Source organism: Lissotriton vulgaris, chromosome 6, assembly GCF_964263255.1.
Source record: "Lissotriton vulgaris chromosome 6, aLisVul1.2, whole genome shotgun sequence".
Taxonomy (NCBI): domain Eukaryota; kingdom Metazoa; phylum Chordata; class Amphibia; order Caudata; family Salamandridae; genus Lissotriton; species Lissotriton vulgaris.
The window spans coordinates 58,301,630-58,373,718 of NC_141694.1; positions in this window are offsets into that span (position 1 = coordinate 58,301,630).

The window sequence follows — 72,089 nt, forward strand, 5'->3', positions numbered from 1 at the left end:
TAATGTCTTAAAAGTAATATAAAATTAATTAAATAATAAATATAATTAAGTAAAACATACTTACAAATAAAAAAAGTTACAATTATGAAATAATAAATGTAATGCAAAAAATAAAAGAAACATGCCTGTTTAATTTTTTTATATAGATTAACTTAGTAATATTATAGAATATTTAATATTTGTAATTATAAAATGTACAAAAACATAATTTAAAATATATTTACATATATATAAATAAACCTATCATATAAATATAAAAAAAATTATTTATAATAAGTTAAAACATTTAAATAAATATTAAAAATATATATTTTACGCTACATTAAATATAACAATACTGCAAACGTTGCATAGCATAGGGGATAAAATTACTATTCCCACTCCAGCGAGTGGAACAGTAGGGAAAATGTTGGATAGCCAGTGGGTAAAAATTACTATTTCCACTCCAGCGAGTGCAACAGTAGGGAAAGTGTTGGATAGCACGAGGTTAAAAATTACTTTTCCCTCTCCAGTGAGTGCAACAGTAGGGAAAGTGTTGGATAGCAGGTGGGTAGAAATTACTATTCCCACTCCAGTGAGTGCAAAAGTAGGGAACGTGTTGGATAGAAGGTGAGAATAATGTACTATTCCCACTCCATCAAGTGTAACAGTAGAGAAAGTGTTGGATAGCGGGAGGGTAAAAATTACTATTCCCACTCCAGTGAGTGCAAAAGTAGGGAAAGTGTTGGATAGAAGGTGAGAATAATCTACTATTCTCACTCCACCGAGTGTAACAGTAGGGAAAGTTTTGGATAGCGGGAGGGTAAAAAATACTATTCCCACTCCAATGAGTGCAACAGTAGGGAAAGTGTTGGATAGCGGGTGGGAATAATGTACTATTCCCACTCCACCAAGTGCAAAAGTAGACAAAGTGTTGGATAGCGGGAGGGTAAAAATTATTATTCCCACTACAGCGAGTGGAACAGTAGGGAAAGTTTTGGATAGCGGGAGGGTAAAATATAATATTCCCACTCCAGCGAGTAGAACAGTAGGGAAGTTTTGGATAGCGGGACGGTAAAAATTACTATTCCAACTCCAGCGAGTGGAACAGTAGGGAAAGTTTTGGATAGCGGGTGGGTAACATTTACTATTCCCACTCCAGTGAGTCCATCAGTAGGGAAAGTGTTCGATAGGGGGTGGGTAAAAATTACTATTCCCACTCCAGTGAGTGCAACAGTAGGGAAAGTGTTGGATAGCGCGAGGGTAAAAATTACTATTTCCACTCCAGCGAATGCAACAGTAGGGAAAGTGTTGGATAGTGGGTGGGAATAACTTAATATTCCCACTCCACTAAGTGGCCGATTACGATCTCGGTCGGAAGGGCACCGAATCGGGTTCGGCATTAGCGGATTCGGAGGCTGAATTTCCGTCCGAGTCGTACACGGGACCGGACGTTGAAGTACGATCCGAACAAGCGCAAAATCTCCGTCCGAATCGTTTCCGGGTCCAAACCGCTCCGTACGACTCGGTCACAAGCAAACCGTGGCACGCAATGGAGATGTTTCACGACCAAGCTAGTACGATGCTCGATTCGGACAGCCAGATCGAGTCGGAGCGTCTGGCTCACAATAGCTCCCGGAATTGGACTTGGGGGTCCGCGTCGGACCACCTGTTACCTGCAGCCTTACGACTCGGACACAGGGGGAGACTCAGGGGTCTCCCCAATACAGGCATGTACGGTGCGGATGGCACCGACACGTACCAACTGTAGGGGGCTCACTTGTCCGCGATGTACCCATTCAGTCAATGGGAGCCCATGTACGCATCGTGCGACCGGCTCCCATTGACTTCTATGGGAGTCCGACCGAACCGAGTCCGACAGCATATGGCTTCATTGTACTCGCTTGGTCGGCATGCAGGAGTCCGAATCGTTTGGAAAACACACCGGATCCGGCTCGGTCGGAGTGCTTTCCGACCCAGATCGGAATCCGCCTCTAAGTGTAATAGTAGGGAATGTGTTGGATAGCGTAGGGGAATAATTTAGTATACCCACTCCTGCAATATAATTATCATTAATTAACAATTAATTATGTTTTCAAAATTTACCTCCCACCATTTTCCCCTAAAAACGTCACCTACAATATTGTAAAATATAAAAAATTAACATAATTAATTAACAATGAATTAATGAACTGATAACAATTAATAATAACATTAATAGCCATCACATCTGAAATAATTCACACAATTAAAAGTATAAAATAACGTTTAATAAATATTATATAAAAATTAAATTAAAATTAAATTACTTCTCACCCTACTCCTCTATGAACCCTAAACCCGCTCCTGAAAAAAGTACAAAATTAACATATTTGCAAATTAATTATTAATTATTAATATCTAATTAATTACTAATTTATGGAAAAAATCAACACAATTAACATAATTACCAATGAATTATTAATAGTTTTTAATCAATTTATAATTAGATAATAATAAACTAATTGACTTAATTAACATTATAAATGATTAAATACTAAATTATTCAGTAATAAAATAATTAATTGATTAATTTCAATTAAATTACTTCCCACCCTATTCCCCTATAAACCCACAACCAGCTACAGAATTAAATGACGCAAAAAATAATTATCATATAATACATTAATTCTACATAATTCTTAAAAAATATATTATAATTAAATTACTTCCCCGGCTATTCCCCTATAAACCCACAACCTGCTACGGAATTAAAGTACACAAACATTTAGTAACATAAAATTCATTACTTTAAAAAAGTTCAAACATACATTACAAAAATAATGCATACTTTTAACACATATACTAACATACAAAACACTAAAATAAAATCGATATTATTAACAACAATATTTTTACAAACGATACTAACTTCGATATTATAAAAAACGATATTCTTAATCACTATATTTTTGCATGCCGATATCTTGTCTACTCGATATTCAAAACTCGATTTTTTTGTCCACTTGATATTTTAAATTCGATATTATGGCTAATTACCCTCTGATTGGACGATAGAAACTGTGCTTTGATACATAACAATGGTAGTGGGTCCTATGAAAATACCAATGACGTATCATAACATAATAAATACATTCAGTTGTCTCACATGTGATGATTCTCACATGCATGCCGCAAAGCAGAAGACTTAGCAAACTGTTTGAGTAAATAAAGATCCTCATGGACTTTTGTCATGATTTTTTAAGAAAAAAACTTTACACACCCGAGTTGCCGGTAGACTCATCCTTAGATAAGAGTGCTCCAAGGAATCGAGGGGCATATTACCAACAACTAGCGATAATTTTTGTCTCTAACTTGTTTAGAGACAAAAATTATCGCCGCACATCGGCGATTTGTATCGCAGATAAACCTTGGTATTACCAAGGTTTAACGCAAATGCGGTAAAAATCGCCGCAAATCATGAATATCGCTGAAAAGTCAGCGATATTCATGCATTAGCGAGCTAATGCTCTTAGCCATGTTATCCACCTCCCATTGGATAACATGGCTAAGAACTGCTCAGGGCTGGTGTTAGCTTTTGGAGATATTCCTGCTTAGCGCGAATATCTCCAAAAGTTGGTAATAGGAGATAGCGATGTTAGCGACTGTTTTCAGTCTCTAACATCTTGGCACGCCCACTTTGCATCTCATTAGTGATAAATATCACTGACATGCAAAGTGGGGCCCAAGATGGTCGCTATCTCCTACTAGCTGTCGCTAACTGGTGTTAGCGGCAGCTAGGTAATAGGGAGATAATTTTATCTCCGCTTTCTTGGCTTTTAAAGCCAAAAAAGCGGAGATAAACCCCCTTGATAATATGCCCCCTTATCTCTTACTCCATCAATGTGGTGCAAGAAGATGCTGTGAATATTCCACCAATGTCAGTCTAACAGCACATACTAAAAGCTTCTCTTCTACCATATTTTCTGCCAGTGGAATTACAGAAAGGATGCGCAAAAGACATCTAGGGGGATGGATAGTAATCATTTACCATAAAAGAGTGTGTCCCAGAAGACTGCCACAAAGTTGTGAACTCAAGACAGCACTATCACCCCTTACACAGTGGCAAACATGGTGTGTCCCAGAACAGCATGAAGCTATGATTTATGGAAGGGACTGTATCGCTCAAGGGATTCTTCTCTGGGACATGCAGTACTACAGCTGTGGGGCTAATTCTATTTAGGCTCCAAACTGATGATTGCATCTGAAATAGGTTCCTGGTTTGCACCTGGAATGAAATGACCCTTTCGTTGTAATCCACTGACATATTTACTGGAGGCATTGACATAATGCGGTATGGCAACCAAATGATCTGAGGCGGCTCTCCATAAATGTGATACTCAATGCGTAGTTATTGAATAGTCAATACTATGGAAAGGACCAATAGTTATTACCTTTCTCTACCTGGCAGTGAGATTCCATGGACAGAAGAGGTCTAATTATGGATTCGCCACATTTGTCACATAATCGATAATCTGCAGCATAAACAACAGATTTGAGCAAAATAATTTGTTTCTAGCTCAAATGGATTAAAGTTACTAAAAATACTGCATGTGTAGCCACACAGTGGAAGGCCTTTTGAAAAACATTGATTGATCACCTTTCTTTTGCTTATTACTATATTTGGGTGTCAACATGGTACTAATGAGGTGAAACCTTTGCCCAGAGTGTTATTGTGTAAAAATGCCAAAATAATGAGGTAATACTAACACAAAATATCCTCCATTATGCTGCATAAATTGCCTTTTCTTGTCGCATGATTTAGTTATCAATCCCACATAATTTCGTTCTCACCTGCAGCATAATCACAAAGCGCCAGTGGCCATGATCATACTAAGGGCCCTTATAAAAAGAATAAACTTTTTTCTTTAAATGACTGCGAACGATCTACACAAGGCATCGAACAATGTTCCCGCTGAGTATAGTCTGACATCATTCATAAATGATGGTCAATTTAATAGAAGAAAACAACATCCTCGACTCCTCCCAATCAGGTTTCAGGAAGAACCACAGCACCAAACCGCACTTCTTGCTGCGACAGATGACATCCGCTCCCTCCTAGAGAGAAGAGAGACTGCGGCCCTCATACTCCTGAACCTCTCCGTAACCGTCGACACAGTCTCCCATTGTACCTTAGCATGCAGACTCCACAACTCAGGAATCCGGAACAAGGCCCTCGACTGGATCCGCTCATTCCTCCCCGGCAGAACGCAACGTGTCAGACTCCCTCCATTCTGCTCGGAACCCACATCAACCACCTGCAGGTTCACCCAAGCATTCTCCATCAACCCCACCCTTTTCAACATCTACGTGGCCCGTTTGCATCCATCGTCAGAAACCACGGACTCTAAATCTTATCGTATGCAGACAACACCCAACTCATCCTCTCCCTATCCAACTAACCCAACATCTTCAAACACAACTTTCAAGAAGGAATGGAAGCAGTTACCAGGTGGATGCAGAACAGCTGCCTACAACTCAACACGGAAAAAACCAAAGTCCTCATCATGGGCCCACACCCCAATGCCTGGAATGACACCTGGTGGCCCCCGCCCTCGGGAACCCTCCTGCCCCCACACACCATGCACGCAACCTCTGAATCATTCTGGACTCCGAACTCAAAATGGACTGCAAGATCAACGCTGTCACCTCTTCCTGCTACCACACCCTATGCCTACTCTGAAAGACCTTCAACTGGATTCCTCTCGAACACAGGAAAACTATCACCCACACCCTCATCAGCATCAGACTGGACTACGGCAACGCACTCTACACCGGGACCAACAAAAACATTACCTGCCAACTCCAGAACGTCCAGAACACTGCCGCCAGACTAGTCCTCAATCTACAGCGCCACTAGTCCTCAATCTACAGCGCCACAGCCACATCAGCCAACACCTAAAGTCACAACACTGGCTTCATGTCGAGAAGAGAGTCACCTTCAAGCTCCTCACTCACACCAACAAGGCCCTTCCCAACACCGGACCTGTCTACATCAACCACTGCCACTTTTTCTATGCCCCACAAACATCCCTTCACTCAGCCCAGTTCTCCCTTGTGACGGTACCACGCACCAAGAAGACCCGAACAGGAGGATGCTCCTTCTCCCTCCTCGTGGCCATGGCATGGAACTCTCTCCCTCTCCACCTCCGACAGACACCAACACTCCCCACTTTATTGAAGGACCTCAAGACCTGGCTCTTCGACAAAGCACCTTGAACATCAAGGAGCTGGGCGTCCCTCTCACCCCCGGCGCCATGAGACCCTTTGGGGTGAGTAGCTGCGCTCTACAAACCCCTGATTGATTGATTTCATGACGATAAAAAATACATATATGTGTATTTAACAGTATCAATGTATGAATCGCCGTCATCCATTGACAGGTAGGCCCTTAAGTCACATAAGGTGTATGAATTATGATGTCATCCAGGTTTATACGAAACAAAGGAGGGATCTGAATCATTTCAGCTCTGGAAGTCCACATTTCTTTAGATGATGCTACCAAAGAAGCGAGTTTCACAGGGATCAGCTCTCAATGTTACCCACGTGAGGATCAATGGAGCTGTGAAACTGCAATAACCATAGATAGGTCTAGTTGATCTGGAAAATGATGTCCATGTGCCACTTTAGGGACAATGACTATTTTTGCAATTTACAGAGGGGGTGGTTACTTATAGGTTGGTTGCACAGAGATCCAGGAAGGATGAGCAAATCCTGGGATGGTGTGCTGGAAAGCCGGACAGGAAAAGCGGCAGTGAGACTCATGAATCAATTGGTCAGAAGCACCTGGTGTGAGGGCGGATGATGCTGCCTGGGCATTTGAGGCTCATGCCAAGGGTGCTTTAGCAATAGGGTGAGCTGGAAGCTTGATGGCATCAAAGGTCGGTTGAACAGGGTCAGCCACATGATAAGGTTTCATAGGGGTAATGTAAACAGGACAATTCTTCATGCCCTAAGCTGGGGTGGCAACATCACAGTTCTTGCACCTCAGTCACAATGACTTGAACTGGAGGCTGACACATTGGACCAAGTGGTATTCTGTCATGTATTCTTCAGCACCCAGGTGGTATGGTCCACAGCCGCAGGAGCATTGAGACACACCAGCAATATTTCTCTGATCTCACTCAGGTCATGCAACATACTGCTACAGGTCCACGTCTTCTGAGACTCAGTAACACCTGGGAGATCAGGTACAGACATAGGCATTCCAAACATGAGTTGGCATGAGGGTCTTACTTAGCAGCACAGTTCTAGGAAAATTGTTTAAAGATTGATGCGTCATGTCTATATGGTGGTTGCCATCAATCCATCTACTTGTGGCAACATTTCTTATTGGAGTGGTCCTATTTGGATGTTACACTGGCGACGAGTCAGCACGACAAATCGATTACTGTGCTTGAGAAGGTTAGAAGCCATTGGAAAGTTGCAGGTGCCTGTCTAGTAGCACGAGTCATGATCCAGGACTGTGTCTCCCTACTAGCACCGCTCTGTTGGGTACCCTACCGGGCTTCCTGGTTTGCTCCACTTCAACAGTTCTTTTATTCAAAGATGGTAATTGGAATATAATAGATTGTATGGACTCGCTTATCATTTGATTTCTAAACTTATTTCTTCAATCCATTCCTATATTCATTGAACAGTACCCTTTAAACCAAGAGAAGAAATACAACTTAAACTTTGGGAATACCAGCCAGTGACAGCTATGTCAGAAAGGGCCTTCACGCTAAAGACCGCATTCTCGGGTGGCACCTGGACATTGCATCACAAGAGAATACGTTGCTTTGAACATGCTGAGATTGTGTATGTGCTCTTTAAACAGTATGTAACATATGAATTGTGATGTGCTTACAGAGCGGAACTGCCCATGCTTACTTTTCATTATGCCAGGATGTCGTATTAAGGCACGTTATTGTGGTTTGATGCGCTTGGAATGGTGTGCGCTAGATAATTAATAGCATTACTATCAATCCGTAATGCAGTGGCGGCTCCTCCTCAATGGCGGAGGAGCGTCGCCCCACTGCCTGGCTCAAAGCCAGCAAATGTAAATTAAAACACGTTCTTGCAGCGTTTTCATTTACATTTGTAGGCTCTTAGCCAGTGCTGTTGGAAGGGGTGGGCCGAGGTATGTGAGGGGGGAGGAGGAGTGCCAGTGCACTGCACTCCCTAAGTGCGCATATGTGTTTTGGCCGGCCGTCTCAGGCTGACCGAAACACACATGCGCACTTAGTTTTCTCCAGCCCAGCTGCATTGAGCAGCCGGGTTGGAGAAACCCCTCAGACTCCCTGGTCTGCAGCGCGAGGACTGGACAGGGAGTCTGTCCCAGGGGCTGCTGGGACCAGCAGGCAGGAAGAAGAGAGGCTGAGCGAGAAGACGCGACGCTGGAGCGGCCGCAGCAAAAGCTACGCTTTCTTTTTTTATATTCAGTCCCCCCTGCGTGACCTCACCCTCCTCCCATCCTTCGTTTATGGCGGCTGCCGCTGCTGTAATCTATACAGTAATCAATTGTCATCAATGTTTAAAGGTGCCTCCAGTGACAGACATGTCCAGAGAAAAGATGACAAACCGGTGCATACTAACATGATTTGTTTTTGCATCAGTGTGGCGATAATGAATGCATTTAGACAGACCATATTTTTTACCTGGAAAACATTAGTGAAGAAATAATGTAACCTATTAGTAAAGAAAGAAATTTATATGAACTAGATCTGGGACAAGGAAGGGGGCAGTGCCACACCTTTTCTTGGTTTCGCTGGTAGAGCTGGAATTAGATTGGTAGCAAAGTAAGGAAGGTGTCGAGGCTTATGTAGGGGCTCTAGGCCATTCCATATTTACAGGCAAGAGAAAGTTATCACTATTAAAGCATTGTCTCGCGTTGGAGGGACAACGCTTATTAAAAAGCGTGCCACGGATCTGTATGGTTGAAGTATAAGAGGTGATTTCTGGAGACTATGAAACAGCTATACACCATTTCATTTGATCAAATACAGCAAAATAGTGAATAAGGTGGTTGTCAGCCATACATGTATGGGTAGAGGTCAGTTATTTGAAGAACCTCTTGATAGTTTTGTATCAGCCCAAAAATACCATGGCTGCCACAAGTAACTATAGAACATTCCATAATGAGAATATAAGAAACCAATAAGAAAATAAAACAAACAGCGTGAAATTGCAAGAATAAATACTACTAACAGACCAGCTGACTTTAGAAAAGGCCATACAACCGTTAATTGAGGTAACGTCTCTGGGACTGGAAAAACTCGCCAAGAAGGAGGTTGCATTACCTTGTATACATGGCTTAAAGCGCGTAGGAAACCAGATATTAATCTCAAATATCACAGAGTTTAACACTGGTCAGAAAATAGGAATGACAATGTAGGATCCCACAAGTGTGCATGCTAGAGATGTGGGTTGAATGATCATGGAGTGACTGAGAAGTCGTGTACTAAGTTTGGGAAGTGTGCTGTAAATATAAGTATAAGGGACATTACGCTCACATTTGTAAACACAAAGCAAGCAGAGAGTGTGGAACAGTGAAAAACAGAAATCAGCTCAAATCTTAAACGTGGGACGTGAAAGGTGAAGAAGTCCAGGAAGGAACTCTGTTATAGATTTGTGAAGTTGGAGACTCAAACAACAATGGTACATATGGTGAGGAGATACAAGTATTAGCCGGTTCAGGAGTTAGATATACATTATCTGGAGATAACAAATAAGGGTTCTTTGAAAGTGCATAATTAAATCCCCAGAATATATATATATGTCAAATAGCATATGGTACAAACCTATTGATGTAGTTGGATATTTCAAACTGGTTTACATTTCAAAGGTAAATACATCCAGGCGACTGTCTATGCCACTAATGAAGGTTCTTGTAGTTTAGAGTGGCCCAAGGAGAGGGAATCAGTAATGAAGTTGGATCCTTATCAAGTTTTAGGTTATGACAATGTTATTATGACAATGTCTGGAGAACATGAAGAAGTCATTAAGTGGAAATAGCTTTTACCTAATTATTCAATAAATCATTAGGTTTACCTAACTGTATTGTACACCCTATCATACTTAACAATTATGCCAAACTTGAAGTACACGTGGTGAGGGAAATCCCCATATCGGTGATAGATGAATGAATAAAGGAGCTTTAACATGTACGCTAAGGTGTAATTGAAGAGATACTTTTATCTGATAGGTTGTCTTCGATAATAGAGGCCATTAAACACAAAGGAGGTGTAAGATTGTGTCTGGATCTGTGAGACCTCACTGAGAGTGTGTGGCATGACTGTCATCCTCTGACAAATATTGGTAAAATGCTGTTGATGATTAAAGCTGCCACCATTTTTTCAACACTAGACCTGTCGCAGGCATTTCACCAGGTATCACCAGGTATCATTAGCCTTGTTATCATCAATTACACCAAAGGGGCATTTAGGTATAGATGTAAGTTTGTATGATTAGTGTTGGCATTAGTTGTTTTCAATGATCCATGTCATTTGTTTTAGAATGTGCCCAATGTGTACTATTTCCAGGATGATAGCCTTGTATTTTGTCAGATGTGAGCATAAAATGATGACACATTGCTCATGGTATTAACAATACAGGAGGAAAGAGGTTTAACAATTTCACAGGACAAAGACAGAACTGTAAAATACAGTCTGGAATATTTGCTCTCTTTATAAATGTATATTTTTAGGGCCTCCTTTTGGACTCTGCTTAGTGGTACTTGTGAAAGTAATGTTGCTTCTACGGCTACTTTTGTGTCAGGATCCACTTTGATTTTGGATCAAGTTAAGATGGTAAGCTTAAGGGTGCTTCCTGCTATCTTGGTGGCTTCCTCTGTGGCTCTGATGTGCCATTGTATGTTGCATCTGTGTCAGAGAAAAGCTAGTTTGGAAGTTAGCCACTTTTTCCAACGCTGCCTTTGGAATAATTGAACCCATTTTCATTCCATATTTCAGTTTTATGTTTAGATGCAAAGGCGTCATTTGAGACCACCAATGTCTTTGTTGGCTAATGCTAAAAGTAATAAAATAATCTGGAGAGAATGCTTGAGGTAGCTGGGCTCAGGGTAGAGCAGCTGATTGCTGCAAACCAGGCTACAATTGTGCAGTTGAAAGTTGGTGTGGGAGCACACTGCTTTACCTCCCAGCAGGGTCGCCCCTAAGCATCATGATAGATGTAGTTCGACAAGCGAGTACACTTGCAAAGTCTTTAGAGTGTTTCACCAGGTGGGTGCAGATTAGTGCTGGCCATCTCTGGACACGTGTTTCTAGATTATTATCTGTCATCAGCAGAGATTAGGCATTATTTGGGGTTGCTGAGCAGGCTGCCGTATCCTTGGAACGTAGTATCTCTCCAGGCGCGCAGGTGCCTCTCCACGAGCTCGTCAGCCCACAGCGGCTCGAGGGAGCCTTCAAGTAGAAAGTTGGTGTGGGAGCACACTGCTTCACCTCCCAGCAGGGTCGCCCCTAAGCATCATGATAGATGTAGTCCGACAAGCGAGTACACTTGCAAAGTCTTTAGAGTGTTTCACCAGGTGGGTGCAGATTAGTGCTGGCCATCTCTGGACACGTGTTTCTAGATTATTATCTGTCATCAGCAGAGATTAGGCATTATTTGGGGTTGCTGAGCAGGCTGCCGTATCCTTGGAACGTAGTATCTCTCCAGGTGCGCAGGTGCCTCTCCACGAGCTCGTCAGCCCACAGCGGCTCGAGGGAGCCTTCAAGTAGAAAGTTGGTGTGGGAGCACACTGCTTCACCTCCAGCAGGGTCGCCCCTAAGCATCATGATAGATGTAGTCCGACAAGCGAGTACACTTGCAAAGTCTTTAGAGTGTTTCACCAGGTGGGTGCAGATTAGTGCTGGCCATCTCTGGACACGTGTTTCTGGATTAGTATCCGTCATCAGCAGAGATTAGGCAAAATTATTTGGGGTTGCTGAGCAGGCTGCAATATTCTTGGATCTCAGTATCTCTCCAGGCGCGCAGGTGCCTCTCCACGAGCTCGTCAGCTCAAAGCGGCTCGAGGGAGCCTTTAAACAAGAAACTGGTGTGGGAGCACACTGCTTCACCTCCCAGCAGAGTCGCCCCTAGGCATCATGGTAGATGCAGTTCAGTTCACCAAGCGAGTACACTTGGAAAGTCTCTTGAGTGTTTCACCAGGTGGGTGCAGATTAGTGCTGGCCATCTCTGGACACGTGTTTCTAGATTATTATCTGTCATCAGCAGAGATTAGGCATTATTTGGGGTTGCTGAGCAGGCTGCCGTATCCTTGGAACGTAGTATCTCTCCAGGCGCGCAGGTGCCTCTCCACGAGCTCGTCAGCCCACAGCGGCTCGAGGGAGCCTTCAAGTAGAAAGTTGGTGTGGGAGCACACTGCTTCACCTCCCAGCAGGGTCACCCCTAAGCATCATGATAGATGTAGTCCGACAAGCGAGTACACTTGCAAAGTCTTTAGAGTGTTTCACCAGGTGGGTGCAGATTAGTGCTGGCCATCTCTGGACATGTGTTTCTAGATTATTATCTGTCATCAGCAGAGATTAGGCATTATTTGGGGTTGCTGAGCAGGCTGCCGTATCCTTGGAACGTAGTATCTCTCCAGGCGCGCAGGTGCCTCTCCACGAGCTCGTCAGCCCACAGCGGCTCGAGGGAGCCTTCAAGTAGAAAGTTGGTGTGGGAGCACACTGCTTCACCTCCCAGCAGGGTCGCCCCTAAGCATCATGATAGATGTAGTCCGACAAGCGAGTACACTTGCAAAGTCTTTAGAGTGTTTCACCAGGTGGGTGCAGATTAGTGCTGGCCATCTCTGGACACGTGTTTCTAGATTATTATCTGTCATCAGCAGAGATTAGGCATTATTTGGGGTTGCTGAGCAGGCTGCCGTATCCTTGGAACGTAGTATCTTTCCAGGCACGCAGGTGCCTCTCCACGAGCTCGTCAGCCCACAGCGGCTCGAGGGAGCCTTCAAGTAGAAAGTCGGTGTGGGAGCACACTGCTTCACCTCCCAGCAGGGTCGCCCCTAAGCATCATGATAGATGTAGTCCGACAAGCGAGTACACTTGCAAAGTCTTTAGAGTGTTTCACCAGGTGGGTGCAGATTAGTGCTGGCCATCTCTGGACACGTGTTTCTAGATTATTATCTGTCATCAGCAGAGATTATGCATTATTTGGGGTTGCTGAGCAGGCTGCCGTATCCTTGGAACGTAGTATCTCTCCAGGCGCGCAGGTGCCTCTCCACAAGCTCGTCAGCCCACAGCGGCTCGAGGGAGCCTTCAAGTAGAAAGTTGGTGTGGGAGCACACTGCTTCACCTCCCAGCAGGGTCGCCCCTAAGCATCATGATAGATGTAGTCCGACAAGCGAGTACACTTGCAAAGTCTTTAGAGTGTTTCACCAGGTGGGTGCAGATTAGTGCTGGCCATCTCTGGACACATGTTTCTAGATTATTATCTGTCATCAGCAGAGATTAGGCATTATTTGGGGTTGCTGAGCAGGCTGCCGTATCCTTGGAACGTAGTATCTCTCCAGGCGCGCAGGTGCCTCTCCACAAGCTCGTCAGCCCACAGCGGCTCGAGGGAGCCTTCAAGTAGAAAGTTGGTGTGGGAGCACACTGCTTCACCTCCCAGCAGGGTCGCCCCTAAGCATCATGATAGATGTAGTCCGACAAGCGAGTACACTTGCAAAGTCTTTAGAGTGTTTCACCAGGTGGGTGCAGATTAGTGCTGGCCATCTCTGGACACATGTTTCTAGATTATTATCTGTCATCAGCAGAGATTAGGCATTATTTGGGGTTGCTGAGCAGGCTGCCGTATCCTTGGAACGTAGTATCTCTCCAGGCGCGCAGGTGCCTCTCCACGAGCTCGTCAGCCCACAGCTCCCTCGAGCCGCTTTGAGCTGACGAGCTTGTGGAGAGGCACCTGCGCGCCTGGAGAGATACTGCGATCCAAGAATATTGCAGCCTGCTCAGCAACCCCAAATAATTTTGCCTAATCTCTGCTGATGACGGATACTAATCCAGAAACACGTGTCCAGAGATGGCCAGCACTAATCTGCACCCACCTGGTGAAACACTCAAGAGACTTTCCAAGTGTACTCGCTTGGTGAACTGAACTGCATCTACCATGATGCCTAGGGGCGACTCTGCTGGGAGGTGAAGCAGTGTGCTCCCACACCAGTTTCTTGTTTAAAGGCTCCCTCGAGCCGCTTTGAGCTGACGAGCTCGTGGAGAGGCACCTGCGCGCCTGGAGAGCTACTGCGATCCTTAGAATATTGCAGCCTGCTCAGCAACCCCAAATAATTTTGCCTAATCTCTGCTGATGACGGATACTAATCCAGAAACACGTGTCCAGAGATGGCCAGCACTAATCTGCACCCACCTGGTGAAACACTCAAGAGACTTTCCAAGTGTACTCGCTTGGTGAACTGAACTGCATCTACCATGATGCTTAGGGGCGACTCTGCTGGGAGGTGAAGCAGTGTGCTCCCACACCAGTTTCTTGTTTAAAGGCTCCCTCGAGCCGCTTTGAGCTGACGAGCTCGTGGAGAGGCACCTGCGCGCCTGGAGAGATACTGCGATCCAAGAATATTGCAGCCTGCTCAGCAACCCCAAATAATTTTGCCTAATCGCTGCTGATGACGGATACTAATCCAGAAACACGTGTCCAGAGATGGCCAGCACTTTCCAAGTGTACTAGCTTGGTGAACTGAACTGCATCTACCATGATGCCTAGGGGCGATTCTGCTGGGAGGTGAAGCAGTGTGCTCCCACACCAGTTTCCTACAATTGTGCAGTTGTTGTGGGTAGTTGGCAGCTTTGAAAGCCCAGACTTGTGTGAGACTGTGATTCCCTCCACCCGTTCACCCCAGACCTGTGGGTGCCCGCTAGCATGGGAAGCAGAATCCAGTGTTTAATTTGAGCCAGTGGGGCCCACCAGCATGCATTTTTGGGGAGCGGCACTTAGTTTTCTTCAACAGACTTTGATCCAAAGCAAGAGTCAGAAAATCATGAAAAAGGGAAAGGAGAAGGAAAAGAACGACAAAAAAACACTAACAAAGGGAGAAAGCCGGAATGAAAAAGAACGTGAAAGAGTGAGCTAAAGGGTTCTGGTGGATCTAATTGTAAAATAAAGAAGCATGAAGTGGAATCAAGACTAAGCAGCCTTGGTATTCGGCACAGTGACATTCAAAAGCGCTAGCTGCGGGCTTCTCAGCAAACTTTGGGCCCCGGCACCTCGCAGCAAAACTCTGGTCCCCGGGCACTCATTAAGCACTGATGGAAGCCGTTTCAAAGACAAGTGCCTTCACTATTTCCAGCACTGAAAACCCTTAACCTGATCAGCTGTTACCATGTTATTGAGCATCTTAATAAATACATGTGTGGGTCCTGGGAACCCAAGTGTGTGGGCAGTGGACTTGCTGCTAGTTCCCGCACTTCCATAACTGCACACTGTTCCCCCTTAACCATCCCCTTTTGTCTGCCCGAGGATCAGAACTCTTTTGTGGGTGGGTGCTTCAACCATTTTGAGGGGGAAAAGTTGCATGTCAGCTGACGAGACTCCTGCCTGGATGGGCAGGAGGCGGAATACCACCCAGACAATGTGAGGTGGCGCCTTACCCCAAAGGAGTGGACCCACTTAGGCAGACTCCCTGTCAATAACCGCAGGAATGCTCTTTGACCAGCTCAATATTCTTAAAACTACATTTTAGAGCATTTAGAGGAAAGAGCTTGATCAGGGACGTAGCTTGGTCAGTAAGATTGGTAGGGGGGTGAGCTTCAGGTTTTCCAATAAACACACTGGTATATCCTGTTAAAATACATTATAAGATGTAGCGAAGAAGGGGAGTTAAAGGGGCTGTGGATAGGGAGCAGAGTTGGGGGTCTAGGGGGTACTAAAAACCACAATAGTTTGTGAAATAACCAACACTTTTTAAGACCGTCAAAACAGAGACAGTGTGTGTGAGAAAGAGAGGTTGTATGAAAAAAATCCAAGGTGAAATCCGACAGATTTCTGACCACACCTGACTGAAAACATATGTACCTAACTATTTACTAGATATTAGGGGGGTCTACCACCCCAGACCTCCCGCCTCCCTCCCCCCGAAGCTAAACGCCTGACTGTGATTATAAAGACGAATATAGAGGTGCATCCAGTGATTAATAATTAAAAAAAGATAGGTGCAAGGGCCCTCCTCGGGAGGCCACTGTAGCTTGCACCACCCACTGCCTCCACCAGCACTACTGGTCACAGTACGAGCACACCTGGTAGCCATTGCACTCCTACACGTGATGTAGTTCAGACTATCCAAGGGCCCAAAGCTATACGAATGGTTTGAGCTTAAGGTATTAGTTATTTTAGATGCATACTGAATTAATAAACAACTGTTGTTGTGCTCATCTCTAAATAAAACAACCAGCGCCACCATGTGGCAGACTATCATAACAGCTGTGTTGGCAATTAAGTGCTGGTGCCGAGCACCCAAAACCGCCAGATCAAATTAAGCCCTGATGCATGGAAAAAACCCTGCCAGAGTATCTTTATACAAGCAGAAGTTGGGAGCGACTGAATATTGTTTCAACAGTCTCAGAAACAGGAAGGCACATCTCTAACCAGGGAGGGGGTGATGGGGCTGGTTGTAAACACTGTATCAAATAAAATATGAAAGTCTGGAAGTGACTGAGTATTGTTTTCACCGGTGTCAGAGACTTTTCAGACACAGATCTCCAAACAGAAAGGGGCTAGCAAGATCTGGTTCTCATTATGCGGATCTGTCTGTTATGCTTTGCATTTAGCTGTTTGTATGCATTAAATCTCGTTTTGGTTTCATATAGATTCACTTAGGCACGTATGGCGAGCGACTCCGCCTGTGGACCCCGAGGCAATGTAGGATTACAGTTCTTATAATTGGGGCCAGATTTACAGTCACGCCGCGCAGAGCGGTACACATAGCAGGGCCAATCACTGCTGATCAACTTTTCAAACAAACATTTTTATGTTCCAAGAGATCACCTCAGCGCAGTCATAAATATAATTGTGTTATGCGGTGCCAGGCACCTGATGAGTTACTCAGAGGAGGTTTACTAGGACAGGGGCAATGCAAAACACCTCTACGATACTATGCAAGCTTCGCATGGAGGCCTAGACAAGACTGCACAGGCACCAACACTGACCAAGAATATTAACATGAGTTTATTCATGTGTAAAACATGTCATTTCATTCTTTATTGAAAGGTTTAAGACTAGTTTATCATTTCCTTTACTCCTTACGCTACTGCATCCGGTTGTACTAGGAGTCTTGTGATATCCAAAGAGATTGATCCATCTCCCGCCCGCAACTGCAGAAAGGTCTCAAAAAAAAGGGACCTTCCTGTACATAAACAATCCAAGGCATTTCGCTTTTTCCATGTGTGCTGCACAGCGTCAAAGTCAATGGGTGTTGCGACAAAACGCCCAACACAACACCCAATGCCCACCCCTTTCACACTAAGCATTGCGTGAAAGGGGGCCTTATTAACAAGGCAGTGTTAACATCCACATTAAGTGGCTTAATGCTGCCTTGTAAATAAGGCTAAGCCCCTATTGCCACCACAACTTCGTTAAAAGTGGCGTTGTGGTGGCGATGGGGGCTTGTACATATGCCCCTCTGTCTTTACACTGCTCGCTCAATTACCCTCTGTTCAGTAATGGGTCGCCAGTACCAATCATGTCCTTGTTGTTTGTGTCTCTGCTGCACTGTTTATGCTTAGCATACATTTCATGTAAAAAATGAAAGATTCTATAACTAACCATCTTCTAGGTCGAAACTTATTAGTACATAGACAAGAGATGACCTCCTTAATCGTGATATTTTTCAAGTTTTATGATCAATTGTGGGCTGTGGATGACTTATATCTAGAGAAAAAAGACAAAATGGTGCCCCCCCCCCCCAAGTGACCTTTAGATTCACATTCACACTAGACACTTTCCTATTCACTCCTCAGTCGTACGCACACTAAGTTACTGAACCCATTCACACGTGACAATGCTTACTTTATTTCTGTTTTGAGATTAATAGAAAACACTATTAAACTTTTAAAAAGAATGTGACTACAATTGAAAATGGGGCCTTGTCTTGTCTGGTGTTGGCCACTAGTTTCTAATGTCTGTATAAATTAGAGTACCTCTCTATACAACACAGAGAGAGACGGAATTTTAAGGCACACAGAAGAACTCTGAGGGTGCAAAGAAAGCCTCTTTAGGAAGAATTGCAACATATCTCGAAAGTGACTTTTGGTATCTATGTGCTTCCTGCGGATAACGATCAAAGGGATGATTGTTGTCACCAAGTTAGAGTCATGAAGAAGGTGGTTTTTAGCGAATTTCATCCACTGAAACGCTGTGTCGACAACTACATGTTTTTATATTTGGGTGGCTATAGGCCAGATTTGAATATGTATTTTGTTGTGATTTGTATATCTTAATGCGTTTTTTATCTTGCATATTGGTGTATGAATCGTATTTATACAGACATTAGAGACTGGTGGCCAACACCAGAAATGAAAGGCCCCACCTTCAATTGTAACCACAGTGTTTTTAAGATTTCTGGGATAGGATCAGGCCTCCAGCAGGTCCCACTCCTCCCCCTTTATTTCCAGCAGGAGCAATATCCTCCCAGGGTTACTAGATGGATGTTGGAGCTTTGCAAGCTGAGATCTGTGGCAGAAAGGATACATTTGCCTGGGACCTGATGCCCGGGTTCTTTCATTTCTCTCCAGGGATTGAGGACGTCGCCTGCCCCAGCAGATGTAACGCATTGTGAGATGCTCTTGTGGTGTGCAGCGACATTACCCCCTCTAATGCGCATTAACCTATCGTCTGCCTATATGTCCAACTTTAGTCGATGCTGTGCACCTATGGCCAGGGACCTTGTGTAAGCCCTGCCATGCAATGGTAGTGTGACAGGTGATTGAGAAGCACCCCTCCCAGCTCATTCAACCATCGCCATGGTCCAACAAAGGAGTGCGCGTACATCAATAGCAGAGCTCCAAAAGCACTGTCATGCACACTCATTTAGTGAATTAAGGCTTTTTCTTAGTCACTTTCAGATTTTGATGGCAGACCATCACACCAGTTATGCACCCGTGACCAGGGTTGTATTGGGATTCAAAATCGCCCCGGGAACGCAAAAAAAGGGGCCCACATTTGCCTTTTGCCAAACGCTGCTTCGGTCAAAGTTTATAAAAAAGAGGGGGGGGGGGTAAAAAAAAACACACAGATTAGGTTACACTGATGAAATACGCCTGAAAACAAGTGAGGCCACTTCTGCTCAGGCCCCCCGCCCCCGCTCAGTATGCACACATTGTTTGGCCGGCCCAGGAGCGAAAGGGAGTGACACCTCTGCCCTTTAAGAAAAGGGAGGTAAGGGAGGTAATGGAGGCCCATTTGCATCCACTGGGCTGCAGGCAGTATCCGAACAGCGCAGAAACCACCCAAATCGGTCCCCCAGACTGCTCAAAAAAGCAGCCCACAGATGGAACTGGACACCAGCCCCGCAGGCATTGCCTGAGTGCCCTCGACCCTGCCCGTGACCAGCTCCACTGCAGGCAGGCAGTTCATGTGCTGAAAGTATGGTTGGGTGGTTGATAAAACTGTATTATCTAAAATGCAGACAGAAAACAGGCATTTAAGCTGGCATTGTAACTTTAATTGTAATTGCCTTTATATAGCGCTTACTACCCCTGATGAGGCATTGAAACACTTTTTAGGACTTAGCAAACTACTTTGGAACCCAAATAGGATTAGCGGTGAATTAGTCTAGGGAGATATGAAATGAATTTGAGCGGTCGACATGCGACTTTGTTATTTGGATTGAAAAAGGATAATGGAGGGATAGAAGAGGAACGGGTTTGCATTTATATAGCGCTTACTACCCCTGGTGAGGTGTTGAAGCACTTTTTAGGACTTAGCAAGCTACTCTGGAACCCAAACAGAATTAGTGGGGAATTAGTATAAGGAAATGTATACACAGTTTTTAGATACTGACACATTTTGAATACTCTCATGTAAGTTAGGAAAGATCCAGAGTTTCAGTCTTTACTTTCGGAGATGTCTGTGTCCCTGTAAGTGTACGGGCATTGCCTTACCTGGACAAGATGGCCGGCGCCTGTGTGGCCCAGCTGCCTCCCTGCCATGAGCCCCAAAAATGCCTGCAAAAGTTGCTATATTCTAGGTAGACATAGAAAGTGTTTCACCAGTCCAGACTATATATATATATATATATATATATATATATATATATATATATATATATATATATATATATATATATATATATATATATATATATATATATAAAGATATATATATATCTTTTTTTTCTGGAATGCGGTCCCTCCGTCACTCAATGCTTTGGTGTCGATAATATTTTACCAATTCATATTCCGTACATTCATCGAAAAACGAGTGTCTCAATGGTGCTTATCCTTGCGTTGTAATGTGAACAGAACATGGAAACATACCAGAGTTTCTTTCTTTCTTCTACTTTCATTTATGCGGATCCATCACTTTGTGAGGGCTTAGTTGGTGCTAATATACTAGTCCTTACTCAAGTGACGTTCCTGTCCTACCAGTCCTTGACATTTTGAAAGACTTCGCCTGGAAGTTACATTTACAGAATGGCAATTTTCTGTCTTTTTTGGACGCTGCCCATTTCCAGAGGCTACCCGTGACCTTTCCAGGATTCGACGTGAGGACAGTACACCTGAACAGTGAGTGAGACAAGATTACACGCCTCCCTTATCTGAAGGAGTGCGTGAGAGCGTCACGTCACACAACAAAGTCTACCCAGGCTCACGATAATGATAGTGTGGTGTCAGCTCTGATTATTTACCTAATCTATCGGTATTTACGCCTTTCTTGTTCCTACAGGTATTTCATTTCCGAGAAAGTATTTAATCACCTTTAAGACTCCGTTAAAACCCTTTGCAATGTTCTCAGAGTGGAGAGCAGTGGTGGGAGCCGCCATTTTAGCTTGGGACTCAGGCCTGACGAGCGTTTCTTCTCTAATGATGTACCTGTAATTATAATAGACATGTGGGCAGGTTCCTCCCTTCATTCACCTAGTAGATTTGCAAAGGGCTTTAGTTGAAAATTGAATAATTCATGAGTGAATTGAAGTCCGTAATTACTCGCCAAATGCATCACTCGCCAAGTACCAGATTTCTGCATCCTTATTCAGGGCAAATTGCTGCAAAGCTATCACTCTGACTTGGCGCCAGCACTATTATTTTTTTTTTTGGGTAACATTTTTTCTACCAATTTGAAAGCATGCCTCATCACAGTTAGGCGTTGTGAGTCACCGCGGTTGTAGGATGTGTTTAAAAAAGTGTTTGAAAATATTACAATAGCGTAACCCATTAAAGTGCATTAAATGCTTAATACTCCCCGGCGGTGGAGTATATATGCTCAAAGCAACCATAACATGGGCTCACTTGTATTTTGGAGTAGGATATGCAAACAAGTGTAGTATTTATGGTCGAAAGAATATAGGGCCATATGTATCATCAACCTGATTTGCGATTCTGAAATACCAATGTTTTTGAAATCGCTATTTCAGAATCGCAAATTAGGATGTATGTACAAATTCGCAATTTTTTTGCGAATTCTTCGTATTCCTTAATTGCGATTAGGAAATTGCGAATCGCGATAAAGAAATACTTTCCCATTCATTTCTATGGGCCAGGAGGCCCATTGGAATGAATGGGAAGTTATTCTCAATTTGCGATTCGCAATTTGAGAATCGCAAATTGAGAATAATTTCAAGGGTGCAGGACACCCTGTTGTACCCCTGAAATAAGCATGGGTGCACATGTGGCGCACATACATGCCCTAACTGCATGTATGTGCGTCACATGGCACTTTGAAAAATGCAAAAATGTGCATTTTTCAAGGAATTCTCAACTTACCACCAACTTGAAGTTGGTGGTAATTTGCTATTTCTTAAGGACAATTTGCAAAAAAATGTTGCTTCATACATTGCATTTAAGGATTCGCAAAATTTGCGATTCCTTAAATGCAATTGCAAAATAAGGAATCGCAAATTTTGCGATTCCTTATTTTGCACCAGATTTTCCTTAACACATACCATTTAGCAAATTCGCATTCGCAAACGCCGAAATTCTGTGAATTTCGGCGTTTGCAAATGCAAATTTGCTTGAAAGATATGGCCCATAGTTTGTTGTCACATTGGAGATTTTTAAAAGTGTGGTGTGCTGGGTGGGGCATGGGGGGCATTTTGTTCAGTGGACAATAGTGTTCTTCTTCAGGCTAATAAGCTGTAATTCTAAAATGGCTCCTGGTGCCAGCGGTGGATGGGATGGGTTAGATTGGCATGTTGCACACCTCAATGGAAATACACTTCCAGCTGGTGGATCCCAGCAATGTGCTTCAAAAGCGGTGGAAATCTGCCTGTGCAGTGCACTTTTCATCTCTGCTGGGCAATACAGGCCAGGCAGAAGGTTATCACCAGGACACAACGGTCACTATGGCTGCCCAGCGGTAGTCTACTATAATTGACTGTATGGGTCTTCATGTCTGTTTCTTTAAAAAGTACCTAGTTGTATGTGGCAACCGTAGTTCCCTGGGCAGTGTACGCCCCGTCAATCTGTTTCAACAAGAGGCCATGTCTCCTTTCTGGACACAAAGTCGTGTGTATAGGAGAAAGTAAGCGAAAGGATTGCAAACCTATGTTGTCGTTCATGAACACTCACTGAAAGACTCTGCTTGGCCATACCAATTCCCAAATCCTGTTTTCATTAAGTTTTTAGCAGTGCGCTCTCTAAACCTCATTAGTTCTTATTCCTGTTAAACAAGTCAATTTATAATGAAACATCTGCTTCACAAATTGAATTGACCAACTGTGAGCTGCTGCCGCTAACCATAAATGCGAAAGTACACACGGGCAGAGTTTGTCCTCTTATCTGCTGAGTGGAGGCTGCCTTCATGTAAATCACTATAGATTATTGCTATTTGTTATCAAAGAAATCAGGTTGCAAATAAGGCCGCACCATGCTCTCCACGGGAAATACGATCAATGCATTTGAAAACACTTCTTTAGACTTGTGATGATACAGAGGGCGTCGCTGCTGATCGCTGACACGTCGCTCTGCCTCAATAACACCAAACTGCAGCCCCTGTCCCGACTTCCATTCTACTGTGCTTAGTGTCTAGTTACTCACATATGCAACAGCACACAGGCATGTTCGAGAAGATTAAGAGGAGCATCTCAAACGTGGTAACGCCTTCAGAACCCAGGGGCTGTGGGAGGCCTACACTGAGGAATGCACAGAGAAGAGCCCATTTTAACAGCTAGATGCCTCAAAGGCGGTTCTGTCGCCATCCTTACTGAATATTTAGTTATAGTCCTAACTTTACCATACCTTCCTCTAACTTCCCACACACCTTCACCCTTTAACACCCTCATCTCCTGCCCAAGAATCTCATTCCGTACATCCTCAGTCTCAGCCCTCGCTCCACTACAGCAGCGTCCACAGACATGGGCGTTGTATACCACAACAACCCGATTTGATCTCTAAATGTTTGTTGTAGAAAGGAACCAGATCAGCCTTTGGTAAATATCCAGATTCATTGATAAAGCTAGCTAAACTCAAAATATGTGGCAGCCAGGCGGTTGGCTCTGAGGAGTGCAACTCGGCTGGACCTTTATCATCCTGTGTTTTTGGTACTTTCATACTCTAATCACTTCACTGAGGTGGACAACTTAGGCTTTTATAGGCCTTTCATGGCTACAAATCTGTTTTTAGATGCTCACTCACCTAAAATGGCATAACACAGGTTCACCATGGCTTCCCGTACCAATCAACAAAGTGGGCAAGAATATAGAAATCCGATTGGATCGGTCTAAACCCAGAAACACAAATTATTACAAACTATATTTTTGGGTGAAAACATTAAAAGGGTTGGATTACAAAATGTAAGTGCCTATATTTGTCATTTTTCATTAGATCCTTAGGATTTAACCTCTGCTGGTGCCTGAGATCTGCTAGCCAGACCTCAGGCCCCAGAGCCTTTGTGCAAAATGACATCATTCTTTTTTAAAGGCAACCCACAAAGACACCCAAACTGGTATTACATATTATCAGGGCACCAGTGTGATAAGGAGTGTTGTGAAGTATTAATACACTGTTCAACATGAGACAAGAGGAGGGATACAAACGTCCATGTTGTGTTGAACATAAGACCAGTGAGTGACCACAGTGATGTGTACGGTAAGCAGTCTGAAAGCATGTGTGTGACTACAGAGATGAGTACTGTAAGGACTCTTCAAGCATGAGTATGACTACAGATGTGTCTGGTAAGCAGTATGCAAGCATGTGTGTGACTACAGAGATATGTACGGTAAACAGTCTGCAAGCATGTGCGTGACTACAGAGATATGTACGATATGCAGTCTACCAGCATGTGTGTGACTACAGAGATGTGTCCGATAAGCAGTCTAGAAGCATGTGTGTGACTACAGAGATATGTACGGTAAGCAGTCTACAAGCATGTGTGTGACTACAGAGATATGTACGGTAAGCAGTCTGCAAGCATGTGTGTGACTACAGAGATGTGTCCGATAAGCAGTCTTCAAGCATGTGTGTGACTACAGAGATATGTACGGTAAGCAGTCTACAAGCATGTGTGTGACTACAGAGATATGTACGGTAAGCAGTCTGCAAGCATGTGTGTGACTACAGAGATGTGTCCGATAAGCAGTCTTCAAGCATGTGTGTGACTACAGAGATGTGTCCGATAAGCAGTCTAGAAGCATGTGTGTGACTACAGAGATATGTACGGTAAGTAGTCTACAAGCATGTGTGTGACTACAGAGATATGTACGGTAAGCAGTCTGCAAGCATGTGTGTGACTACAGAGATGTGTCCGATAAGCAGTCTTCAAGCATGTGTGTGACTACAGAGATATGTACGGTAAGCAGTCTACAAGCATGTGTGTGACTACAGAGATATGTACGGTATGCAGTCTACCAGCATGTGTGTCACTACAGAGATGTGTATGGTAACCATTCTACAAGCATGTTTGTGACTACAGAGATGTGTATGGTAAGCAGTTTACAAGCATGTGTGTGACTACAGAGATGTGTCTGGTAAGCAGTATGCAAGCATGTGTGTGACTACAGAGATGCGTACACTGAGCAGTCTTCAGGCATGTATGTGACTACGGAGGTATGTAGGGTAAGCAGTCTGCAAGCATGTGTGCGACTACAGAGATGTGTCCAGAAACCAGTCTGCAAGCATGTAGGTGACTACAGAGATGTATACGGTAAGAAGTCTATAAGCATTTGTGTGATTACAGAGATGTATACGGTAAGAAGTCTATAAGCATTTGTGTGACTACAGAGATGTATACGGTAAGAAGTCTATAAGCATTTGTGTGACTACAGAGATGTATACGGTAAGAAGTCTATAAGCATTTGTGTGACTACAGAGATGTATACGGTAAGAAGTCTATAAGCATTTGTGTGACTACAGAGGTGTGTATGGTAAGCAGTCTATACGCATCTGTGTGACTACAGAGGTGTGTATGGTAAGCAGTCTATAAGCATTTGTGTGACTACAGAGATGTGTACAGTTAGCAGTCTATAAGCATTTGTGTGACTACAGAGGTGCATACGGTAAGCAGTCTTTAAGCATGTTTGTGACTACAGAGGTATGTACAGTAAGCAGTCTGGAAGCATGTGTCAATAAGCCGTCCAAGACCTAGGTGTTAGCAAATGAAAGAAGAGACAATCAGATCTGTGCTCTGGTTGGTCAGGTTAATTTTATCCTCAATATGATAAATCACAGTAATAAACATTTTGTTAAAGAGCCAATGGAACCTTGAACCTTCCCTGCCTTGCCCGGCTCAGGAATTCCACAGGGATTAGATTCGAAGAACCTGCAGTGCAAGGAACACATTTTTTAGATCAGATAAGGTAACTCACGTTGGTAAAGTAGTGATCGTGGTTCCTTAGGTTTAGAGTGACTGGACGGTGCAGGAGTACTTGTGAAGTGAATGGAGTTATAGGTAAGCAAGGCTGAGAAGAAAGATGTTTCTGCATGGCTTCATGTGATACCATGATATGAATGAATTAATGGAAAATGAAAACTGAGAAACTACCTTGGAGGAAACCAAATAATGGAAAACCAATTTTAAGGAAATACAAAAAAATCGAAAATTAAAAGAAGCATTTTAAAAGAAAAGATAATTTTAAGGAAAATCCCAAATTGCATAAAACTTGGGTGAAGTTTGGGACTACTGTGGAGTTTTTGGGTTTAGGGATGGGTAATGTTTAGTGTGATGAGGGGTCTTTAGGGGTCAAGAATAATTGGAGTTCGAGCATAGAAAGGTGTTTTTAAGATTCAGAGATAGGTGGAGAGCAGTTTTTAGGGTTCACGGGTGAGTAGTGTTTAGGTGTGTGTAGTGTTTATAGGTTACAGGGATGGGTGGGGTGTAAGGGGGTGTGGGTTTGTGGGTTCATGGATGGGCGAAGTTTAGGGCTGGTGAGGCTTTTTAAGGTTCAATTATAGGTAGAGGCTGGGATGGTGGAGAGTTTTTAGGGTTCGGAATGGGGTGGAGTTTAGGGGAGTGAGTGGTTTTAAGGTTTCATGGATAGGTGAAGTTTAGATGTAGAAACAGTTTTTTTTAGGGTTCAGAGATAAGTAGGGTGGGAGGAATTCTTATGGGTCATGGATGGCCGGTGTTTAAGGGTGGTGCAGGTTTTTTAGGGTTCAGGGATGCGTGGAGTTTAAGTGTGCCGAGGTGTAGTAAGGGGCATGGGATGGGTGGGGTTTAGGAGTAGAAAGTTGTATTTTAAGGTTCAGGAGTGGGTGGAGGTAAGGATAGTGGGTGATTTTTATGGTTCTGGGGTGATGGATTTTGGGGGTAGAAAAGGCTTTTGGGTTTCAGGTTTAACTGTATTTTAGGTGTGGTGAGGGGTTTTAGGGAGCAGGGATTGATGGTGTTTAGGGATTATGAGGGGACATGGGTCAGCAAATTTAAAGCACTTGAAGGTATTGTTTGACAATATAAAATATATAAATATTAAATAATGTCCCCTAAAGTAAAGCTCTGAAATGAATATCTCAGACAAAACAGTTTCTAATAGTAAAACCTGAAATCATTGCATTTATAAGTACAAAATAAGCACTTAGAAGCCAATTTCATCCCAAAAAACATTCAATGAATTGTTTTTTGCAAAAAGGTAAATGCCATTCATTCTGAAAATTTCCATTAAATGGTTTATATGAAATGGTTTCTCTGTAATGTAGTTCAATGATATCTCATACAAAATGACATTTATCAAGAGTCTTTGAGAGAACGTTTAAGGTTTGAAAGCAGAGAGAGGGCTACACTTGTCTAAAGAGAATCCCTGGTCCAAAGACTTGTGCCCAACCAATCACACGTGTCGATACTAGGTCTGCAGGATATTTGTAGCCTCCAGTCCTGAGGACAAGTGTTGTATGCTGATTTTGGAAAAGTTGAATGGGCTGGGGCCTAGGAAGTACTCTGTGCACATTTGCACTCGAGGAAAGATTCCAACAATGGGGGACTGACTGTCCCGGACCTACAAGCCTGTGAGCCTTTCTGAGTGTCACTAGTGAATAACCTTGGTGCCCTGCTGCCCTCTGGTGGCTGTTTTTGATAACAGATTCATTCTTGACTGCACTGCTGTGAGCAAACACTATTTGAACATCCCTCTGAGTGCCAGCATTCCCTCTGCAGTCACATTCAATTGCATTAGCTTTGAGTGCCTTTTTGAACGTTTTTCATTCAATGCTATTTTTCATGAGCATTTGTCGTTATACGTAACTTCATCTGGACATTATAGATTGAGATTCTGTGGGTGCCACATGTTCGGTGATCTGATACAATCATACCACACACTTGGGGGTCGATTTCGATTCGGGGAAAAAGTGCTCCGATTAGCTATATGGAGCGTTTTTCCCGTACGAATCGTACACCTTCAACATCCCTGTACGGACAAGCAAGTACGATCCGAACCCAAATCGCAACTCCGTACGACTCGCACCAAACACCGTACAACTAGAAAGTACACACGGATTGTATCCAGCTGACGCGGTACGCTACATCCGAACGTAAATAGGCCGCTCTTTCCGAACCAGGAAGTACGATCCGTGTCGACGACACTCCGTATGGCCCTTTTGCTACCAGAGCTGAAAACTGCCGTAAAAGCAGAGTCCGGCCCGACCCGCACCCCGGTAGGCGACATACACGGCATGAACCCCATCGTCCGTGTCATCCCAGTCCTGTACACCTATGACCTCGTACATCGAAACCGACGACGGCGCAGACGGTGAGTACAACTTACCACAACAACCTAACTTTACATGTACGGTGCGCCACACGCCCACATCACCATTGTAATAGCAAAACGTGCCTCATATACGCCATCAATGTCAGGGTACGTTGTGCCACACACACGCGCATATCACCATTGCAGTAGTGATACGTGCCGCACATACGCCATTAATGTCGGGGTACGTAGCGCCACACGCAATCCCATATCACCATTGCAATAGTGATACGTGCCGCACATACGCCATTAATGTCGGGGTACGGTGCGCCACATGCATGCGCATATCACCATTGCAATAGTGATACGTGCCGCACATACGCCATTGATGTGGGGGTAGAGTGCGCCACACGCTCGCGTACATCAGCATTGCAATAGTGATAAGTGCCTCACACACTTCTGTAATGTATGTGTGGTGCATCACATCTGAGTGGTGAGTGCACAGGACTCCCAGCAGTGCCCAACCATAGGAGGGGGGTGTAGATAGGACTCCCAGCAGTGCCCAGACATAACAGGGGTGGGTGGATAGGACTCCCATCAGTGCCCAGATATAGGAGGGGGGTGTAGATAGGACTCCCAGCAGTGCCCAGACATAGGAGGGGTGGCTGGATAGGACTCCCAGCAGTGCCCAGACAAAGGAGGGGGGTGTAGATAGGACTCCCAGCAGTGCCCAGACATAACAGGGGTGGGTGGATATGACTCCCAGCAGTGCCCAGACCGTATAGGGGGTGAGTAGATAGGACTCCCAGCAGTGCCCAGACATAGGAGGGGGGTGTAGATAGGACTCCCAGCAGTGCCCAGACATAACAGGGATGGGTGGATAGGACTCCCAGTAGTGCCCAGACATAACAGGGGTGGGTGGATAGGACTCCCAGCAGTGCCCAAACATAGCAGGGTGGTGTAGATAGGACTCCCAGCAGTCCCCAGACATAGGAGGGGTGGCAGGATAGGACTCCCAGCAGTGCCCAGATATAGGAGGGGTGGCTGGATAGGACTCCCAGCAGTGCCCAGACATAGGAGGGTGGCTGGATAGGACTCCCAGCAGTGCCCAGACATAACAGGGGTGGGTGGATAGGACTCACAGCAGTGCCCAGACATAGGAGGGGGTGTAGATAGGACTCCCAGCAGTGCCCAGACACAGGAGGGGTGGCTGGATAGGACTCCCAGCAGTGCCCAGACTTAGGAGACTCTCTGAAACAATTTTGGTGGAAATTCAAGAGACAGAATCACAATTCAAGGTGACAATCACTGGCTACAAAAAAAGCTGGATGAGATTAATAAAGAATTGGTTGAATACAAGGATAGTCTCATGCAATATATGGCTACTAAATTTCAGAAGGACTTAAAGAAGTTCGAATTTGAAAAGGTTTACCATTATTCGGCAGCCACATTCTCCCCACCAACAAGGAACCCTAGCAATACTGACCAATCGGATGAGGACTCGTGCAACAGTAGTGGGTCAAGCAACGGGTCCTTTAAACAGGGAAGGAGAAGGGATAACAGAGGTAACCGTAACAATAGAGGGAGACTAGGTTATCATAACCAACAACAGAGATGGCCACTACCCCCTCAAATGGGTGGAATGGCTCACCAATTCCCCTTCCAACAACCCCCCTTCCAGTTGATGAGCTGGAGTCCAGGCTTTATGCCACCACCAAACTTCCCCAACCAATAGCAACAGCCTTATTAGAGAGAGACAGGAGAGGAAGAGGAAAGCGGAGAGGGTTCAACCAAGTATCGTGGGAAGACGACGATGCGGTGGGCAACCACAACCGCAGCAAGACCCAACAACCAGGGACGAGCGGTCTCTAAGCCTGATCACTAACTTATTGGACAAAATATTGACCGCGACTGAAACCAAGGTCCTTGAAAGAGGCTTAGGTTTTGTCCCTACATTCTGCCCAGACAAATTTAAGCTTCATTGTGAGCTTGCAGCTTTCTTCAGGAAACTCAAGCTGAAGGCATTTTTTGAAGACAAAGAAGACCTGAACGAAGCTACACGTAAAGGGGACACTGGACTAAGACTAGATTCCACATTTACCCCCCACCACCATACACAGTCCCGGCAATGATTACTGCTTTTGAACAGGCTGTGTTTTTGGATCTGGAAACATGTCGAGACCCCCCGACATTTGGAAATTTCAGTACTGCAGAGTATCCTGCGTTACAAAGTCTACAAAAAGACCCAAGCATAACCATAAAACCAGCAGATAAAGGCGGGGGCCTTGTAATACAGAATACAGTGGATTATGATAGGGCATGTCAAGTCCTACTTGATGACAGGAAAAACTATCTCCCTTTTTTAAGGGATCCCACGGAGGAACTCCGGACACGAATCACCAATCTCGTCAGGAGGGCGTTAGAAGATGGGCATATATCTAAAAATGAGGCCGACTTCCTCAGCACCAATGATAGTGTGACTTCCTACTTCTACACATTGCCCAAGACACATAAAAACCATATGCCTCCCCCAGGACGTCCGATTGTCTCAGGCATCGGCTCCTTGTTGGAGCCCCTGTCACGCTTCTGTGACCATTACCTTAAGCCCATTGTACAGAACACTCCAACTTACCTGAAAGACACCAAAAGTCTCTTCCAACTTCTAAAAGACCTCAATTTTGCTGAAAACTCAGTGACTCTTGTGACACTTGATATCGAGAGCCTTCATACCAGTATCCCCCAGGATGATACCATCAGAGTCCTGGGGGCAGCTCTGGACACAGTGGTCTGGAATTATCAGACACCTAACAAATTCATCATCGATTGTGCCACTCTAGCTCTAAAAGATAATTTCTTCTCATACAAGGGTCAACTATTCATGCAATGCACGGGTACCTCCATGGGCAGCACTTTTGCCCCGAGCCTGGCCGGCCTGTATGTCGCCAACTTAGAGGCCAAGTATATTTTACCATCTAACGGCCCCTTCACCTCATCCATCCAAATTTGGAAACGTTATATTGACGACGTCCTAGTGATCTGGACCGGCAGCGATGAGCAACTGCTAGCTTTTCTCACGTGGATCAACACTTTGGACCCAAATCTGAAATTTACATATGCTACCAGCAAAAATGAGGCCATCTTTCTTGATGTGACTATCACTGTCTCGGGGACCAGTCTGTCAACTAAAACACACTACAAACCTACTGCCAAAAACAACTTACTGGAGTTTACTAGTTTCCACCCATGCCCACTAAAAGAAAATCTCCCGTATGGTCAGTACCTACGAATCAGACGTAACTGTACCAACCTACAGGACTTCAAGTCACAGTCGGTTGAACTTACAGAGAAATTGAAGTCAAGAGGCTACCCCACAGCAATTCTGAACAAGGGCTACAAAGGAGCGCGCAATCAACCACTGGAAGCGCTCCTTGAGGACAAGACTGACCACCTCAATGAGATTCCACTTACCTGTGTAACAACATACAGCACCCTCTCTAATACTATAAAAAAGTCCATCAACAAAAACTGGAAAATCATAACCAGTACCAAAAAAACCTGGAAAAAAAAACTTTTTTCCTTCAGGAAAGGATGCAGTTTAAAAGATGCCCTGGTCCACACACGACCCAAAGTAGCTGACCCAGCAGTAGTAAGATCTGTGACAGACACATGGGGAATGCCAAGGGTGGCGGGCCATTTCCCCTGCTCAAACTGCAGCGTCTGCCACCTCACAACGCATACCAAGACCCTAGCACTCGAACCAGGGAAAGTGTGGACAGAGAGAGACCATACCAATTGCAACTCTCCGAATGTCATATACATGATTACCTGCTCTTGCAATCTACGCTATGTAGGTATGACAAGTAGGAAAGTTAAGCAGAGGATCTGTGAACACCGATCTAACATCAGATGCAATAAAGCTACAACGAAAATGAGCAGACATTTCCTTGAACACAATCACACCACCAATGACATGCAGTGGACTGTGATTGAACAGTTGAATACAGGCAACAATATCAGCAACCGTCTTTTTGAGAAAGAGCAGAGATGGGTCTATCGACTGGGGACCCATCTCATCGGACTGAATGATGACATTCCATGGAATTCTGTGATTAAGTAGATACCTTTGGTAATCACTAGAGTCCCACTTGGAAACGGTACCCCGTGATCACTGCCCCACGGCTACATATAGGCATTAATATTGCCCTGGTAATATGACCTACCTATCACCCAATATCCATGGCAGGTTGTATCTTATCAAACTAATAGGCTATCTGAATCCTTTACTGCTTACTTCTTTTAGTGAACTAGCAACAGAGTGACCATCATTTATCATTACGTACTTGGATGTAATTTAAACGGTACCCTGTGATCACTGCCCTACGGCTACATATAGGCATTAATATTGCTCTAGTAATATGACATACCTATCATCCAATATCCATTGCTTATTGTACTAACAGGTTATCTGCAGCCATTATCGCTTACTTTTTTAGTAAACAAGTGACCATTACCTGTCATTACGTACTTGCGTGTACTTATCCTCTCTTGTTGACATGTGTCTCTTTGGCTTAGCGCGAGAAACCGCACCCTTACGCTGGGCATGTTTCATGACACCTTTTGATCAATTCAGATCTCTGCTACTTTGATAAATCACTAAATCACTAAATACGGTGACAGACTGTCCGTCTGCTTGAGCACACCGAACTAATAAAGTTATTATCCTCTAAAGGCTCTAAACACGATCACCTTAGCAACCGATCAAGCCTCTGCCTCTGACGCCGGCACATGTGACCGACTACATCACATCAAGTTGCATTTGCTGATTGGCCACTGATAAAGGGCACCGCCCCCTCACTTAGGCGGGCCCGCCCCCTGGAACCAACGCCTCGCTGCCAAACATTCATAACCTGCTTGCCGAGCCCCGCTCTTGATCTTCGGGGTCCAGTCTGAGGGTAATGCAGGTATACTGAGGGCGTAAGTTGACCAGCAAACCTTGACATTCCCGACCTCGGCGGCATATCACGGAGCTAAGTACCGTTTCTCCATTTTCTGACGCATTGTATGTTTCTTCCCTCTCCTAAGGTTGTGCCAATTATGCTACCACCCTCCTCCTGTGACCCATGGTGTACCCCTGTTACATCACAAAAGTGAGACATTTTAACGTACCTTTATAGCGATCATTTCATTACTTTGGCATATTGATCGCTAATGGAAAGACGCCCTTCCCTTTTAATACAATTACCCACAATCACCAATTTTTCTCTTCTAGCACGCTGCACTTCCCAGTGATTAGTGCGTATCAACCCAGGGAGAGAGGTGGTGATAAACATAGTGTTATAGCGCCACACACTGTCTATTCACGACGATTGGAGCACCATAGATCTGCAATTGTGATTAAGAACAACCTATAACTGTTTGTCTTGTCCTTTATGTACGTCTATGTCTTTCTTTCTTTACAGGTGCAGAAACCTTAATGAAGGAAGCCTCCTAAACCAGGAGTTATTAGGAAGACAGCTTTTCTCCCTATTTTTCACACTTTTTTCACCTTTAATTTTCACTTACACGTCCCTAGGCAAGGGTGGGCCTTAGCGTGCCCATACTGCCAGTGTTTAGTGCACCTATAGAGTCCTGATGAAGGCCTGGTAACTTTACACCGTTTCAGAGGCAGAAACATGTTGACTGACAATTAAGGAAATACCCACACAATTAACTGTGGACTGCTTTCCTACACTTAATTTTAATAATATGTCCTAAGTGATCGCCTAAATAAATCATTTTGATACACTAAAGACATTTTTAATCCCCTCACCACTATTTAGTTTATTTTTCACTGCACGCCTTGAACTCACATATCCTGCTCTGCAGTAGATCTGGCGTCGAAGCACACTGAAGAGGCACTCAGCCTCTTCAGTGGGGCCCAATGATGAAGCATGTCATCACCAGGTGGTGAGTGAGGGCTTTCCTAAAACGTCCTGAGTGAGGCCGCCCCCCCTTTTGTTGTTGCTCCTTTGTGTGGTTCCGTAGAAACCATATGACACTCTTTTTTTGCTTACTGAACATAACCGGGGAATAAGAGTGTCTCTTGCCACTCCCTACCTCTCCCTTTGTTGACGTTCTCTAATGTGGCCATTGGTGGGGCGATCTTGATAGATATATAGAAGCAGGTGATGGAGACATTCACACTAGGAAAGAAGACTCGCCATGTAACATTGATAACACCCCGAATGCAGTTGTCTGAGGGCATTTTCACTTTTTCTCTCAGTGACGACAAAGAAGATGAAGTGGATAATTTTAAAGCAGCTGTGTGCAAGTTGAATGTGAAAAAGAAAAAACACATGATAGGAAGGAATTGATTCCTTCCTCATTAGCAGATGCCTGTGGCCCTTACAGAGTGTTAGGTTAGCTGCCAGGTACAATTAGGTGGCTTCATGACACAATACTAAGGGCCTAACTTAGACTTTGGCGGGCGGGTTACTTTGCCGAAGCGGTGACAGATATCTCGTCGCCGTTTTACAAGTGCCATAGAATATAATGGAATTGTAATATAATGGAAAGGATATTTGTCACATTTGTGACAGAGTAACCCTGTTCTCCAAACTCTCAATTAGGCCCTAATTTATTTGGGTGGGTCAAAAACAGAAAGGTTCAGTTGACTTTATTACTGCCAATAGAACTGACATCAGAGATTGCTATAACAATAACTCAAGAAAAAGATAATTCGCAAACCGCAAGGTAGGTAGGAGTGAGAAAACATAGTTACAAAGTCTGCAAAAGGAAACATGACTTGAAAGGCAGTTGAGGGAAGTACAGTGCATAAGGCTGGTCCATTGGAGGGTTGTGTGGTATGGACGGGTTCGTCTTGAATGGATAATTTTGGCATGTGTGTGGGTTTGAAAGGTATGGCAGTTGCAGCAGCAAACAGGCCTTCCCTCTTTGCACCTCAAGTGTAACTTAATAAATAACTTCTTTACCTGGATCCCTGCATCTCTTTGATGAACTGGCATCATAACAGATAGACAGCAAATAGAACGAAGTGTGTTTGTTTCAGTCATGGATTTTATCAAGCTGGAAGGAAGTGTAATCCAAGTAAGGATGAAAGAGTGTGTAAATGTAGAGGTTGTGGAGTCAGGAACTAAGGCATCAGATTGGTACAGAAAGAAGAGGAGGAAGCAGGACGTGTTGTGTAACAAGTGTGTTTTGTGGAATATGCCTATTTAATAGGGTACCGCAGGCAATAGATTTAATGATAAAGATAGACCCCAACTGGCCTAATCAAGTTTTAAGTTAGGGGAAGATTGACAATGTGTCATAGTGCTGGTGCTCGTCGATTTCAAGAAAGCTTTAGACTCCTGGATTGGGCCTATCTCCAAGATTTCCTGGTCAAAATGGGTTTGCGGTGCAAGTGCCTTCCTATCTCCGTCCCATATACCAGACCACAGACTCAGGTGCGGGTAAGTGGAATGGTTTCCTGCAGATCCCCATTCCGCTGAGGCACCAGGCAGTGATGCCCCCTCTCTACTCTCCTTTTTGCAGTAGCTATAGAGCCCTTAGCAACGCGGGTACATTACTAGGGGCAGACAGAATAGCCCTTTACGGTAATGAGATTTTTTGATCCCTGGTACAACCTGCTGAGACCGGGCCCCGCCTCATGCCCAGCCTCAATGTCTTTGGGAAACCCTCAGGGTTGAAGTTGAACTGGTCTAAGTCAATCTGGATTCCCCTCTGGGGAGACAGGGACGATGATACCTGGTACCCTTACCTGCCGATCCAATTCCTGAGCTTGTGCAACTTGGGGTTCCATATTCCATGGGAACCAGACCTCGCAAGGAGCCTTAATTTTCATTCCCTCACCGTACAATTCAGGCTGATTTAGAAAGATGGACTAAACCATAACTCAAAGAGATGGAACGCGTGGCTCTGTATAAAATGATGGTCTTTTCACCTCCTTTACGTGCTCCAGAGTTTCCCCATCTCCATCACCAACCACTGGTTTATTACCATAACTTTCCAGCTGCTGACCTTTTTGTGAGCTGGGAACCCTCCCAGGATCTCCTTTGACAAATGTGTTTGGTCGACCTTTGATGAGGGTCTGGAAATGGTCACATCTGTCTTTACTACAGGATAGTGCATACTGTGGTGGTGAACGACTGGGTAAGCGGGAGCTGGGCGGAGCCTTAATGTAGGATGGAGGTATCCCTACTGGGCTTAACAACCTCATGGGTATGTTATATGACATGCTGGTCCCCCAGTTGCTCCCAGAGATCACTGGTGTGGTTTTTCGGACTCAATGGGTGGGCCTGCGATGGGCCGGATGTGACAAGCGAGTGATGCTGGAGACTCTCTGTGGGTGGGCAAATGGCTGGAACAGACGACGCGACTTGAGTGGTTTGAAGGATAGGACAATGTCGGCAAATCATGCCTGGGCAACATCTGAGAAGGTGATCATATCCTTCCAGGACCTCCAGATAGAGTTTTCTCTCCACAAATCACATTCATTTGCTATCACTATGCACTGCACTTTCCGACCATTGGGAGGCCTTGGTCGGACCTCCCGATTACAATCTCTTGGAAGTTAGGTTACTCATGGGCCCGCTGTTCAGGGCAGGTTTTTCTCAAATTTACAGAGCCCTGGTGAATCATTTCCCCTTATCTTTGGAGGCTCTGATGGGGCGGTGGGAGAGGTTGCTGGGCCATTTGAAGGAAGTGAATAGGAGGGGAGCTTACATGGCACATATACCTTACCAGTCTCAGGCCGACTGCACCTTGTCCAACTGAAATACCTAGTGCCCCACTATTCAGACATATGGACTAGCCATATTTGTGGCTTTGTCCGAGGTTTTGGGCCACAAGTAGAAGGCCACACCCAGAGACGCGCTGCTTTGCCTAGTTGAGTTGGGAGGCACAAGTGGAGACAAGGGGAGACCGAGCTTTGGTGGGGCTAGGAACATTACTGGCTAAAAGGACATGGCCAAGTATTTCTAGGAGAAGTCGCCTGAAGCCCCATCCATGGGGAAATGGAAATGGAGCATGGACCGTTCGGCCACGCTGGAATAAACAATGTATCTAGCTCGGTGGAGCCCTAGGAAGCATCAGAAGATATGGGGGAGGTGGCTGACATATTATGTGGGTGCAGTGGAGGTGTGAATGCAGGGTGTGGGGTGGGTGAGTTGTGATATTAATTAAAAATGTCCTGAGGAGCCCCTGTGATGGCTTGCTATGTGTGCACTTGCTCTTCGGTATTTTTATTAAAACTAATAAAGTGTTATAAAAAAAGTTAGGGGAAGGTATATTCAGATGTTTTGGGTGAGAAATTGTAATTCAATACATATAATTATCTTTAAACAAATGTGTAAACAGAAGTACACAAAGGGAGGAATGTGCTGATGATTCTGAGAGGTGAATTAATGGAAGAGATTGAGAATCTATGTCAACAAGGTATTCTTTTCAATCTTGTCTTTTTAGATGTGGATGCAAAGTGTTAACTCTTATTTCCAACATAAGGTAAGTAAAAGAGGTATTATTCTGCTATAAAGGTAGCAATTATGGGTGTTTTGGATAACATAATAAGCATCTGTTATCTCAGCACCAAAAGTCCCAAGGCTTAAGGTGTTTTATACAGATACACATTATGATATCTTTCCATGCACATTTATCATGCATGTTAACCCTTGCATTACTTTCCTCGAATATCGTATTAAATTATGCTGGAGTTCAAAGGAAATATTAAATGGTACTAGCAGTTATTTGTGCAGCCCCCCTTCCCAGGTATAGTTAACTTCTTCTGCTGTTGAAATAGCATCTGAATAGGTCACTCGTATAGTTTAAGCAAATAAACTAAATGACAAACTGAGATTGTGTATGGATATCTGTAATCTGAACGCCTGCCGTTGGTAGGAAATGCACCCATTGCAGAATAATAATGAAATAATAACACTAAGTGATGCAACCATGTTTTCTGCCATATTCATTTCACCAGCCTACCTTCATAACTCCCACAGGAGCTGTTAGGTTTCAACTGAAGTCATTTGGGCCAATCACTAATAGTGTAGTAACCTTAAAAATGTGACTTACTTCAGTGATGATACTGTGATATTGCGAGGGTTGTCTGAAGAAAAAGAGGGAGAAATACTTGTTGGATTGTATTGGTGCTGACTATCAGTAAGTACGACTGGTGAAAGCCATCATGTGAGCAGAGTCCAGTTGATAAAAAACAGTTCAGCTCTTTCCTTAATTTTGCAGAATAGTGTGCTTAATGTATTCCTGGGTTTGTAGTTAAAAAGAAAAGTTTACAAAATGTGTTAAGATGGGAAATGTATGTGATGTGACATCTGTGATCAAGATTTGACTGGGGAATGAGATAGTTCATTAATTTCCTATAAACCCTTTTGACATGAGGTTGAAAAGTATCATCATGACTGATGTAACAGTGCAAGACAGCGAAGGAAGAGCGGTGACCGTTCCATGTACAGTGAGAGCACCGGTGGAATGGAACCTTCCGACTCAGTGTGAAAAAGAAATCTTTGCATGCTTGTAGGTTGTATCCTGGTTCAAGTGATATGTGTCGGATACCGAGCTCAGTAGAAGCTGTAGGTAGCATAGTGGCAATGTATCCTTCAGTTTCAGCTGCAGTATGTACATAGCGTAGGAAATATCATGGCTCCCTAAGCACTGAGGATTCCTTTGGTGCCTCAGGAGGAAGAAGTATGTGAGGATGATTGAATGGTTGTGCAAGATAATTGTCAGATGTGCATGTTGCTAAGTAGGAATGAGTTGAACATGTGCAGAAAGGCTGATTCTGCCATGATAGGATACAAATATTTGACCTCAGAAGCCACATTTGTCACAGTGAACTTTCAGGTCACTAAGCCATTCTCTTGACCTAAATAAAGGTGGCTACCTAATGGTGTGTAGGAGAAGGTGGTGCCATGCCACAGTATGGCTTTGGAGTTGCTGTGAAGTAAGGGTGTGAAACATGCCAGGGAGAATGCTGTTTGTGCCTGATAAGGTTTCAGAGTTGATACACAAAGTATACCTAGGTATGAATACCTTGAAAATTCATATATGGGTTAATCTTCAGTAGTCTGGGCTTCATAAATAGGTGAAAGTAAAAGTTAACTAATTTATTGCATATTTGTGGAGTTACAATTGTCAGAAAATAGTGGCATGGAGGATTGGCTGGGCAATGAACTCGCTGACGCAGGAGGTTGGCAGGCCACTTCCCATAATATAGTTCAGGTCCTTAGTTTTGTTCCATCCAGCATGTGAACACCAGGATCAGACATTGTGTTAAGTAGTTCACCCTGCAATAGTGAAAACTTACCCTGTGGGAAGTTATATAGCACAGTTCACCAATAAAGCATATTATTTTACACCAAGGCAGCCCCTGAATACCCAGGGTGTAGCCCCCAATCCTATTTAGGTATCAATTGTCTAGTACTGGGAACCGGGGGACCTGCAGGGTCCGCTTGAAGGCCTTTCGCATTCTCCATTCTTCCACAATGATCGATGGGAGACAAAGTTATTAATATCTTCTTCAATCTGGACTTTATTCTCGCTAGGCCATATATCTTTCAATCTTATTTGGAACAGAAAGGTGAGATTCTGGGATACAATGATTTCCCTAAAGGGGGCATTGTAAAACAGGCATTAGGGTTACTTTACTGCACAATATACAGTATTTTTCTTATAGGGAGAGTGTTGTTAAGTGAAAACCCTCTCTACCATTTCTGTTTCGCTTCTATTTCTGCCCTATGTCACATACTGCTGTCCACTAACATAGGCAGATCATTCTGGGAGTTAATAGCACAGTGCCCACCCATTCCCTATACTTACTTAGGATGTTTTGCTGTCGGAGCATGATGTACTGTGGATCTGTCTGAGTAATGACAAACAGTTCACTCCACCTGAGCTGTTTCCCCTCGCTAGATGTTTGTGAAGCTTCCTCTGTCTTAGCTGCCTTTAACTAGTTTATTATCATCACATTTTACAACAGTGCAGTAGACGTCATTGCCTTGGTGCTATGTATGTATTTAAACAGTGTTTAGAGATTTCAACAGTTACTACGTTTGCATTAGACAGGTGTGTCAAACAGGCTTTTATATTGGCTCCTTTCTATTTACACTATATATTAACAGGCTGGATAAGGGTTTATGTGAGGTGGAGCCAGATTTGCCTTCAGCGGGATGGTTGCCCAGTTCCTGTGCACCATTATGCTGATGATGTGATCTTGGTCCTCAGAACCGCACTAGGCTTGCAAAGACTTTTGAATAGTTTTGTCGATATTATGGATAACGCGATCTTACTACTAACTTTACCAAGTCCAACTTTATGGTCATTGTGCCAAAAAATTCTAGGGTAAGAGGCCACTATGATAAAGCAACAAGCTTAATAACGTCAAGACATTCCCTTATTTGGGGATTCTTTTTAACTATTGCCTTAGTTGGTCCCCTTTGTCCAGTGCAAGATGTCATGTCTTTTCTAAAAGCACAACCTCAGTATTTGACTTTGATTCCAAGTTAGGGCATATATGCGTACCTGCAATGCTGAAAATGTACCATGCCAAGCGCGCAACAGCAGCATTATCTAGCACTGAGTCTGGGGGTTCTCTAATTTGTCACAATTACAATTTGTTGAGAACAGATTTCTAAAACGTTTACTCGCATTGCCCAGTAGTGTGTCTACTTTGAATGTACATGAAGAACTTGCGGTTGGCCACATCGCAGGCTTAATCCAAATCCGTCCCCTCACATTGTGATTGGCTATTTAGACTAAGAACAAACTCTAATTGAAGAAAGTTATTATCAATGATTGTCTAAGCGTTGACCATGCAAACAAGATTCCGTGGCTTAATTATGTCAAGGACAATTTTTTAAAACCCAACTTGTTCTTTCGTCCAGAATCCATAGTCAAGGATGATATCCCCTGGGATAAGACGCATTTAACCTATCTCGGTCCACAGAAAGGCCTTCGTGAGACCCTAAGTTTTGTTTCAAAGTACTCTCTCTCTGGAAGCTTATTTAAATTATGGGCTGTCAAATTTCCACTATTTTTCGTAATGCCGTTTTAGGCTAAACTACCATCATTGGCTTCAAATTCCATTATTTGTTGTGCGTCCCAAAGAGTTAGGCTATTGAGAATGTTTATACTTCCTGTCAATGTGTTGGTTACTCTGCTCAAGACACTCAGCACTTTGTCCTAGTATCTCCTTTTATGCAAAAAAAAACAGTCATACCTATTTTGATAGAGAACATTTTAAGCAAGCTAGACCTACGTTGTTTCACTTGTAAATGTTGCCTTCTTTTTAAATAGTGCTGTCAAAATATTGAATTCAATGATTCTAGATTGATGTGGAGGTTTTAATGGTGCTTTCCGCCTCCATATGGATAATTATTGTAACTTTCACTTGTTTTGAATTGTTTTTATTGTCTTTTATGGTTTACTTGTTTTAAAGTGAATACAGAGTTATTGAAATTGAAAATGAACAGCGTACTATAATAATACGTGTTGTTAATATCTTACTAAAATAATAAACCCCATAGTGCTGACACTCCACTGGCATCTCCTTCTCAAGGTCTTTCATTTTTGTCCATTGTTTTCTGCTGAGTTGTGATCCATATTGTAATTCCCCAGTCAATGTATATCACTTCGATGGATAAAGTATTACAATGTTGTTCACTTCATTCACAATAATTTATTAGTATCAGATACAATAATTAATACAGTCATGCAGCGTATACTTCATCGTGACTATCAATTTCATTGAAAATGTAAAACATTTTGTTCTAATGTTAAGGCCTTATTTACACTGGGAAGCTGTGATTTCCTCTATGCCTTATCTGCAAGAGATGCCTCCAGAAACAAAACATGTACTAAGATAGTACACTATCATTCTCTCCCTATCTGTGTTTGGGTTATGGACCCACTCAGATCTGTACCCAAACAAAGTAAGTGCCCACTAGGACTTTCTGCCCAGCTATGTTATCTGCACCTCGGAGTTCTGCACCCAAACTAGTGGTATCTGGAGGAAGCAGGAACTCCCGGTCCGCCAGAGACCTCTTGCTCCTACCTGCCCATTTTTTGAAAAACCTGACTAATCTACTAATATCACCTTTTCCTCTGATCACCTACTCACTCCACCAAGAAACTGTGGGCCTTATACTGATTAACTGTAATTGTAGCCATACACACATGTCCCTCTATTACCCTATGTGCCCAGCACCCCTGCCCCTCTCCAATATTTGTAAGCCTTTTTTGTTCACTTCCGTAAACCTTGTACAGCGCTCTGATACCCTCACGGGTCAAGTTCGCGCTCTATAAAACACTAAAATAAATAAATAAATACAGGCCGGGGCACAAGGGTATAAAACTAATAGAGCATTCCACCATCTCAGGGAAAATGGAAAAACAGGAAGACAAACATTGGAATGTGGGAGCAAAAGGCCTGTGTCAGCCATTAGCAGGACACCCCCCAGCTATCAGCATATTTACACTCACAATTTGTGCAAAATCAGTATCCAGCGAGGTATTGCTTTTAAAAACAATACAACTTTACTGTGCACACAGAATAATGCAGCAATTAAAACGTGTACCAGTAGTGAAGCCTTGAAGTAAACTAGTTTAACCCACATGATATCATTTATATGACACAGTCATGGGGTGGAAGACAGGGTGGCAATGGAGCCGACTTGATTAAAAAGAGAGGAAATATAAAAAGTGCAAAGTAAACAAATAAACTAGAAGCAAGTGGAAAGAGGGTGTGAAAGAAAGAAAGGTAGAAGAATGGAAAGAAAGATGGAAAGGAGAAAAAAGGGAAAAACTGATGACTTGCAGCAACATCCTTAAAAAGTCAGCATCACGTGTCACTCACTTATGAAGCGCAATATGGTTTCAATTGTCACTCATCGCTGGATGTGCATGAGAGCTGCTCTTTGCTGTGCCTCAACATTTTGTCTGACAGATATACTACTAAAGTCATACATGAAAGGCATTTTCTCAGCTGGTGTGTTTAGTTTTGTTTGTAAACTGTTGCACCATATTCAATTTTGCTTTCAAGACCTCCAACTCAAAATCACGTGGTTCTCAATATACGAGAAAAGGAAAATTAAATAAATTAAGAGTCACACCAGCTCACAGCTGACGAGTATTGTAGAGTAGTTGTTCTGAACCTGTTGTCCAGGGACTCCTGTGTGTACACGGCGCCTCCGCAGGGGTTCCGCAACGTTAGAAAATGAAATAATACTAACCGATTATTAACGTTTTTCATGAATAAAGAAGCAAAATGTAAACATGAACCTTTTTAAATGTTCTGTAATGAAAATCTGAGTTAATATTAAGTTCTCGGATTGGTTTGTGGGAGCAGTACAAATGCATCAAACAGAATATAGTATAGACGGTTGGTGGCCACAGTGGAATTTAGAAAAGCTCCAACCTCCCCGTTAAATTTTAAAATATTTGTTGGTGAGATAAATAAATCATTGAATAATTTGTGCATTTGTTCGACAAATGATTGTTTTGCATTTTTGTCTATTGTTTTATGGTTCAAATTGTCGAAATTGCTTAAGCCAGGGCCCCCAGTTTCCAGTAATGGTTCAGAAATAATAATTTAGTGGGGTCTCTATATTTCAGTAATGATTAAGTGGGTGTCCAGAGAAGTCAAATGTTCAGGAGCCACTGTTGTAGAGTGCTGATCGCAAACTTGCAGATACCTCTGTAAGCGGAGGGACACACCACTGCATGCAAACGATAAGCAGATGATGGGTTTGAGGCAATGACTTTTGCCATCAGTGCACATTACGCACATAAACATTAAGGGGTCCATTACGATGTCGGGCGGTTTGCCCCTGCCAGGCTGGCGGTGGCCACCGCCGACCTGGCGGAGGAAAACCGCCCGACATCGCAAGCCCAATTCCCACCGCCATATTAGGATGGCGGAGGGGAAGGTGGCGGTGCAAAATACCGCCCGCCTGTTTTCCGCCCCGGTCGCCTTGCGGCCGGGGCGGAAAATGAGTAACATGCAGGCGGTGTCTGTCAGACACCGCCCGCAACATTACAATGGGCTTTTTTCAATGCCTTTCCGTGGCGGCAATGCCGCCATGGAAAGGCATGCGGTGTATTCACTCTGGGGGCCCTCTGTGGGCCCCCAGAGTGAAGGCCAAAGGGGGGTGGCACACGGGGGGGGTACCTGTGGTACCCCCCTTCCTTTGCATGATCGAAGAGGCAGGCACCGCGCGGTGCCTGCCGCTTCGATTGTGCAAAGGCGTGCTTTTGTTTTTAACATTGTGGCAGGCGGAGCAGTGAGCACCGCCCACCACAATGTTAAATTGAGGCGGGCGCATCCTAATGGCAATGTCAGGACCCCCGCCCTTTAGGCGGGCGGTCCCGAGTTCCGCTAGGGTGGCGGATGGGCAAAGCCCGCCCGCCATCCTAATGTGGCCCTAAGTGTCTCATTACGCCCGGCACTCTTTAAGTACAATCTGTTGTAGAGTATTATATAATCAGACAATCATTTTTTATTATTTTTTATTTATTTTCCGATGTTATATAGTGCTTCTTCTTACTGAGTTATTAGGACAATTTGTAGAAGAACAAGGCAAGAATGCACCAACAGTAGAGCAGAAGCAAATTGGCAAAGAAGACAATTCAAGCCAACAAGTATGTCCATTGTGACAGGGTGAACAGTCTGTAGAAAAGGATGTTGGGGGAAGAACTAAGAATTGGCTTAGAAGACTGAGTGCTCTAAGGGTTAGAAGGAAGTTTATATATTCAGGTGTATGTGAAAATATGTGTCAAACACAGGGCGGTGGGAGCAATTCAAACCCTTGTGTGAAGCATTGCTGCTTTGGCAAAAATCACCTCACCCTTCTTTAAAATATATACTTTATTCCCGCCCACCTGATCTACTTCATTGGGACTCCAATCCTTACTTAGGGTCCGATTATGATGCCAGACGGACCCGTGTCCGCCCAGCATTCTTCTGGAACTGGAACCGAACAACCTCCAGCCGTCGATTCCAGCCAGGGTATTAGGATTGGTCGCAACCCTGTACTTTGCCATGAGAGCCTGCTTTCCAAAGGGAATGCATGCTCTCATAGCAAAGAGCAGGGGTGCAGTTCATCCCTTCACCCGGAAGCAGGCACCTTGAGGTGCCTGCCACTGGGTGCAGGGATCAAGGGGGTGGCACCATAGGCCCCCTAGACCGCAATTCGGTCGGCGACCTTGCACCCATGGGGGCCCTGCCTGGGGCCCTCAAGGCTGTTACCCAATGCCTTTTTGTGCTGGAAAGGTCGTCACAAAAAGGCAGTGGGAAACTGCCATCGTAATCCCTCAGCCACAATGAGCCGGCCGGGGGATTACTGTGGCCTTCTGAATGGCGGACAGGCTCTCTGAGACGGTCATAAGCTATTCAGAATAACAAAAGAGTTGGTAGTGGTCCTTCCCATAAGGGAAAAACCACACATACACTAGCTATATTAAGTTAGACAGTAATACTGGGTTTGCAATGTAAGATGAGGCATCAAGTCAAGACGGAGTGCTACATAGACCACTGTCACTCACTACCGGGGGTGACTCTTGCCAATCAAAGATCGGCAAATCTATATATACAAAAGGAGGGGTCAAGAGGAGCACAATCCTAAGAACAAGTAAAATTAAGTGACTTGTTAATCGCTATAACAGTTTGAACAGCAAATAGTAACACAAGTCCAATTCCAAATTTCATGGAGTCTTCATGCTTGAATAGGATAAGAGAACAAAAAGTTAATATTGTAATTTCATTTATTCAAAGTTCCGTCATGAAAATAATTAAAGCATCAACCAGAAACAGCCAACACGTGTTTCGTCGGTACCACCAATCAGTACCATGACTTTCTCAAGGCTAAGCAAATGATAGTCAAGTCAAGTCAATAATCATTATTCGGATATTTTGTTATCCATAAAAGTACAATTTTACACACATAATCACGTACATGGTCCTTCATTATTAATAATATAAAACATTGTTAGGTTTTCCATTTCATTAACGACAAACAATACTAAAATGGCAGTGTACAAAATGCATTATTACCCAAAAAGTCACTCGGTCTCAGATATATTACTATGTATAGCAGCATCAAATAAAGTGCCAGAGTGCAAAGATCCCGTTTGAGGTAGCAGCAAAAGGTACAGAATGCAAAGTTTCCCATAGCAGCAGCTAAAGGAACAAGTTACTGGAGCTCGTATGGATTACAATTAGCAGCATCGAGTAAAGTGCAAAAAGTGCAAAGTTCAGAGTTCCTGTTTTGGATGGCATTAAAATAAAGTACAAAAATACAAAGTTTCCCATAGCAATAGCTAAAAGAGCAGATTACTGAGGCTCATATAAATTACAATTTACAACATTAAATAAAATGCGGCTGTGCAATGGTGCAAAATACAAAGAATGCAAAAACCTCTAAATACATATAATACAACCTCGTCTAACAAACATCAATTCATAGAGGAACAAGAGCGAATAGCCATTTTCAAAAAAGTGCACACACGATATATGATGTCATCATCTTTAAGCTGAAAAATGGATTGATAAGCTACTTTAAAATCCTTTATGCCCTTAGCTCTAAAAAACGGTATCAACAGCTGCATAATATATTTTTGATAAAAGGGGCAAAAGAACAGAAAGTGTAGTAAGGATTGTTTCCCTGAGGTCCCATAAGGACACATCTCTTTTCGTTGAACCCTCCTGGAGCCAGCACTATCGAGACGGAAGGTCACACACATTATTAATCTCATCATCTAAGGAAAATACCACCGATTAAAGTTAAAACTGTTGCATTCCAGTCTTAACATGTAAGACTCGGCGGCAATTATCAAACCACTCTATCCATCTATCTAGGACTCAGATAACGGCATTTGATCGCTTGAAGTCTACTCGCTACAGAAACGTTCTGCAGGTGGCTCCACGATCGACCCCCTTGCGAGGAGTATCCGTTGCTGGCGTTTATACAAAAACCATAATATACGGTTGCTTGACCCCACCTGGAGTCCGAGGACATACTCCATGAAATTGAACCACAGTATATCACCAACTCTCATCTTGTTTTTGAGTAGTGGACATGTTTGCCGAAACGCGCGTTGTAGACATCTGCTGCACTGCCTGAGTCAACGTTTCTCGTCTATCACAAAGGATTTGTATATATTTATGTCTGTGTATGAATTTATACATATGTAATAATTAATCGGATTCTAAAAAGACAATCAAATCATTGTTTGTTCCACTTTAATATCAACTCTATAAAATTTGAAAAAAGAACATAGAAATTGTTTTAAAAAATAAATAAATATACTGATCAATATAAGTGTTTTCTGTTTATCATGCTATGTTAGAGTGCTTGTCTGACCTATGTCTATATCTAAGACATTTTATGGTATTTGGTTAGGAACAAATTCGTCAAAGAACATTTTCTAGCTATAACTTTCTCTCACTGGTCCCACAAGGACAGGCCAGGTTCTCAATATAGGGTTGGTAGCCTATAGGGAAGCACAGAAAAAATTGTATAGATCCTGATCTTAATCGGAAGAGAAGACTACGCTCCCAGCGTCTGAGATCTTTTAGGAGATAACTAACAGGTAAACACGAAGTGGGTTCATCATCACCTTTCATTGAGATGTACTGTTTTACAGAAACTTTGACTGATTCCTGATTGTGTCTAGCTTCCCCATAATATTTATATAGACTTTTACGGATGATTTTCCCATCAATCCCATCTAATTCGTTGGGGTTGTCAAAGATATGCTTGAGGTTAACAGCAGTCAAACTCGCCCGTACTTGGGCCAGCCAGGGAATTTTGATGCCCTGGTCGCATTTTAGGCAATCAGCCAAAATTTCCCTAGTCAAAGAGGCTTCAGGGTTTTTCCAAACCTTTAACCAAAACAGGACAGGGCGAGACCTGATATAGTCCTCCAAATAAGACAATCTTAACTCATTATGGCATACAAAGTAGACGATGAGATAGGTATTCCCAAAAGCCTTCTGCAAAATCTATTTTCCTCAGCCTGTACATTTTACAAATTAATATATCCCCACATTTCAGCCCCATAGGTCATAATTGGTACACATTGTGTCCTGTAGATTTTAAGTAATGACAGTACAACCTCTATTCTTTTTGGTTTAGAGAGGTTCAGTACTGAATTTATAGCTCTTAGGAACTTAGACCGTCCATATACCAAATGTAGGGTCCAAAAGCCGCTATCCGTAAATTGTATGCCCAGATAGGAAAAAGTGCGAGTGCATAACAGGGAGTCTTGATCCAAAGTAATCCTGTTAATGGGACATTTATTAGGGCCGCAACACATTAAAAAGGATTTTTTTAAATTGGTACAAAGATCCAAACTACACATAAAATCTACAAATCCTCTGACTAAAATTCTCAAAGCGTTTGGTGTACGACCCATTAAAACAGCATCATCTGCATATAGTAAGGCGGGCAATTTTGTGCCATTAATTATGGGGACGTCAGGGGTTTGGTTAGACAAGACATTATGGAGTTCATTAATGTATAAAATAAATAAAAGTGAAGTGAGAACGCATCCTTGTCTTACACCTCTACCGACCGCTATGTCTCCTGACACTGCTCCGTCCATACTAATCCTTACTCAGGCTTTTAAGTCTCTATGCAGGTAAGCTAAAAAGTGCACCACATCTTTATCTAAACCATAATCAAGAAGACATTGCCAAAGCCTTGATCTGTTGACAGAATCAAAGGCGGACGAGAGGTCCATAAATGCCAGGTAAAGTGGACTGTGTCAAGCGATGGTATACTTCCCTATTATTAGATTAAGGTTCAGACACTGTTCCACTGTGCCTAAATGGCTTCGAAACCCTAACTGGCATGTATTTAGTATGTTTCCATCCTCTGCCCATGCTCTGATCTTGTTAAATACAACTCTCCCCAATATTTTAAGGGTGTTATCAATTAATGAAATAGGCCTGTAACATCTGGGGTTGGATCTAGATCCTTTTTTAAAAATAAGAATGATTACAGAAGTTGACCATGTACTAGGGATTTTTGTTGTAGTTAGATTATTAAAAATATTTAATAACAGAGGGGCCCAGAACTTTGGCTCTGATTTTATGAGGTCAATAGGCAGCCCGTACGGGCCTCGGGCTTTATTTCCCACACTCTGAGATATTGCCTCCTCAACCTCACTTAAGGACATTTTAATTTGAGTAAGCGGGAGGTTTTCCAGAGTGTTATCACAATATGGCGGGTAGCATATATTTTTGAGAAATGGGCAACCCACGCTTCGCTAGTGATATTACAATCTAAGGGGGTGGATGGATTCCCAAAAGCTCTCAAGGACTTAGTGGCAGACCAAAAGTTATTTGTATTACTGATTTTGGCAGCGCAGGCCAAATTGTTCCAATATTCCTTCAAGACCGTATTTCCTTTTTATAATAAGACCTTAGTGCACGAATAAGGGTGGAATCTCTAGGTTGGACTGATAGAGCTGCTCTCAATTCCCTATTGGCTCTGGAACAGGTATTATCGAACCATCTAGGATCAGATTTATGTGCGGTCACTGGTCTTGAGATCAGATTTTTAATGCCTTCGCATAATTCAATAAAAGCAGAAACTGCCTCAGGATTAGGGTCTGCCAGGGTAAGACAGGCATCACAAAGAGAGGGATACGTTTTTACCATCCTCATGAAGATCTCCCTATAATCCATGCCCCTCCATTTAACTCTTAAGCTATTAGTTGTAAGACGTAAGTTGTCCGCTCCTAGTTCTCTTCTGAAATTAGGGCGCTGTGTCACCTTTAATAGTACCAAAATAGGATTGTGGTCTCCAAAGGTGGATGGCCTTACCTCCTCCCCAATTAAATCATCTTGTAATGAGGGGGATTTGAAGACATAATCTATAATAGAGGCTCGTCCTAAACCTCTATAAGTGGGGAGTGAATTATCGATGATATTTATAGGGGCAATGTCCATCACATTTATAAGGCTGGAATTTGATAAGTGATCTAATAGCTCATATCCTCTCTTACATGGGTTATATGTGGTTAACTGATCGGGGGGGGGTTAACTATGTTCCCATTGAATCCCTTTCCTATCTTTGCATTAAAGTCACCCCCCAGACATATCCCCGCCAATGTATACTTTCCCAGTGAATTGTCCCGGTCCTGAATAAAATTAAAAAGTTGTACAAAATTAAAATTAGGTGTGGTTAAAAAATCATTTAAAACAAATCGAGGCACCCCATGTGTAGATTAAGACTTGAAAATTAATATTCCCGGTGGGAACTGATTTAACTCTGCCGCCTGAGGGGATACTGACCCATATTGATAGGCCCTCCGATGCTCTGCCATGTTTAGAATTAGGGGGAATAATGTTGAAACATTCATACCCTTCAAGATATAATTCTTTGGTGGCTCAGGTTTCTTGGAACAAGAGGATATCAACTTTATTTATCAAGTTTACCCAATCCTCTAAGTTTAATTTTGAGGCTAAGCCTGACACATTCCAGCTCAAGACCTTCAATATAGAATCGGAACAATCAATTGGGTGGGACCGTGACACCCCAGGGCTATTGTAAACAATCTCATCAGTTTCCATACACACCAATCTATTAGAGTGGATTTTGGGTGAGGGTCAATCGAGAGCATCTAAGTCGGAGATAGCCGAAAAACGATTTACACACTGATGAGAGGGACTGAAAAGTGGACGCTGTGTGGGTGGGGGTCTATAAAAGAACCCAAGGGGTAGGGCACAAATATTTGTTGAAAAGAGACTGTTAGTTTCCTTAGCTGCGAGTATGGACCCAACAGTTCTTGGCCGTGAAAAGTTGATAACAATACAATCCCCCTGATAGTTTTTATAACGGGACCCACCCAACCCACCCTGCGTACCATTAAAATTTCATGCATGTCAGGCCTCCTGTACCCTTTATGTTTGGCCATCCAATCCACACATTTGTTCCTTAATTGTTCCCATGACTCTAGTGTATTTTTCTCTAATGGGGGAACCCCTGCGAGAATTAACACATATGGGCAGGAAGCAGGTGGTAGAATCAAGATGTCCTTGTTTGGTTTGGCTTGCCCCTTAGGGCCGACCTCAGCGGTACTTATGCTAACTATCGAATTTCTTTGTACAACATTTGGGTTAGCATTTTGGGGGGTACCGAGGCATGTTAGTTTATTCAAATTGGTGGTGGTTGACGCCGATTTTCAGTTTAGGGGCTAGGGGTACATGGTGGGACAGTTGCACAGTAAGAGGGGGGTGTCCCTGAGTATTTACCTGTCGGGTTGTGTCATGACATTCCCTACAGGGTGGTGTAACCTTGGAAGTTAAGGTTTCCAAGCAATCGAAACGCTTCCATAGCTTATCAAAGCTTCTGTCCACAAGCCATTAACGTGATTAAACAATGTGTCAATAATAATGTGTAAGGCAGTATCCCCAAGTGTAAAATCTGAGAAGGCAGTTTGTGTGGACTTCATCTGGGTGGAGTTACATTGTATGTCCACATCGGCTACATCAAGTGGGTCAATGGGATTACTACATGGGCCACTGCTTATGAATGGATCAGCAGTGTTTGTATTGCCCCTAATCCACTTATTTAATGATGAACTTTGAGAGTTCAAACGTGGGGGTTGTCTTCGTTTGGGTTTGGTGCAAGATGGTTTCAACGCCTTACTCTTCTTTTTTGTCCCACATACTTCTGGGTTGGGCAATGGGAGCGAATTTACTGTGATCAGAGATTCGTTCGGGCTTTGGCCAACTTCAGCATTGTCAGCTGTTCCTGTCGGGTCGGGCCCTTCCATGTCCAGCATATTATCTCCAGTTACAGTTTGTGGCGAATGTACAATCGCTCTGTGCCTCACTGTCTGTGCCACGCTTAAGTCTATAATATCAGAGTGATCTGTACGTGGCGGTTTTGAGGGGCCCAAGGACAATCTTCTCTCAGTGAGCTTGATTTCACTGCTGACCAAGTTCATTGCATGTTCTAGCATGGTGTCTATAGAAGTAATTTTGCGAGCTGGGGTAATAGCGTTGTGTTTGCCCATTGTAGCGTGACCGATCTCCCACGAATATTCTTTTGAGAGGAGGCACGCCACTCACCTCTCATAAGCTGATTACGAAGATGTTAGAGAATTGGCCCTGCCCGGCCTCCTCCGGCCCTGGATGGCCACAGACAGCCCGCCCTTTGCCCGGGCTTAGCCCGGCGCAACCCGCGCACGGTCCCGGGATGCGCGGGCGCAGCTGTGGTTTATGCACCTCCGGGCGCGGTGAGGGCGTAGACAGCTTCCGCCGCTAGGGAAGCTGGGAGTTGTGGTTTCCCTGCTTCTCGCTGGCCTAGCTTCGGTGTTGTGGACTGAGGCGACGGGAGGGGACCAACACGGGCAGCAGCAGGGCAGAAGTAAAGAGACAGCAGCTCCAAGGTGAGTGCCCCACAACGATGAAACAACTAGACCCCGCTCCACCGGGGCGCAGCTGTGGTTTATGCGCCTCCGGGCTCGGTGAGGGCGTAGGTGGCTTCCGCCGCTAGGGAAGCTGGGAGTTTTGGTTTCCCTGCTCCTCGCTTGCCTCGCTTCGGTGTTGTGGACTGAGGCGGACCAACACGGGCAGCAGCAGGGCAGAAGTAAAGAGACAGCAGCTCCAAGGTGAGTGCCCCACAACGATGAAACAAGTGACCGTAATGAATCGAGGCCTTCTGTGTGGAAAAAAATTATGGCTATGGTGTCATAGATCAAAATTATGTACAGTAAAGAGGAGCACCGGAACACTGTCTCCCAAGACTAGTTGGACATCGGTCACAGTTGTCTTGAAAGAGGAAAGTCGAAAGTCACACCCCGACTGTTGTACCCGACAACATTAAAGATGTGGACTGGTGGTCATCCACACAACAAAACATGATTGATGTCACACAATCGAAATATGGTATTGTGAACCAGAAAGTAATAAGACAAGAGCCCCGACAAGGAATAAGAATGACAACTGTCACAAATAAGGAACTGGTGTCAGTCTAAGTCGACAATTTGAAATAGACAGGCCTCAGGGTATCTACAGGCTGAAGCGAAGCCACAGAATGTCTAAAGGCTGTAAGTGAGCAAAGAGGTCCGCATGGTAACGCGACCGAGAAAAAAAAGAAATAAGCTATTCGGAAGACTGATTCGGATTTCCTCCTGACCAAGCCCATCGAAATGGCTCAGTCGGAAGGCAATCCAAATTTGTGAATACGATGTGGGCAGGAGGGCTCCGACCATCCTGCCCGCATCGTAATCGGGCCCTTAATCTTTCTTAACTTTTTCCTGCTTGCCATTGCTGAGTTCTTTCTCCTTGCCTGCTTCTTGTGCTGTTCTGCATTCCATATTCCCTATTTCTTTTTGCTTCCTGTTTAAGGTCACAGTAAAAATAGGTAAGAAGACTTCCCCAACGCTAAGAACTTTTTACACTTAAATTTACCTTGTCATAGTAAAACAATAATAATAATTTAAATTCGAGTTTTGGGACAATTGTAGAAGTTTTAATAAACTGAATAATCCGTTGTTACCACAAATTAAGACCAACATCAATTGGCGAATTTCTTGAATGACCTTGCTGATTTAGCAAAGTTGAAAATTATTTATTGGCCTCATTGATCGATTGAGAGATTCATAAAGCACATGTTCACTAACAAAGGCATCTTGGCGCTAGCGACTGACATTAAAAGGAGGCTAACAGAAGCTAGTCTAACTAAACAGCATAGTTTTAAGGCTTTCCAAAAGTAAAAGAGAGGAGATAGATTTTAGAAGCATAGATACATTATTCCAGATTTGGGGCCAAGGTAGTGCAGAGAATGGAGCGCTCTCATAGATTCCGGCCATGAGTCCTGCCATTGGTCAGTATGACTCCCACATAGGAGAACCTTCCCTTTATTAGCATTCAGCTTCAAGAAATGATTAGATGTCCGAGCCTGGAGATTTTATAAGCAGGACATAAGAATGTGGCTCAAGGAGGTGCAAACTGATCAACTGTGTATCATCAGCATAATAGTGAGTATGTAGCCAAATTATCTGATAAGGGGGATCATAGGATGAATATAAATATTAATATGCATGGAAGAGAGTAAAAATCCGTAAGACATTCCATAGGTAACCATATGGGAGGTAGCGTGATATGGGCATAAGATCACCTCATTGCCAATTACCTTGTGGGTTCTTACATACTGTTCATCCTGAAGCATATTTCAGTGCATAATTTGCAACAACAAAAAATAGTGCAAGGAACCAAAGTTTCTCTGCTGTGTGTCGGTGTTTTTAAAACCAAGGGCCTGATTCACAAAGATAAACTTACTGTCCTATCTTTTTATGTGAGGAGTTCTCCATCCCGACTGCAGAGTCTCAGCAGTCATAAAATTACTATTAGTAGTTTGGGAATACCAAAAAAATAGTACACTTAACTCAAAAGTATAAGTTTACCTTTGTGAATTGGGCCCCAAGACTGCCTTGTCTTTATTCCACCTCATGCCGCTTTCTTCCACCTAACAATTCATGAACCTTTATCTCACATTTTCATCTTTGTTTTTATCTCTGTTTTGTCTCTTAGCTACTATTTCCCTGTTTTTCTCTTTATCCTTTCTCCATCTTCTTCATTTCTTTCTCTTGATCTGAGTCAAAGTCTAATGATAAAAAAGTCCCAGCCCAGAAAATAAGTTCCGGTTCCCACAACTTGCTACCAACGGCACAAATTAAGAGCAGTAAACAACACTGTACAGGGTGACTGGCTCCTGCTTCTTTCATTTGTCATTTTATCCTCTTATTTATCTGCGCATGTCTCTGTTGTTTTTGTTTGCTACCTTTCTATTTCCTTGCCTTAGAGCCATCCCACATTATGACTTATAAGTAGGGCTCCAGGTTTTCCGTTTTTACTGATTTTTACAGATTTAAAAAGAAAACAATGTGTTTTCTATCTGTTTTTGTTGTTAAAAGTGGAAAAATAATGAAAATTGTGCTTCTTGCGAGTGACTTTTCATGCTGTCCTTCATGAATTCCAGGTCAACAGCTGAGCAGATAGACACGAGGGGAGCTAAAAAAAACACAATATGAGATTTCCTTAAATACTTGAGTATTTTAACATATATTTGCATATAATGCTGATATTTGCCTGTGGGTGTAATGTTTTACTATATTGGCTGCTTAATTTGCTAAAATGCAACAGGTATCAAACTATGAGTTCACATTTATCAGTTAAATGAATGTGGAAATATACCATATTATCACACCATTTGTCACTTGAATCACTAAATAAATATGGATAAATCCCAATAAGATAGGTAAAAAATAAATATGGATAAATACAGATGGAAATGTATACATTAAACCAGGATTCCTACTTATAAGTTAAGTTAGATGGTAATGTACCTTAAACTGTGAATTTCAACCTGTGAAGAATTTCAAGACATTCATATATCAGGTGATAACATTTGTGCCCACATGCATCAAACTCCCGTTTTGCGATTCCAAATTTGCGATTTTTACCGAATCGCAAATAAGGAATTGCCAAACGGGATGCATTATTGAAAGTGCATAATATTTGCGATTCGGTAAAAGTCGCAATTTTTACCGAATCGCAAATATTATGCAAATTCCAATTTGCGATTTCGCAATTCCCATTGATTCCTATGGGCCAAAAGGCCCATAGGAATCAATGGGAATTGCGAATTCGCAAATTGGAATTCGCAAAATGTTGATGCATTCCATGGGTGCAGGGGGGGGGTCCAAAGGACCCCCCCTGCACCCCTGAAATGTATTTTAAAATGGATGTTTCACACACACATGTCCTAAGGACATGTGTGTCTGTAACATGACAGTGTTTAAAATGCTAATTTGCGCATTTTAAACATTTTTCGCAAATTACCACGAGGTTCAACCTCGTGGTAATTTGCACTTGCAATCTTAAAATTCGCAATTTTTTTAAGAACGATGCAATTGCATTTTAGAAAATCGCAAAATTAGCGATTTTCAACCAAAACAAATGATGCATCTCAAAAAGCATTTTTGGAATCGCAAACGGCCGATTTTAAGGAATCGCACCGTTTGCGACTCCAAAAATGCTTGATGCATGTGGGCATTAGCCATTTGTGTCTTTCAGCATCATGCCTTTCTGGAGAAAAGGACTTATCATGAACAAATATTGAGCTGGCCAACCTTTGAAAATCTACACATGGAGCAACATATGGAAGTGTGTTCTGGGGCCAATAGAAATGTTCACAGGAATCATGCATGCTTCATTTTTGTAAGGCTTAGCAACACTCTAGAGAAATACTGCTTCATAATTTTCTTTTTATAGTTTCTCCCAGGAGGCAAATGTTCATCAAGGCTTGTCTCTCTTCCTTCACCGAGGTTTCATGGTTGGCGCCAGCCTGGCCTTCAAGGACCTTGTGTAAAAAAGCTATAAGATTGGTTTGGGCAGCAGGTAATAGTAGTTTTTAATGTATATTGAAATACTAATTAACTGTTGTTGTGGTCATCTCTAAATTAGCCAGACAGCGCCATCTTGTGGCAGACTATTACAAGCGCCGGTGTTGACAATTAAGTGCCGGTGCCTGACACCAGAAACCACCGGCTCAAATTAGGTACTGGTCAAGACTCACACCTTCTCCTGAATCCTACCCTCTAAAGACTGTGAGCTTCTACTAGTTGCTGCATTAATGGCCGTTGTGCTGTGTAACCACGCATAAGGACACATATTCCATTGCTGATGCGCTTTGCTGCGCCTTTTGGCAAGATTCCCACATGGCGCATTCTGAGTACACAACTAACACATTCAGCAGACTGTTAGGTTGAACATGGGAGTCAAGATTTACAACCTGAGAATCTTTGAACATTTTAATCACATCAGCAAGTTTATGTAAATTTTATTTAGAACAGCCACCACGCCCCCTCAAAATATGGCAGAAAAGATTGAAGAGTCATTAAGATGATGTTTTTGTAGAGGTGACGTCTGGGAGGGTTCTTAATTTCCAAACATTCTAATCTGTCATGAGGGTATTATCCTTTTAAGGGCCTTGAGCGATACCAAGAAAATGAATTGCATCATGCGATTAAGATTAAATAAAAAGAACTGCTCAGACTCCGACTCAAAAAAGCCTGAATAGAGATTGTGCATTACAGTCTAAACGTGTGACTTTTAGCACATATATAATAGAAAGAAAGGGACATCTTATCTTCTCTTGAGTAAAAGTGTTTGGAATATGTTATCTAGTACTCTGTGCAACAGGGATGGGTGAACAGGTCAACTATCTATGGGAATGTAGCACGAACAGAAAGGGTCTGCCTCTGTACAAGGCCAGGCCGCACAAATTGATATATTAAATATGTCAAAAATAGTGCTCAGGTTTTGTATTGTGGTGAGCACCTCCAGCACCAAAACTCTGACAACCATTAATAGACACACTGCATCACCAATTAATAAAAATGCCAGCTCTCTGGTAAATCCCAGTATTCATGGGTTTGTGTCCCCCACTTATTTAGCTCAGTTAAGGGTATAACCTTGTGCAGGTCAGATATCTGTAAGTTTTGTGAAACAGACAATCCTTGATACTTTGCAGGCTGACTTCCCTATCGGGCACTGAAGGGGCTATGAACATTGTTACCTGATCTCCTTAACCTCCAGCACAGGCTGCCACTTAATTGTCTAGAACAGCTGTCAGGGATGGCAACAGGTGCTTCCGGCACCACCTGCCCCAACCCAGTGCTTAATTTGAGCTGGTGGTTTCTAGTGCTCAGCACCAGCACTTAATTGTCAACACCAGCGCTTGTGATAGTCTGCCACTAGGCGAGGCAGTCTGGCTAATTTAGAGATAACCCCAACAACATTTAATTATGAATTCAAAATACATTAAAATGACTATTACCTGATTCCAGTGCTTAATTTGAGCCAGTGGTTTCCTGTGCTTGGCACCAGCACCTAATTGTCAACATCGACATTTTGTGCAATTAAAAGATGAGCAGACAAACAATTCAATATGAAAACAACTAATACCAGCAGCTACCAAGCGATTTTAATGCATTTTAGAGCCTTGAACAGACTAAAATGTCACACCTGACATTCAACCGTGGATGGTCTCTGATTGTTCTCATAAAATCTGTTCCCTGTGTAACTTTACCCTCCCTTCAATTTCAATTGAGCCAGTCCCTAGCATTAATACCAGAGATAGTATATCTGCCTCACTAATAAACGCCCGCTCTTTGATGAAACACTCTGCAGATGTATTTGAGTTGCTGTCTGAGGGCAATCTTGACATTTTGTTCATCACAGAGATGTGGTTTAATAGCTCCTGCGCCCCTGTGGTTGAACTTTCAATCCCAAGAGGCTTCAAAATTATTAAGGCTGACCATGTAGCTGGGAGAGGCGGGGGTGGCGGTTGTCTTTAGAGACTCCTGGTCTTTTCACAGTGAGTCCTCCAGCGAACTGGGAGATGGGGAGTTTCTCCACTTCTCCCTTGTTCTTTCGCCTCATTTCACACTGGGTGGCACACTGATATTCCGCACCCCAGGCCCCTCTGGACTCTTCCTTAAGGCGCTGGAGGATGTGATCGTACCCCTGGCCTTGGAATTCACAAAGTTTCTACTTCTGGGGGTTTCAACATTCATGTTGATATGAAGGAGTCACCAGATTCGCTTAGTCTCCTCGAATCCCTTAATTTAGCCCAGCTGTCCCAGTGGGTAAAATTGCCTACGCACTCGGGTGGCCATCTTCTGGACCTAATCTGTTCTAATTTTGTCCTGACACTATCCGACCCTCAAATTCTCTCTTGGTCGGATCACCTACTCATTAGGTTCTCTTAGCCTTTAACTAAATCTCCCTGTTCGACCCCCCTATCGTCTACCATCAGAAGATCAACTTGCTAGCCCTGACCGATGGTCTTCAGCAGAGTCGTCCAGTGCTTGGCCCCGAGCTTACAGGTGCTGTGCAGCAGTTTGACACCTGGATTAGCTCTGGGGTGCAGGCTTCTGTCAAACAGGGTACTGGCTCAAGCAAGCGCGCCACTCCCTCCAAGCCCTGGTTTTCACATGCCCTGAAAGAATTGAAGCTTAATTGCTAAAAGATGGAGAGGTGCTGGAGACGTGCCTATTGCCCCATTGCTAAGGGGGCTCTACGTGTGGCTCAGAGGGTATACTATGATGCCATAAAATCAGCTAAGAGCGAGTTCTATGCAGGCAGGATTTCTAGGGCAAATAATAACAGCAAGGAAATCTTTTCGATTGTAAAAAGCTTTCTCTCCCCCTGTGCTGAACAACCTTCGGTTCCTTCTTCCGCCCAATGGTGTGAGGTTTTGTCCTCCTTTTTTATAGACAGAATCGTTGGGATTCAGGACAGCCTGCGTACTACTAGTCAGGCTCAGAGTAACCTGGATTGGCTTCCCACCGGCCCCTCTGGCCCTACCTCTTTTGTTTTAATGCATTCTCCTCCCCCACGGAGGCAGCTATTTTAGCTGTCCTCAAATCTATGAAATCTGGTTCCCTTACTGACCCTTGTCCGGCCCGCGTTTTAAGGGGTGTTGCAGAGGTGGTATGCTCCGAGGTCATAGAGATTATTAGCCTTTCATTCAGGACTGCTACAGTCCCTGACTGTTGGAAACAGGCCAAACTCCTGCCCCTTCTCAAAAAAATCAGGACTGAACTCAGATGTCCCAGCCAACTACCGCCCCATTTCTTTGCTACCAGCCCTGGCCAAAGTAACTGAGAAAATAGCTTTCCGCCAGTTGGATGGCTTCGTGGAAAATTCACATGCTCTTCATCCCGCTCAGTCTGGGTTTCGTGCTACCTATAGTACTGAGTCAGCATTGGTGGAAATCTCTGAAGCTATAAGGGAGTGCCTGGACGGGGGCGGCAGAGTGGCTCTGAATATGTTATACCTCTCTGCCGCCTTCAATACGGTACCCCATCAGCAGCTGATCTCGCGGTTGGCATCCATTGGCATTGCTGGCTCCGCATTAGAATAGCTGACTTCATTCTTGACCAATCGAACTCAGCAGGTGTGGATGCCACCCTATGCTTCTTCGGCCAAGCTGCTGTCTACTTCGGTACCTCAGGGGTCTACATTAAGCCCACTGTTGTTCAACATCTTCTTGACTACCCTGATCTTCTTGGCCGAAGAAAATAGGAGCAAAAATAATTGCCTATGCTGACGACACGCAGCTGCTGTTCACCTGGCCTGGCAGGGATCTGAACACCTCTGTGGTCCAGACCTGCCTCTCCTCAGTCTTCTCTTGGCTTGCGCTGGCCCAATTAAAATGTAATGAAAATAAATCAGAGATACTTCTCTATGGGCAGTTTCCCCCCAATTTTAGAGAATCTTTATGGCCACCTGACGTCCCTTTCCCCAGTGCTGCTGGTAAATTAGCAAAAAAACTAGGAGTTTGGTTTGGGGAAAACCTAAAATTTGAAGAGCACATTAATAAGCTCACTTGTGGGTGCTTTGGGACTTCGTAGGTTTTTTCCCCTGTTGCCAAGGACGGCCAAGGAGACAGTGGCAAGGGCTCTCATTCTTTCCCACCTCAACTATTCAAATGCCCTGTTCTCCGGCATTCCTGCCTAACTCAGCAATCGTCTTCAAATTATACAGAACGCGGGGACTAGTCTCTTGTTCAATATTTCAAGGCAGGCTAGTGTCCGTCAACATCTATGCAGTTTGCATTCGCTCCCTGTCAAACAAAGGGTTGTGTTCAAATCTCTCACTCTTGTGCATAGAGCCATTCACGACCAAGGGCGTCGTATTTGAGGAGGCGTTTTGCCTGGTACTTACCTAGCCGTCCATTACGGTCTACCTCCCTACATCTTCTGGCTGTTCCCCGTTTTAAACGTTCCCACCTTGGAGGCCAGTCCATCACCGTTAAAGCAGCTACTGCTTGGAACACTCTCCCTCTGCCGCTCCGTGCTAGCCATGATTTCAATCTTTTTAAAAAAGCACTTAAAACCCACCTTTTTAAACTTTCCCTGTAATTACTCTAGATATTTCTGCCTCTTCTGCATGGTCACGTGCCAGGATACTCGTGAGTAATTGAGCGCGCTATAAAACCACCAATAACAATAACAATAACTTGTAGCAGGGTGATGGTTGGTAGTTGTGTAGGTATTGTCGTTGGCAGTGAAGGCAGTGGCAATGGGTGGTGTAAGCTGTTGTGGCCTCCTGACAAGGGCCCTGGGACTTATTTATTTACATTTTATGCATACGGCAGGCTTGCAAGACTAGATAAGGTGGAGAGAAGCCTAGCGAAGGTCAGATGCTGATCACAAGATAACATAAAGATGTGTATCATAGACAATATGTGATTTGAATGTAATGGGAGGGAGTAAAAGTTACGATTGACAGGGGATAATGACAGGGAAGAACAGAGATCAAGAAGATGCTTTTCAAATGAATGAACAGAACACTCAACATGAGGACAATCTGAATGCTACCCATTGAAGAGGCGAGGGTGTTGCAGGCAGGTGTAGCAGTATGTTGAAAAAAGGGTCTCTTCTGACAGCAATGCAGTTTATCCTTTGACCTCTTTGATAGCGGTGGTGCTGCAGCATCTGCAATGGAAGCTGTTTGGGTCAATGTGGGACTGCAGATGTAAAGCCCCCATTCTCTCCAGGATTTAAACAAGGAAGTTCAACTAGAAATGGGACAATACGTGGAGAGTTCATAAGTATATAAGTAAGTTGGTCTCAAGAGAGCAGGTTTGTGAAATGTGCTGAGGCATGTCACAAAAGTACTAGAGGAAAGCGAGGCATTGACATTATGAAGTAATGCTTCCAAAAGAAGTTGACAAGTCCTTGTATGTATTTATATCTATATATGGTATTCTTTCAAAAGATTTCATTGGGTTTTAGTGGTTGTAGACGTCCTTGTTTTATGCATACAAAAGTTATCTTGGTAACCGTTCTTGGTATACAGCTGGTATCTACATATGGTATGTGTACTGTGCAAACCTGGTCAAAGGCAAACACTGAGTTTACCAGTGATTGGAGAGGAAGCTGGATTCTGAGAGGGGAAGTGGACTAGAAGTGTGCTGTGATGTGGTACTCTTTAAGGACAAGTGTCTTTCTAAATTGGAGCAGGGTTAAGACATGCTGCTTGATTGGTCTTTGCTCCTTTTGGATTTCTGCTTTAACTTTCGTACGGGAGCTGCGATCTAGCCTTCGCCAGATCTTCAGGACTTCCGTATTCTCGCTGGGGGCGTGGTTTCGCGGTTCTAGTCTTGCGTTCACTGTATTTTCACCCCTCTTATTATCAGCCTCCACCCTCTATGTACAAGCTCATGCGGAAGCTCCAGGGCCTTTGTGTCACCATATCTCGACTCAGGTGAGTTGCTCATTTGCAGGTTCTGCTCCCATATTTATTTTACCTTGCTGCTTGATTGGTCTTTGCTTCCCCCTTTGGTCTTCGCCTCCCACCGCTCCCTATGCACAATGTATGCAAGGTAAAAGCATATAAAATGTAGGATTTCATTTTGATAGCATTTCTTATCTGTTTCACAGGCCTGTCACGCGAGGAATGCGCATGCGCGGGCGTCGCGATTACGAGAGGGAACCCCAGGGGACACAGCGTACAAGGTAAGTGGTTTACTTTTTATTCATTTTAAAAAGGTAATTTAAGTATTTAGGGAGGGTGGGAGGGAGACGGGTGGCGCGTAGTGGGGCTACGCGAAGTGCGTAGGTGGGCGTAGTGTCTCGCCCACTTCACGTAGCTTCGCGTAGCCCCACTACGCCTTCTACGCCCAGGGTTAGAACATAGCTTCCCAGCTCTAAAGTTCGCAATTCTAGAACTTGTGGCGGGAGGTGTGTCTAAAAGTGTATGTCGGTGCTGGCCATCAATGAGAGAGACCTGTGCATTTTTCAAATGGGTGGTGAAAAAATATGAGTATGTTGCTGGAGATGTGGGCTGCCGTGCCACCAATGTACTTACCGGGGGAGGGTAAACACCCATTATTCCGCAACTTTCTTTCCGCATACCATCACTCCGCATACTTTCATTACGAAAGTACCATGACTCCGCAATGCCATTATAACACATAGCATTACATTTTATATGCTTTTACCACGCATACATTTACAACGAAATTCGTTATAAATGCATGAATGGTAAAAGTTTTTTTTTTATGTTTGGATAAGGTAAGTATGGGTATAAGGGTATATGTTTTGGGGTACTGAGGTATATGTTTTGGGGTGTTTGGGTATTTTAAGGGTTCAGATATAGTTTTGGGTTATGGGGTACAGGGGTAGTTTTAGGGTTTAGGAATAGGTATGGGTTTTGGGGTACAGGGGTATTTTTAGGGTTCCGGGCTAGGTTTGGGTTTTGGGGAATAGGGGTATTTTTAGGGTTCAGGGGTAGATTTGGGTTTTGGGGTACAGGGGTATTTCAGGGTTCAGGGCTAGGTTTGGGTTTTGGGGTACAGGGGTATTTTTATGGTTCAGGGCTAGGTTTGGGTTTTGGGGTACAGGGGTATTTTTATGGTTCAGGGGTAGGTTTGGGTTTTGAGTTACAGGGGTATTTATAGGGTTCAGGGCTAGGTTTGGGTTTTGGGGTACAGGGGTATTTTTAGGGTTTAGGGCTAGGTTTGGGTTTTGGGGTACAGTGGTATTTTTAGGGTTCAGGGGTAGGTTTGGGTTTTGAGGTACAGGTGTATTTATAGGGTTCAGGGCTAGGTTTGGGTTTTGGGGTACAGGGGTATTATTAGGGTTTAGGGATAGGTTTGGGTTTTGGGGTACAGGGTATATTCATAGGGTTAAGATGGATTAGTGCTTAAGGGTGTTGGGGTATTTTAAGGAGTAAGGGTGGGTTATGATTATGGGGTGCAGGGGTATTTAAAGGGAGCAGGGTGGGATTAGCACACAATATGAGACATGGCATGAAGGGCGGAACGTACCAAATGCCCCCAGCGTTTGTCGGACCCCCAGCACACGCCCACAGCACAACTCAGACACGCCCACAAGGGACTACTTTGCTGGCACGGTTCTTTTACCTTTTGAATGTATATGGTGGGCGTCTGCATAGCCTATGTCTTTCTTCTGCAACTGCCCTTTCCAACGCTGTATTGGGTGTTGTGATTGGTGCTGTGGTTCCTGAGATTACCCGCCTCAAAGGTTTTGGCTCTCTCTTTATTACATTAATATGCATATATATATATGTATATATAGCTGCAACAGACTCGCCGTTCCAAATATCGATGAACTTTCAAAGGACGAAAGCAGACCCGGTTGTGAGTGAATAAAGTGTATCGTCGACCCTGCACCTCCGCCAAAATATATATATATATATATCACTAGACGGATTCCCAAAGAACAGTGGTTTCCCCCTCCTCTTGGACCTGAAATTAAACTAGGGGGTACCTTTTTGTCATAATTGATTCCCACTCACAGCCATCATCAGGAGCCATGTACTCAACATCGTCTCCTACTCCGATGATACCCAGCTGATTGTCTCCTTCACCAATGAACCCACAGTCGCCAAGAACAACTTCCACAAAGAGATGAAGGCTGCAGCCACCTGGATGAAGGACAGATGCCCCTCAAGCTCAACTCAGAGAAGACTGCAGTCCTCATCCTGTGCACCACCCTCTCTGCCTGGGACTACTCCTGATAGCCCGCAGCACTTGGAGCCCCTTCATATCCACAGACCACACATAAAACCCCTGCAATATCATTCTTCGCTGACTATGAACTGCCAGATCAATGCCGTCTCATCAACATGCTTCCACACGCTACGCCTGCCCTGAAAGATCTTCAAGTGGATCCCCACAGAGTCCAGAAAGATGATCAACCACACACTCATCAGCAGCAGACTCGACTACAGCAACGCACTCTACACTGGCATCCCCCAGAAACTCCTCAAGAAACTGCAGAATATTCAGAACGCCTCCGCCAGACTCATCCTCAGCATCAACCGCCGCAGCCACATCACCGGCCACCTGAGAGACCACCACTGGCTCCCAGTTAACAAAAGAATAACCTTCAAGCTCCTCACACACGCCTACAAAGCCATACACAACGTGGGACTTGCATACCTCCACCACCGCCTTGCATACCACGCACCCACCAGACATCTCCACTCTGCCTAGCTGGCCCTGGCCACCATTCCACGCATCCGCAAGACCACGGCCGGAGGAAGATCCTTCTCCCACCTCGTAGCAAAACCTGGAACACTCTGCCTCTCTACCTCAGGTAATAAACATCACTGCTTCAGTTCAGTAAGGACCTCAAGACCTGGCACTTTGAACCACAGTACCTTTGACGGATCAGCAGTCCCCTCCCCCCTCCCCCCCAAGCACCTCAAGACCCTTACAGGTGAGTAGCCACGCTCTACAAGAGACTTGATTGATTTGGATATTTGGATCCTCATCACATAAAGGTCAGTGAACTGATGAATGGGTTATGGAGGTTTTGGGAGAAATATCCGTGACTGTATTATTTAATTTCCCTCCTCGCTCAAACTGAGCTATTATGTTTTATTGCTGTTGCTGTACTCAAATTGTGGAGACTTTGTATGTATGGAGCCTTACTCAACAAAAACATACTGAAACCCATTCCTGGATTTATGGTATGGACAATGCTATTAACTCGTCTCCCTGTAATGGCAGCATGAGTTTCTTTTATGGTAGGTTCAATCTAGAGGGACCTGGCACAGTGATATTTTTATCATAGGTATTTTTGTGTTGGGTGTACTATTGATTACTAATGGGTGTCTTTGTGTTCCTCTGGAGTCCCTGTGGGGTAATGAGGGGAATCCCTGAATGAAGAGCTTGTTGTTTTGTGGTGACAGTATCCTGAGAATCTCATCCGTCCAGTGTTGTCCTACGTCTACCTCCTTTCTCCATGGGAACGGTTGCCAACACTCGTTTTGTGTCGCATTGGGACTTGCTCTAGGGAGGATTGGTTAGGCTGTCTTCGCTCCTGCAAATTTGGTGTCTCAGGTTAGTGGAAGCTTGACAGAGCAGGCCTGATGACTCTGGGTACAGTGTTCCAGATGTTGGGTGCATGGTAGAGAAGGTACATTTACTTGTTTTTCCTGTTTTGCACTTCTGCCTCTCCAGTCCTGTGGGCTGTTGGCTCTGTATGTGCCGACATCCACTGGAAATGGTGAGTCTGTTAGGGTGCTGGTTGGATGGCTTTGTATATGATGACAGTGATTTCGAAGTTGATGTGGGCTGGCATATAGAGTCAGTGATTTTGTCATATTTCTTCAGGCCCTTGATGAAGTAATACACCTTTACAACGTAGCCAACACCAAGTAGGTTAATACACATACTTACTAACAACTGACTCGTTCTACGATGGGCACCTGCTTCGGCCCTGGCTACATGAATTTTTGTATGGGCTGATGCAGAAGCATATTATCTGGACAGAAAAAAATAAGTACTCCTCTTCTCACATACCCTTATGTATCAGATCAACTGATGATCGATTGCTAATTTGGAATGGGACACCAAATGCTTGAACAGGAAATTGGGCTATAATAATTTAAATCTAACATTCCCTCACAAGATAAGTTTTAAGGAAACTGAATATTTGGACATTCAATTGAATGTTAAGGGTAACAAACACCAGACCACACTATATTTAGGAAGGAGACTGGCGGCAACAGTATCCTGCATGCCCCAAGTGAACATCCAACTAGCCATAATGGGGAACATTCTCTACAGGGATCTCCCTAGAGACTAGCGTAACTGGAACACCAAGGGCTTTCAAGAGACAGGAGAAAATTATCATACAGTGATTTCAAGAATGGGGCTAACTCAAGAAATTGTTGACACAAGTGGCTATAAACACTGATAGAAAGGACAAAGAGGGGATTCTCTTTTCTGGCAATAATGTCCAGAGTAAGACTCTTCACAGATCAGACCGATCAACACCTACAATGATAAGTCCCATCAGTTCAGATCCATAATGGCCATACAAGATACTTAAATCTGACCGTTATAGGAAGCAATGTGCATACACATTAACCCATAATGTTCAGAAAACCAAAGTCGCTTGGTGATATTTGGTACATAGTCAAGTTGTCCGTCCAAAACATTGGAGCAAACCGGAGGGTTCCTAAAGATGTGAATCGGGTATACCTACTGTTAAAAACATATTTATTCCTCAATGTATCACATACTCTTCTGAGAATATGCTTTAGAATATCCGTGTATACTGCTAGATATTTGAAACACTATCATATGCTCCTCCAATCATGCAAAAATCTGGGCCTCTATCAGGGAGTGACCAGCTCAACGCATATAGGGGGACACATGCTTGACCTAGTTTTTACTGAGGAAAGGATTATTGACCACATGCAGATTCTCCCTGTAGACTGGACTGATCACTATTTGGTCAAATTCCCAATTGCCATCACTAATCGTGGTGCTTCTGCCTTGAGGATGGTTGGGAACTTCCTCGGTAGGGATTGGAAGAGGATTCTGGAAAAAACGACACCGTCACTAATGATCCCCTCTGAAGAGGATTTTGGTGCACATAGCTCAGTAGAGGAGAACTATGTGCTCTTCTGTAATCATATAAGTGCTATTGTTAACCAAATTGCCCCCCAAAAAGTATATAAAAACAAAGGTAGACCCTCCGCTAGGAGGTTCAACGAAAAACTTAAGGATCTGAAACTGAAATGCAAACAGGCAGAGAGAAAATTGAGAAAGCACTATGCAGACGAAGATAAACTAGCCTGGAAAGTGGCTATCTCCCTTTATAAAAAGAAATTGCTGCCGCCAAACAGGAGTACTTTGCTGGAGTTATTTTGAATTCGTCAAATAAGGCTAAATGCATTTTCAAACTAATTGAGGATCTTACTAATCCTCAATGTCTACACAATCAGATTCTGCAGATCTCTGTGATAATTTAGCAGTCTTTTTCCAGGATAGAATTACCACCCTTATCGCTGGGCTAAAAGATGTCATGTCTGGGAGGGGAGAAGGTACGACCCCCAAGGCAGCAATCCCAACGGCCAGCGTGGGTATAGTGCCCCATGAAGACCCTTCAAGTGATGATGGGCCCGTTATAATGAGTCCTTTTGATCACTTTGAGCCCCTCTCGGAAGAGGAATTCGATAGGCTGGCAATGGGTGTGTCCTCGGGCTCCCCACTGGACCCCCTTCCACATAGAATTTGGAAGGAATTGGCATCAGAGATCTTCCCTAGGCTCCGAAAGATTTGCAACCAATCACTTTCCAGTGGATTAGTACCATCTGGCTGGAAACGGGCGATAGTCACTCCACTCTTGAAGAAGGCCACTCTTGACCCCAACTGTCTGGGGAATTATAGGCCCATCTCACTCCTCCCCTATCCAGTGAAGGCTCTGGAACGTAGGGTCAGCAAATCTTTGTCAGCCTTTTTAGAGCGCTCTGGTTGCCTGGCAGATGTACAGTTTGGATTCCGTCCTGAACACAGAACCGAATCAGCCTTGGTGACCCTGTTGGACGATCTGCGTCAGATGGCAGACAGGGGACAATCAGCAATACTTGTATTGCTTGACCTGTCTGCCGCGTTCGATACGGTCAGTCATGACATTCTGCTGGCACGTCTAGAGGAAGTGGGAGTAGTGGGCACAGCCCTGGCCTGGTTTCAATCCTATTTATCTGACAGGTGTCAGGCAGTGGCCCTTCCTCCATTTCAGTCAGCCTTCACAAACATCTGTCACGGCGTTCCGCAAGGGTCGGCTATTTACCCAATCTTATTCAACATTTATCTGAGCCCTTTGATTAATACCATCCGTTCCCATAATGTGAAGGTAGTAAATTACGCTGATGATACTCAGATCATCCTATCTCTGGATGGAATCCATTCTAACGTCCTAGAGGATTTTCATGCATGTATGCAGAATACTGCACAGTGGTTACGTAACAATTCCTTACAATTCAATTCGGGCAAGACCGAAATTTTACACTGCACAGTTTGGAAGATTGCCCGGCCTCTTCCTTGTAACTTCTGGCCTTTGGACACTTCCACCACTCTGACGCCATCTTCGACGGTGCGCAACTTGGGTGTCATGTTTAACACCAACCTGTCACTGGAGACTCAAGTGAACAAGACAGTGGGGTGTTGTTTTGGCCTCATGAAGGCCCTAAGGAAGATTCTTCCACTGCTTCCAGCGATGGCCAGAGCCTTGATTATTCAAGGCGTTATTTTGAGTAGACTTAACTACTGTAACGCCTTACTATTAGAATCTCCTAAATACCTAATCCAGAAATTGCAACGCACTCAGAACACAGCAGCAAAATTGGCCCTGTCCAGACCAAGGGGCTCCTCTGCCTCACTGTGTTTAGTTGATCTACACTGGCTTCAGGTGCAGCAAAAAATACTCTTCAAATCATTGTGCATTGGATTCAGGGCACTGCATGGATTTGGCCCTAGGCCACTTCAGAAGAAAATGGTCTGGTACACACCCACCCGGAGTCTTCGCTCCTCCTCTGCCTACCTGGCAAGTGTACCCAGATTTCACAAGGCCAGACTGGGTGGAAGATCCTTCAGTTTCGCTGCTGCGAAACTTTGGAATGAGCTTCCGCTGGAAAATCGACAATGCAGTAATCTGTCCCGTTTAGGAAAAAAATTAAAACATGGCTGTTCCCTAGAAATTAATTCTGTTGGGCCGTAACAATGCTCATGTTGGCTATATTCCTTCATCAGCCATTTCTGTTGCTCCTGCTGGTCTGCATCTTACGTTTCTTTTAGCGCCAGGGTACCCGTAGGGTGTTTGTTGCGCTATATAAATGCTATATACATACATACATACATACAATTTCAAATTCACCAAAAGATCATAGAGCATTTACCTGACATAAAAAATAAGGATGAGACTAATCCGGTCATCAGAAACTCTTCTCAAATACTTAACAGTAAAACCAAACTGGTTCAATTCTTTGGTTTCGAGAGGACCATGAATTTCAGCCATGGTTAGGAGAAAGAAAAGCTATTATGAAAATTGGAATCCTGGTTGATCTTGAACCTTAATTCAAAATCTCTAAACGGATTAAATAATGATGAGAAGCTAGCACTGCATACTGGGTGATGAACGTCTGATTACTACTAATCTCAGACGATTATGTTGAGTTTATTTCTACAACCGTTATGTGCTCCTTTTGCAGTGAGGATATCAGTCCTGATTGTTCCTTTCTTGCCATCACCAGTTGGTCATTATCATTATAGCAATGTTAAGCATGTTATACTTGCACAATAGGTCCAGATTTCCTGAAACAGAAATTGCAATTGTATATACCTGGAAGAACCCTACGCTCCGGAGGAGCCAAGCTGGTGACTGTGCCACACATCAAAAAAATCGACATGGGGAGGGAAATATTTCATGGTTTGTGCAGCCAAAGCTTGGAACGAGCTCCCCCTTAGTTTTGAGAAAGGCCCTAGATTTACTCACCTTTCGGAGAGGTCTGAAAACCTGGGGGCATATTATCAAGGGGGTTTATCTCCGCTTTTTTGGCTTTAAAAGCCAAGAAAGCGGAGATAAAATGATCTCCCTATTACCAAGCTGTCGCTAACACCAGTTAGTGACAGCTAATAGGAGATAGCGACCATCTTGGGCCCCGCTTTGCATGTCAGTGATATTTATGCCTAATGACATGCAAAGTGGGCGTGCCAAGATGTTAGTGACTGGAAACAGTCCCTAACATCGCTATCTCCTATTACCAACTTTTGGAGATATTCGCGCTAAGCGCGAATATCTCCAAAAGCTAACACCTGCCCTGAGCAGTTCTTAGCCATGTTAGCCAATGGGAGGTGGATAACATGGCTAAGAGCATATGCTCGATAATGCATGAATATCGCTGACTTTTCAGCGATATTCATGCATTGCGGCCGTTTTTTATCGCATTTGCGATAAACCTTGCTAATAGCAAGGTTTATCTGCGATAAAAATCGCCAATGTGCGGCGATAATTTTTGTCTCTAAACAAGTTAGAGACAAAAATTATCGCTAGTTGTTGGTAATATGCCCCCTGGCTTTTTCCCTGCTACTCCGAGGCCCTGTTTCTCTTCTCAGCGAATTAGTGGGTCAGCGCCAGGACACCTACGGGTAATTGTCACACTTTATAAGTATACATAACATAACACCTTACTGGGTATTTCTGTCCCCCATCTGGTTATTTACTTTTCTGCCTATGATATTAATCATGTTTCTCATATGTGTATTTGCCATTGTGTCTATGACATGAGTCATGCAATAAGGATAAGTTACTTACCTGTAATCCTATTTCTCTTCTAGGGGTAACCTCATCAAAGTCATATGCACTGAATATTCCCGCCCATGTGCGGGGACCCCGCAAATAATATAAACATTATATATGGAAATCATATATATCTAGCTCCACATATATGTATGTACATATATAATTTTTTCACACACCAATGCAGCCCCAAAACTGAGGCTAAACAATGTAATCCATACTAATGTAATAAAGAGAGAGCCCAAACATTTGAGGGGGGTAATCTCAGGAACCACAGCACCAATCACAACACCCAATACAGCGTTGGAAAGGGCAGTTGCAGCAGAAGGACATAGGCTATGCAGGCGTCCACCATATACATTTAAAAGGTAAAAGAACTGTGCCAGCAAAGTAGTCCCTTGTGGGCGTGTTTGCGTTGTGCTGTGGGCGTGTGCTGGGGGCGTGACAAACGCTGGGGGCGTGTGGTAAGTTCCACCCTTCATGCCAATTCTCATATTGTGTGCTAATACCACCCTGCTCCCTTTAAATACCCCTGCACCCCATAATCATAACCCACCCTTACTCCTTAAAATACCCCAACACCCTTAAACACTAACCCATCTTAACCCTATAAATATACCCTGTACCCCAA